General features: G+C 46.9%; 2 protein-coding genes and 1 long non-coding RNA gene across 3 annotated transcripts in view; all 3 read left to right on the top strand.

Moving 5' to 3' along the window:
* Window positions 1–6,761: 6,761 nt before the first annotated feature.
* Window positions 6,762–57,134, top strand: LOC140723092 (NACHT, LRR and PYD domains-containing protein 3-like). Its single transcript, XM_073037716.1, has 9 exons — window positions 6,762–6,930; window positions 12,422–12,515; window positions 15,210–15,641; window positions 16,214–16,380; window positions 24,940–25,111; window positions 25,219–25,284; window positions 31,349–33,086; window positions 56,718–56,804; window positions 56,960–57,134. The coding sequence occupies exons 2-9, from the start codon at window positions 12,506–12,508 to the stop codon at window positions 57,132–57,134; spliced, it is 2,847 nt and encodes a 948-aa protein (XP_072893817.1). The 5' UTR covers window positions 6,762–6,930; window positions 12,422–12,505.
* Window positions 57,135–57,295: 161 nt separating this feature from the next.
* LOC140723089 (uncharacterized) lies at window positions 57,296–58,679 on the top strand. The gene is made up of 3 exons (XR_012097802.1): window positions 57,296–57,456; window positions 57,612–57,779; window positions 57,944–58,679. It is a non-coding gene; the product is annotated as an uncharacterized lncRNA (long non-coding RNA).
* A 6,392-nt stretch (window positions 58,680–65,071) lies between these two features.
* LOC140723084 (NACHT, LRR and PYD domains-containing protein 3-like) overlaps window positions 65,072–72,089 on the top strand; it is a 767,011-nt gene continuing 759,993 nt past the window's right edge. The window contains exons 1-2 of the mRNA XM_073037702.1: window positions 65,072–65,353; window positions 66,124–66,326. The gene's annotated coding sequence lies outside the window, so the exon portion shown is untranslated. The remainder of the gene's footprint in view (window positions 65,354–66,123; window positions 66,327–72,089) is intronic.

Genomic DNA, 72,089 nt, shown 5'->3' on the forward strand with positions numbered 1-72,089 from the left:
CTTGAGGGTTTGCACATAGTCCAGTCCCTTATTCCACAAAGGTGTCTCCCAAGACAATGGCCATGTCCGTGGCTTTTGTCTGGCTGAGAGGCCAGCACACATTCCAAACGTAAGGCTGCTCTCTCTCTCTCTCTTGCGATTCTCACAAAGGAGGGGGCTGGGGTCATAACATTCGAAATGATCACGCTGACATCCTGTAGCAGCAAAGATTTTGATTCCTTTCAAGGCCACTGCAGACAGTAAACAGCGGGTGTGGGCCGGTGGTGGAAAAAAGGTCGTGTGACCGGTTACAGAAAGAGGCAGGCGGGATTGCGGAGCGAAAACCATGATTTTATTGCACGGGGTAGAAGGCTGGATGGGATGAGTGGCCGATTTCTGCCTGGTATATTTACAGTAAATGTCTGACTCCAGAGTTATTGTAAAACAATTTAAAAAAATACGGACTATCTCTCATGCAAATTACCTGTCTCTGAACCAAAAACAAACATTGCAGTAATTAAATCAACCAGAGTGCTAACAGAGCTTATAAGCAACAATGGACCCAGCACCGATCCCCGAGGAACCCCACTAGTCACTGGTCTCCGGTCAGAGGACCAAAACATTTTCTACCGCTTAATGGCTTCTCCCAGGAAGCCGATGCCGAAGCTATGTTACCAACGCTTCCTTAACGTTAAGCCACTGAACCTTCTTGACTAACCTCCGATGTGGGAATCTGCCGAATGCCCTGGTATTTTTTTCTAAATTATACTAATTATTTTTCATTCGGTGACAGGAAGTGTCACGTTGTTCCAGTCTGATAATTTATGAACAACATTTTTGATTATTCGCTCACAGTTGCACCCAGACCCCATTCTCTGGCTTACAGTGTGTTTGCAGAATTCACGTTTATATACCCTACTACTGCAGCCCTTTCGCCACGAGAATTTTGATATAAAGGTAGAAATGATGCAAAGTGGGTGTGATTGTAAATCAATGTTAGCAGGGAAATGAGTGAACACCAGAGAGTCTGCAAGAGATGGTTGAGATTTGGAACAGTTCTCTAACCAGGTGTTACAATTTTAAAGCTAGCGCGCGAAAAGCTGTTCAGGCAACATGAGTTCCCTTTTATCAGAACTTGCCGTTTCCGACAAATATTCGTTGTTCTGTCTTTGAGAGTGTGTTTATTCTGGGTGTTTCAGAGCTGATCTCCTGGAAGTCCTGTAGAAGCAAAGACTTTGTTTCTGTTCAAGGCCTCGATACACAGCAAACAGTGGGGGGGGGGGGGGGGGTGACCAGTTACAGAAAGCAGCAGGGGGCATTGCGGAACGAAAGCCATGAGTTCACTGCTTCGGGCAGAAGGCTCAGTGGGCTAGTGGCCAATTTACTCCTGCTATGTTTACAAGAAATGTTCTGACTACAGACTGATTGTAAACCAATTTAATGAGGTCGACCAAGCCTCAATAGTTTTCTTTACTATTCAAAAAGGGGAAAATAACTGTTTCGAGGATGATTTTACTGGCGTGGATGTTATGTAGCCTCTTCCCTGATGGACTGATGTGAGTGGGACAAACAGTCCCTGACTAGGGTGTGTGGGACCTTTAATGATATTATGGTACTTTTCCACCATCTTTCTGTGAATATGTGCTTGATGGCAGGTCGGACTTGCTCGGGAGTCTGGATTTGCAATCGTGTGAGCAGAGTGGACAGCAATGGTCTCAGCACAAGGCTGAGGGTCACAGAGGTTGACGACGATGGGAAGACAGAACCAGCTGTGCACCCTGACTGTCTGTCGTCTGTTGGTTAGAAAGTCCACCACCCAGTTGCACAGTGGTGTCTTTGGACGGAGGCATGGGAATTTGTTCACCAAGGTTTGTGGGACAACAGCGTTGAATGCCGAAATGAAATCCAGAAACAACATTTTGACCTAATTGTCTTTTTTTAGGCATGTCAGGCCAAGGAGAATGAGAGATGCAATGCCAACTGCCACTTAGCGATTCAGTCGGTAAGCATACTGGTGAGTGACCAGTGAACAAGGATTGGAATTTTTGATATGTGCCACTATCAGCCATTCAAAGCACTTAATGCTGATTGCCGACAACTCCACTGGGCAGTAGGACACTTTGTTCTGAATATGTAGGGTTCCTTGGTACAGGGATAATGGTGGTTGATTTAAAGCACGTGAGAACAGCAGCCTGGATGAGTGAAGTGTTGATGATAGCTGTGAAGACATCAATGTGCATCTGTACACTCTTTCTGTGAGCTCAGCCTGGATGCTTTCTGGCCAGAGTCCTCATTAACTTTGCTGTTACCGACATTGGATGCTCAGCTATGAGGGTAGTGGCTTTCCTGGCTGGCTTGTGTTTGGAATGCCAGGGAGGGGGGCATCATTGGTACAGTCAAGCCTTACGTAGTCTATAAACCCTTGATGCCCAGCCACATACACCAGTGTTCGTTTCCCAGGGTTAGTGAGTCCGAACCGAAGGGCACAGATACAATAGAGCAGAGAGATCGAATAGACCTGTGAGTTAATCTCAATTGTTACGAAGGATGAACAACTCTGATGGGCAGAAGGGTGCAGAGTGGCCCCTGCCCCCCCCCCCCTTTTTGGAGAATCGCAAATTACTACTATTTCGATGCTGCTACCAAGGAAGTAAGAGAGACAAAAGGAAATCTGCCAGGGCAGTTGTTATTGATAACAGCTCATGAAAGAGAATGAGAGAGAGAGAGAGAGACAGCTAAGAGGTACACAAGGTGGAACGTCTCCTACTGACAAAAGCCATTGATTTACTGCTATTGTCTTTTGGAGAAGGATTGTTTACTTGGTACTGTTCTATTCATTGAAATTCCTCAGGGAACAGCCAGAGTGGGCTGGTTTGATGGGTTACATCATTCAAACCTGATTGACACCTGAGACCCCGTGAGTGGGGATAAAAGTGAGGTCTGGGGTAACATCCCTCAGACGCACCAGGAGAAACGTTAGTGAGCATCAGAAACCCACGAGACAGGGTGGGACATGGAGACCAAACGAAGGGTCGGTAAATTTTAACTCAGTGTTTTATAGCGAGGCCGGTGGGGGCTTGCGTGTGTGTCCACCCTTGCCTGGGTGACGAGTCCACCACGGAAGAACGGTCTAGCTAAAGGACGGAGGGGTCACATTTGAATGGCCACAACAATGACACAACGACGGATCGAAATCATAAAGGAAGGTTGGCAATGACCATAGCTGTTACTGTTTGAGCGCTCTCTTTCTCTCGTCTCTCTCTCTCTCTCTCTCCAACAAGTGCAACACATCGACCGACAACTACCGCAGCCTGCATGAACAGAACTGAACTTTATATTTCCATCTGACAATTCATTATCCCCTAGACAACGATAGAGCTTGTTTTAGTATTGATTACTATTATATCCACACTTTTAGGTTTAGTATTGCTAACATATATTATCTGTATATTTGCATTGATATTGTTTTGTATATTTTTACTATTAAACACTGTTGAAAATAGTACCACCAGACACCAACGGACACTTCTATCTTTGCTGGTAAGACACCCAGTTACGGGGTTCATAACAAAATACACAGAGGCAGTGAGTACCTGGAGTGAGCTGTTCAGTGTTTGCATCATTGGTTATCTACCGCGGGTTCAGTATCCTCACCATGTTTGGAAATTCACACTCACCATCGCCTGTCTGTGAGCAGCTGTTTATTAAAAAAAAACACTGGATGCTGGAGACCTGAAATCAAATCAAAAAAATGTTCAAAGCCATTTTGATACAGGGTGTTGGACCTGAAAAATCATCTTTCCACAGATGATCTTTATCTGTTGAATGTTCATTTCGTTTTTAGCTTTTTAGTACATTGCTTTGGAAGGGGTTAAGTCTCTTGGGAAGCGCAGTTGAGTGGAACTGGGAAATTTGGTTGAAAACTATCAGGTTGAATCTGTGTTGATGCCACCCAATGTGGAAAATGGGAAAGATGTGCTAAACTCTCGGTGTGGGCTGTGACCCAGTGAGGTTGGGTCCCGGGATAGATGCCACTAATTTTTTAACCAGATAAAATTAATTCGGGGATCAAGTTTCCCGGGTTTATGAAATGATCTGCTAGTATTTCTGTTCTGTGCTCAGATATTTGATTCTATAGTTCCTTTGGAAGAAAAGCAGGGAATTGAATTTCCATTCTGTCCCTCACAGGGTGAGCCTGTGATTAAACATGTTGTTTTGTGATTGCACCAGTAGAAAGAGACCGGGGTTTCAGAATTCAATTCACATTTGGAAATTCCCCCTCACTCTCACCTGTCTATCTGCCAGCGGGAGTCAAAGTGAAACTCAAGATGCTGGAGATAGAACAGAACATGGAACAGTACATCACAGGAACCGGTCCTTCGGCCACAATGGTGTGCTAAACCAGCTAAAAAAGATATCAAGTCCCCCCCCAAAAAAACTAATCCGTTCGACTTACACAATATCCATATCCTCTCGATCTTCCTCACACCCATGTGCCTATCTAAACGTGTCTTCAAAGACTCCGATGTATTGTCTTCCACCACCATAACAGCAGCTCATTCCAGGCATTCACCATTCCCTCCCTGAGTAAAACAACTTACCCTCACATTTCCTTTGCATCTACTCCCTCACACCTTCAATGCATGTCCTCTGGTATTGGACATGTCTAACCAGCGAAGAGATACTCCCTGTCTACTCTATCAATGTCTTTCATAATCTTATAAAACTCTAACAGATTTCTCCTCAGTCTCCACCGCTCCAAGAAGAACAACCCAAGATTTCCAGTAAAAATTGGGTAATATTTGAATCCATTCTGATGAAAGGTTAGGAAACCGAATTGTTAACTTGGTCCTCTCCCCACGGCAGTTCCTTACTTGCTGAGCATTTCTAGTGATTCCAATTTCTCTTTATTACATTCACTCTGGAACATATTAAATTTTCTGCGAATGGAGCAGTGCAGCTACACTTGTTTTGTGATTGTAGATAGATAGATAGATAGATAGATAGATAGATAGATAGATACTTTATTCATCCCCATGGGGAAATTCAACATTTTTTTCCAATGTCCCATACACTTGTTGTAGCAAAAACTCATTACATACAATACTTAACTCAGTAATAATATGATATGCATCTAAATCACTAACTCAAAAAGTTTTAATAATAGCTTTAAAAAAAAAGTTCTTAAGTCCTGGCAGTTGAATTGTAAAGCCTAATGGCATTGGGGAGTATTGACCTCTTCATCCTGTCTGAGGAGCATTGCATCGACAGTAACCTGTCGCTGAAACTGCTTCTCTGTCTCTGGATGGTGCTATGTAGAGGATGTTCAGGGTTTTCCATAATTGACCGTAGCCTACTCAGCGCCCTTCGCTCAGCTACCGATGTTAAACTCTCCAGTACTTTGCCCACGACAGAGCCCGCCTTCCTTACCAGCTTATTAAGACGTGAGGCGTCCTTCTTCTTAATGCTTCCTCCCCAACACGCCACCACAAAGAAGAGGGCGCTCTCAACAACTGACCTATAGAACATCTTCAGCATCTCACTGCAGACATTGAATGACGCCAACTTTCTAAGGAAGTACAGTCGACTCTGTGCCTTCCTGCACAAGGCATCTGTGTTGGCAGTCCAGTCTAGCTTCTCGTCTAACTGTACTCCCAGATACTTGTAGGTCTTAACCTGCTCCACACATTCTCCATTAATGATCACTGGCTCCATATGAGGCCTAGATCTCCTAAAGTCCACCACCATCTCCTTGGTCTTGGTGACATTGAGACGCAGGTAGTTTGAGTTGCACCATATCACAAAGTCCTGTATCAGTTTCCTATACTCCTCCTGTCCATTCCTGACACACCCCACTAAACAAACAGTAAAGAAATCAGAGCTTTTCCCTGTAAATTATCCTGGTACCAGTTGTCTCTCCTTTTAATCTTGGACATGTGTTCAGTACAATTGTTGATAACAAGGTTCACAAAATAAGTCGGGGAATGATGAGTATGCATGTGGAGCATGTGATAGCCCTCAGCCTGAGTTCGGTAGAGTTCAAAGGGATGGTGGTTGTGGGGGGGGGGGTGTGGGTGGGAGTGATTATTTACACCAACTAAATAACAACAAGCCTGGATACAGTGGGAATGCAGAGGGTGTCTTGATTAGACGGAGTGTCTGGGATCTGAGAGTGCAGCCTCAGAATAAAGAAGCTTCACTTTAAAACTGAGACGAGAGAAATTACTTTAGCCAAATGTTGGTTGATCTGTGGAATTTGATGCCACAGTGGATGATAGAGGCTATTGTTGGGTATATTCATGTTGTGGATTGTGAGGTTGAGTGTTATAGCAGGGAAGCAAGAATACGGTGTTGGAAATAAAATCCTCCACAATTGATTACGGAGCAGACTAGAATGACTGAATCACCTAATTCTACTCCTATGTATTATGACTTGTATCTTATACCATGACTGAGCTCCGGTATGTGTATCCCATCGCAAACAAGAGAGAATCTTCAGATGCTGCGAAGCAACACATACAAAATGCTAGAGGAATTCAACAGGCCAGGCAGCATCTATGGAAGAGAGTCAAGTCGACGTACAGATGCTGCCTGTTCTGCTGAGTTCCTCCAGCATTTTGTGTGTGTTCCTTTGTATCCCATGTCAGGTTTTGTAATGTGTGAGGGATAGTTCCAGATTTCTTCACTCGGATCATTATTTATGCATTCCAGATTTAAATTTCAGTTTAGTGCTTAGTTCTCCTTTGTGTTGTTAACGTGCTTCATCATCTCTCTGGTTAAAGATAGACCTACAGTGAGAGATTTACTGGAAGAAAAGCCCACAAATGGAAGCAAACCGTGACTGAGGACAAGGGAACAGCAACAAGTGAACCAGCCCGAGGACTGAGAGCATCAACTGGAGAGAACCATTCTGACTCAGAGTTTCCATTGATTCAGTCAGGAGAAAGTTTGGTGAGTCTCATTTCCTCTAACACTGGTCCTTCGGACATTACATATCTGTAACAAGGAAGGTAAGAAATAGCTGGAGCGGGACTGAATAAATGTAGAAGTGCCAGTTACGTCAGTTGCAATCACTCCAGATTTGATAATTGCTGTCAGCATCCCAGCTCTGTGAAGCCACGCACATTCCCTCACATAACTTGCTCATTTCAAACTCTTATCGCTTCTGCTGTTTCATTGCTTGGCTGTGTTAGGTTGTGATCATCTCAAAATGCAGTGAGAATTTTCTCCAGTACATTATCCTGGTACCAATTGTCCTGTTTTTCCCCCCGGAAATGCATTCAGTACAGCTGTTGATAACAAGGTTCAGAGAATAGTCCGAGGAATGATAAGCATTATGCATGTGGAGCATTTGATGGCCCTGGGCCTGTGTTCAGTGGAGTTCAAATGGTTGGCGGGTTAGGACAGGGGTGATTATTTACACCGACTGAATGACAGGAAGTCTGGTTGCAGTGGAAATGGAGAGGGTGTCTTGATTAGACGGAGAGTCTGGGATCTGAGAGTGCAGCCTCAGAATAAAGAAGTTTCACTTTAAAACTGAGATGAGAGCAATTACTTTAGCCAAATGTTGGTTGATCTGTGGAATTTGATGCCACAGAGGGTGGTGGAGGCTGTCGTTGGGTACATTCATGTTCTGGATTGCTAAATAGGTTGAGTGATGTAGCAGGGAAGCAAGAATACGGTGTTGGAAAAAAAATCCTCCATGATTGATTTTGGAGCAGACTAGAATGGCCGAATCACCTACCGTAGATTCCGGATTTTAAGCCGCTACTTTTTTCCCACATTTTGAACAGCTTTGAACTCTGCGGCCTTTAATACAGAGCGGCTAATACATGGTTTTTTTTCATGCCCCCAAAAACATTTTGCCTCGTAACAGTAGACCAATAAAATTGATGAGTAGTTCACAGAGGTCCAATGAAATTGTACGATAAATCAGGCGCACTTTCACAATTAAATTATTGTAAATCAGTCATTTGTACTCACCCTCATCAACATGGAAAACACTTGAAGAAAAGCATTGTGCTGCCTTTATGGCAGTTATTTAGTTTATAATATTTTCGCTTAGTAATTCATTTTCTAGTTAAAGTTAGAAGAGTTTTAACTATATTTGTTTTCTGTACTACATCGCGGGATGCTATGACGTCACACCCGGTTTCGCAGCGTCTTGTGGGAAAACGCCGGTTTGCGATAAACGGGACGGCGGGGGGGAGCGGCGGAGCGAAAACGCTGCTTTTAAGTTAAAGGCGATCAATAACTTTTCCTGGTAGGCTACAGTATATATATTTTTTACCAGTCGTTAGGAGATATTGGAATGTTGTTCAGTAAAGAAGTATACGCAACGTATATTTAAAAGTAGCCGCGTTACAGGCACGGTTCGAAAAAAAGCATTTGCAATATGTATTTGTTTTTGTTACCATATGGATTTAATTAAAAGTTAAAAAATCCTCACATGTAATATCTTTCTGTTTAAATATCTCATATTACAACGTGGGACACCTGCGGCCGAAAATCCGGTGCGGCCTGTACAAGTAAAAAATTGATTTTATTTCTAAAATTAGAGCCAGCGGCTTTTAATCAGGTGCGCTCTGTAGTCCGGAATCTACGGTAATTCTACTCCAATGCATTATGATTTGTATCTTATACCATGACTGAGTGATGACTTCTTTGTGTCCCATCACAAACAAGAGAAAGTCTTCAGATGCTGCCAAGCAACACATACAAAATGCTGGAGGAATTCAGCAGGCCAGGCAGCATCTATGGAAGAGAGTAGAGTCGACATACAGATGCTGCCTGGCCTGATGAGTTCCTCCAGCAATTTTGTGTGTGTTTCTTTGTATCCCGTGTCAGGCTTTGGAAAGTGTGAGGGGCAGTTACAGATTTCTTCACTCGCATCATTATATATGAGTTCAAGTTCCAATAAGTTTAATTCTTTGTTCTGCTTTGTATGAGTAACATGCTTCATTATCTCTCTGGTTAAAGGAAGACCTGACCTGTGAGATTTATTGGAAGGAAAGCCCACGACAGGAAGAAAATCACAACTGAAAACGAGTGAACAGCAACAATGAACCAGCCCGAAGACGGAGAGCAGCAAATCGAGATAACCCATCTGACTTGGCATCTCCATTGATTCAGTCAGGAGAAAGTTTGATGAGTCTTATTTACCCAAACACTGGTCCTTTAGACATTACATTTCTGTATCAAGGAAGGTAGGAAATAGCTGGACTGGGACTGAATAAGCCTCGGAATACCAGTATGCATCTGTCAGACCCATTTGCACTCACTGCAGATTTGCTAATTACTCTGGGAAGCCACGCACATTCCCTCATATTGTTTACTCATTTCAAACTCTTATCAGTTCTGCTGTTTCCTTGCTTGGCTGTGTTACATCACAATAATTTCAAAATGCATTGAGAATTTCCTCCCTTTATAAGAGGCCGCAGTTTTTTCCTGCTCTAGTGATTGCAGAAATGTGGAATTACCGTGAACTACAGCAACATGTCATTGACTCCTCTGTCTATTGCAAGCTGCAACGATATACTTGCCCTCGAGTATGTTGTCACACAAGCCTCCGCAAACCCTCTTGAAGCCAAATGTCCCAGCACCACATTTCAGTCTTAACTAGCAAATGCCAACCAATAATTTACATTTGTATACCCTGTCGCCATCAAGTACTTTTCTACTAATAAATTGTCAGAACCTACGAATCTGTGATTAAGCATATTTAGGATTTATAACGAAGTTATGTTCCCATCTGGCCCTGTACCAAAGGCATGGGTTATATCTGTACTTGAGATGTCCCTGCAGCCAGGACTTCTGGAGCTGCCGGGGTTAGTTTAAACTCAGTCGTTGCGGGATAGGAACCAGAGTGTTTGGTCAGATGATAGAAGAGTTGATATAAAGGTAGATGCGAAGTTCACAGAGACTGTGGAAGGATCGGTTGTGGACAGGGCATCATGTAGTTAGTCAGAAATGTCTTTAATTCAATACAATATGTATTAAGAATACGAGTAACTTAGAACATGGATGGTACATGTTATCACCATTACACAGACCAGACTGTTACAAGGGCAGGATTAGTGTTTGATGCTCCAAGTTTTAGTTGTTTCATAATACATATGGGGGGGGGGTGAAAGGCGGAGAATTGTCTTTACTAATTAGGAATCATATGATAGTTACATAAACAGAGGACATCAATGTGGGTGGAAATCAGCAAAGGGAAGGGGGCTATCATTCTGGAAGTATTCTATAGGCCTCCCCCAAAGCCACTAGGATAATGAGAGCAGATAACTTGGCAGTTTTGGGAAAGGTGCAAAAACATCAAGGTTATTATCATTATTAATCTCAACTTTCCTGATGTTGATCCCACCTCCTTGTTCCAAAATGTGTCAATGGGGCAGAATGCATTGTGCTTCCAGGAAGGATTCTTGACGTAGTATGTGGATGGGCTAACTGGAGGATTTGCCATACTGTATCTAGTTTGAGGCAGTTGATGCCAGTCAGGTGACAGATGTCACGATGGGTGACCTTTTTGAGATAGAGACCACAACACCCCAACTTTTATCAATGTCATGGACAAGGATAGTAGCAGACGATACGTGGCAGTATTTAATCAGTGGATGGATAGTTACAATGGTATTCGAGGCATCTTGGGGGTGTAAATTGGGAAAACATTCTCAAAGGGAAATGCAAGATGGAACTGTGAAGTTTGTTTCAGGAACACTTGAATGCGGTTCGGGGTAGATTTGTTCCACACACAGTGAAAGAATGTTTATATAAACGAACCGTGGTTCACAAGGGATGAAAACATTTAAGCAAGAGGGAAAAGGAAGCATTATTTAGGTACAGTAAGCAACATTCAAGCGAGGCTCTAGAGAATTATTTGGTATCCTGGAAGGAACTTAAGAAGTGACATAGAAGTCAAAGGGAACTTGAGAAGTTCTTGGGAAGTAGGATAAAGGAAAGCCCAAGGCGTTCTACATGTGGGTGAAGAAGTGGAGGAGGAATAACTTTAGGGTAGGATACTCAGGAGCAAAGATGGAAACATGCTTGGACGATGCAGTGATAGGTGAGGTGCTTAATGAATGCTTTGATTCAGAGTTACCAATGAGATGGACAGTGATTGTGATGATAGCATAATATTGCCATTCTGCTAAGAAAGTGATGTTGTTCAATCTACCAATAAACACCATGTTACTACAGAAAGTGAGGGGTGATTACGGGGCATTGACAATGAACATTGCATCCTCTCTGGCCACAGGGATAGTAACACATGATTGGAGGCTGTCAAATGTTGTTATGTAATTCAATAAACCCAATGGGTTTAAATCCTGGGGTTGATAGACCAGTGAGTGTTACATCGGGGGTGGGCAAACCCTTGGAGCAGATACTTAAGGATAGGAAATTTGAGCATCTGGAGAAGCATAATATTACTACGGGTTGCCATTTTGGCTTTTTGATGGTGAGTGGAGAAAATGGAAGGGCAGGTGCGGGAGATAATTTTCCACAGTATGGACCAGTCACACACAGAATATCTACTAACATTTGTATCAACAGAGACTGATCAGGAATCACTACGGCATGGTGCATGGAAAGTTGTGTTCAACAATACTTTTTAAGGTTTTTCAAGATGATTATCAATGAGGGTGGGGGAGTGGATGTTGTACATTGAACTCCAGTAAAGCCTTTGGCAAGGTGCCTCATGACAGCTTGGTCTGGAAGATAAGGTCCTATGCGGTACAGAGAGAGAAAGTTAGATGGATTCAAAAATTTCCTTAAAGGTAGCAAGCAAAGAGTGATGGTTGAAGGTTTCTCCTGAGAGCGAAGGCGGGTAACTAGTGGTGTACCGCAAAACTACAAGTAACATTTGATATTTGTTAGTTGATAGCAATGAAGTGAATGCAGGTGCACAAGGCTTGACTGGTTAGTTCGTGGGTGACGCAAAATTAGTAGATGTTACTCACGGTGAAGATTATCGTAGCTTATAGCGGATCTAAATGGGCAGAGGAGTGGTAAATAGATTGCAAAACCAACACGAGCAGCAACGGTTTCATGCAAAGTTTGGTGATGATGTGGAGGGGAGCAGCCAGAGGAAGTGGGTGAGGCAGGCACGATTGTATAATTCCAGAAGCAGTTGGGATGTGAATATGGAATAAAGAGGCCAGGAGGGAAATGGGTCCAACACAGGAAATTAGCACCATCTAAGTGTACACTGTGGTCGGCATTGTCTCGATGGGCTGAAGGGTCTGTATCTGCGCTCTTTTGCTCTGTGACTATCAGTAGGATGCGCCAGGTATCACCAGACCGACATACAGACATGGTGTGGGAGTTGATGTTTGTTCCCTAAGCACACTGCTGCTCTGATACAGAGGCTGACAGTACTGTCACATTTGCAAAGTAATCCTATTCTCTCTGACACACTATCTGCTTGTTTTGTGTAATTCAGAGCATCACCAGCAGGTGGGGCTGTCCTGCATCGCGACCAAAGTGTAAACAAGACGACAATCAACAATCGTTAGTCAGAATCAGAATGGACACAGGTATGATCACTGGGATCTTTATAATTAAACTTAAGCCCTGTTGATTAAGAAACTTACACAGGCGCTAACAGGGCAGAGAAAAGTTTCATCAAGTAGTGTCATTGATCCCACTGGTAAAGCGGCTTTGTGTAGTCGGTCAATCCAACAGTTCCAGCTCAGGGACCTGACACCGGTAATGGTCGAATGACTCCGCTCACCAGGCAAAGCTTCACCTGAGTGAAAGGAGCAGAAGACCCTGAATCAGCAGGTTGAGAGTGAAACACAAACAGGAATGTGACAGCGGTGTTGTTTGTTATGTAAAAGTCCAGGTTCAGGGTTTGTTGCACATCAGGGCCGGTTTAGAGGTGAAAGACATCTCCAACTTCCATTTATAAAATTCAGACGCAGGTGATTGGAGCATTTCCGGGATTTCAGGAATTGTGTGATAATACAACATTTCACGTTTTGGCAGGGCAGCTATCAACTCCCCCCTTGCTGCGCAGAGTAGATGAGGGGAATTTTCCGAACTCTGTTTTCTGTAGCCGAGCCGAGAACATTGTCAGCCTTGGAAATGGCTGAAGATCAGGAGACACTTCATTTTAGATGAACTTGTGGTCTGCTTCGGTGCATCACTATCTGGTATGGAGGGGCTACTGCACAGGACCGAAAGAAGCTGCAGAATGTTGTAAATCTAGTCAGGTCCATCTTGGGTACTCGCCTACAAATTTCCCAAGACATCTTTAGGAAACGGGGTCTCAGAGAGGCAGCGTCCATTATTAAGGACGTCCAGCACCCAGGGCATGCCCTTTTCTGACTGTTATCATCAGAAAGCAGGTACAAAAGCCTGAAGGTACACAACTCAGCGATTCAGGAGCAGCTCCTTCCCCTCTGCCATCCAATTCCTAAATGGACATCCAATCTTTGGACACTACCTTACTTTATTTTTAATATACATTCTTTATGATTTTGCATGTTTTTTTAAAATCTATTCAATATACGTAATTAGTTTACTTATTTGTTTATTATATTTTATTTTATCCATTATTATTTGTTACCTGCTAGATTATGTGTTGCATTGAACTGCTGCTAAGTTAACAAATTTCACGTCACATGCCGGTGATAATAAACCTGTTTCTGTTTTTCATCCACCAATCCATGTCCGGTCTGTGGCCAAAAGGTGAACGTGATTTCTCAATATTTCCCTCTTGAGATGACCTGCTACCTGAATTTAAATTCCCAGTATCTCTGATGGGAGACCCGGTATAACGAGTGACCAACTGTCTCTGTCTCCTGTAGGCACTGTGATTGTGCTCAACCCTGTGATTCCAGGTGGAATGAAAGAGAGATTACAGCCTGGAAACGGGTCCTTCGGCCCAACTAATTCATGCTGTTCTAATTGTCTCTGAGCTTGCCCGATTTCCCAGCAGCTTTTCCCAAATTTCCCTTGCAAACTTCTTCTATTCTTTTTCCTGCCCACATCTTCTCAACTTTGTAATTTTATTTGTGTTACAGCCTCCTCTGGTTGCACGTAATTTATACCCATCACCTGCTCCGTGGAAAAAAAATGCTTCTTCAGTCCCTTTTGTACGAATGAACGCATGAAAGAATGAATGAAATTGTATTTCGGTCAGTACAAACATAACAGAAAACAGCATTTTCAACGATGATTTGATAAGACAAAATTAAATAATAATAAAAAAACAAGAACATGTAGATATTCTTTAAAACTGACCAAAAGGGCATCAGCTGAAGCTACAGCTTATTATGCTTTCCCCTCTTACTTATACAGAAAACATATTTGGTGTCAATCATCACATCAAAAATGTCATAATCATTTAACAGAAATCCAATTCCGAGTATCATTTATTTACATCACTGCCATTCATTTTAAATCATGCATTTTTATATTTGTTCATTAAATGTGTAAGGTTACCATTCAAGCTCCCATGATCCAGGGCAAACAGTCCCAGCCAAGCCATTTAACACAAAAACCAAACAGCCCCATCCAGTAACGTACTTGTCAATCTCCCCGACACTTTTTCCGTCTGAATCACATCCATCCTATAGATTAGCGACTGCAAAAGCGAGACTTTAAGTTTAGCTGCTAGAAATGCACGCAAGACTCTCCCTTTGCCAATGACTTGTACAGTTGTTACCTGACAATCATCATCCAAGAGATGGGATGGGACCCTGGGACCAGGCATCATGGGCTTCAAGGTTATGGTCAGTCTGTAACCCAGGGGACTGGACATTGTTCGTATCAAGGCAATGGACAGTCTGTGACCCAGGGGACAAGACAGTGTGTGACAAAGCAAACAAAGAACGTGTGATCTAGAGGATCGGACCATCAGTAATCCGGTGGCTTGTCTGTGAGTGACACAGGTGACTGGACAGTTTGTGATCCAGGGAGATTTATGTCTGTGGGAGATAACCCCATTGATAATTCCCGCTCTCACCTGATGCCGTTCCATTAATAACTGCTGGTTATCAGTGTGTTCAACTAATGCATAGTCGGTTATCAGTATTACTGTTTCTATCCAGTTCTTTTCTGAGAGTGGCTTATTGGGATGATCTCCTAGCAGGAAGTGTGGTTCACATTCAGCAGCACAGTTCCACTCCAAATCTGGTCAGCCGGAGTCTCAGCTCCATTGCAGACACCCATTGTGAATCTTTGTTCGAGTATAAATCACTCTAAACCTGCATCATTTACTTCAGGTGGGAAATTAAATCGGGCATGGAAAGTACTCAAGCAGTTTTTACCAGGCAAATCACTAAGGGAAGATGATCGGGACACGGGGAGCAAGGTGCCAAAGCAGGGTCAGATTGAGAGCAATGTCCCAATGGAATGTGGTCCGGCCGCAGCGGAAGTGAAGCAAATTCAGCCCAGAGGCAGTGACGTCAGAGACACTGAGCAGGACCCTGGAACCAGCAGAAGTGAGGCGACTGCTTGTCAGCCCAGAGACAGTGACGTCAGAGACACTGAGCAGGACCCTGGAACCAGCACAAGTGAGGCGACTGCCTGTCAGCCCAGAGACAGTGGCATCAGAAACACTGAGCAGGACCCTGGAACCAGCACAAGTGAGGCGGCTGCCTGTCAGCCTGGAAGCTCATTGAACATGGAATTATCAACACTCCCACAAGGAGCAGGTGAGTGAAATGTGAGGGTGATGTGTTCACAGAATGAGGTAGGAAGGCGGGTAAATGTGTTTCTTTGTTGGATGGTTGGTCAGAGAGGGGAACTGTGTGGGTGTGGTACATGTGGTGTAGTGGGCACCCGTTACCCCACTACAGGAAATGTATTCCCTGCTCTGATGATTTCCAGGATGTGTATCGGAGGAAATGCAGCTATCCAGATAAGAGAGTATTTCCAGGATATGAGTTATGGGAAATGTATTCGCCAGGATGGAGAGAGTATCTCTGGGAAGTGACTATCATTGACAGTCCCAACATTTATTGCTCATCTTAAACTGAAATTGGTGAGTGGATGGGACGGTGGGAGAGATAGGTTTCTAGTGAATGTGGTCCTTCTGGTAACGTAATGCCCAGCGCATTGATGGGTCTGTTTTAAGGCCAATGTTGATTAGGGCAAAATATGTGTTTCCAGCTGAAAGCAGGTGAACACTGAGGTTCAAGACATGACTGGTTTGTTGAGTTGGGTGAGAGCGGTGGAGACAAGCGATATTTGAGTCTGTGACTACATTCTCTTTTTATATTCGCAGAGCCAGAGTTTACAATCTCTGACCTCCTGGCAGAGGGGGAGGAGTATCAACTGTACCAACTGACAAAGTTCTACAGGGACAGACTCAAACAAGCGATTGAAGAAAAGGTTGAAAGACTCGGTTGGATGTTGACAAAGGAGGGTCATTTCAGTAGAGAAGAAAATGAGGTGAGTGTCATAAGGGGGGCGTTGAGACGGGACACAAATGTTGACACTGAAGTACTAGGAACAGGGTGGGACAAAGCAAAGGGACTGGACATGGCGTTCGTGGAGCTCGTGGGGTTGCTGGCCATCGTGGAGATCTTGGAGTTCGTGGAGATCAGGAGGCTTGGGGTTCTTGGAGGCTAGGGTAGAAGGAGGTTATAGTCCTGGGTTCTTGGGAATCTTGGAGACTTGGGTTCCTGATGTCCATGGAGACTTGGAGACCTTGGGTACTTGGGTTCCTGGAGTTCATGGAGACAGACAGACAGCCATACTTTATTGATCCCGATGGAAATTGTGGTCCTGGAGGACTTAGAGTGCTTGGAGGCTTGGGTAGCTCCAGGCTAGAGCCTTGGGTTCTCTGGAGACTTGGTGTGCTTGGAGGCTTCCGTACTTGGGCTCCTGGAGTTCTTGTAGACTTGGGTTTCCTGGAGGACAGAGTGCTTGGCGGCTTGGGTTGCTCAACGCTAGAGTCCTGGGCTCTTGGAGCTAGCCTCCTGGGTGGGCCGCGGGACTCCTGGGTAAGACGCGGGACACAACCCGACGGAGGCAAGGGACAGGAAGGGACAGAACCGGCTGAGTCTTGGGTTCTCTGGAGACTTGGATTGCTTGGAGGCTTGGGTAGCTCGAGGCTTGAGTCTTGGGTTGCTCAAGGCCAGAGTCTTGGGTTCTTGGAGGTAAACTCCTGGGCGGGTCACGGGACTCCTGAGCAGGACACGGAACACAACCCGACGGAGACAAGGAACAGGAAGGTACAGAACGGGCCAGAGTCTTGGCTTCTTGGAGCTAACCTCCTGGGCGGGCCACGGGACTCCTGAGCAGGACACGGGACACAACCCGACGGAGACAAGGAACATGAAGGTACAGAACGGGCCAGAGACTTGGGTTCTTGGAGCTAGCCTCCTGGGCGGGCCACGGGACTCCTGAGCAGGACACGAGACACAACCGACGGAGACAAGGAACAGGAAGGCACAGAACCAACCGCAGGGCAACGGCAAATGGCCTGACCTACCCGACGGATGCAAGGGAAAGGAAGGAAGCTTGGTCTGAGGTGGTTTCAAGACTCGAGGTGGCAGGTAAACTCAGCGGGCTACAGGACAGTCAAATCCATAACTCACTGAAAGAACACGCCTTCCACCAGTGGGTTACACCAAGCAGAGACTGACAGGACAACCCCCCAACTACCCTCAATCCCAGAGCCACTTTTATTCCCAGCCAACAAGATGAGCATCAGGTGCAAATGCTTGAGTCCAATCCGAAACAAGGGACAGTCAGAGGACCCGGAGTCCGGAGTCCGTGGACCGGAATGTGGATTTAGGACCGGACCATCACAGTGTGTGTATCTAGTGTATTGTCACTGAACTGGTGCTATGAGAGGGAATAGTGATCAATATTAATCCTGGCACCTTCTAGGAGTTCGACATGGCAATGGAGACTTTGATCTCTGACTTGACTCCAGCAGATCTGGTTTCAGCTGTTAAGGTGGGGAGCACTGGGAACTGCAGGTTCAGCTTCACCTTTTCCTCTCACACCTGCTGTATTTAGCAATGTGATATAAGAGCAGTGACTGCATATCTGGACTGTTGTACAGGCATTCAGTCCAAAACTAATTTTTTCATCTTATCAGGGCCGTCGGTCAATTCCTCTCAGGTCGTTAATTCAGGATGAATATTAAACTGTGAGATTGTAAATTGGGCCATCTGGGTGCACTGCTGTACTTGAGGGAGGGAAACCTGCTAACCACAGCTGGTCTGATCTCCACCTGAGCTCCTAAACAATAAGTGGCTGACTTGTCATAGTCATAGCAAAGTACAGCACAGAAACAGGCCTTTTGGTCCATCTATTCCATGCTGGGCTACTGAAACTGCCTATTCCCATTGACCTGCACTGGGCCATGGCGCTCTATACACTTATCATTCATGTATCTATCCAGACTTCTCTTAACCGCTTGTACTGCTTGTGCTGCTAGCTCGTTCTACACTCTCACCATCCTCTGAGTGAAGGTGTTTCGGTAGGGAACGAAATAGGTCAAGTGATGGAGGTATGTGTTGGGGAGCACTTCGGGCTCAGTGATCAAAATGCCATTAGCTTCAATATAATTTGGAGAAGGATAGGACTGGACCCAGGGTAGAGATTTTTGATTGGAGAAAGGCTAATTTGAGGAGATGCAAAAGGATTTAGAAGGAGTGGATTTGGGACAATTTGTTTCATGGGAAGGATATCATAGATAAATGGAAGTCATTTAAAGGTAAAATTCTGAGGGTACAGAATGTTTATGTTCCTGTTCGGTTGCAAGGAAAGGTTAAAACTTTGAGAGAGCCATGGTTTCTAAGGGATATTGGAAACTTGGTTAGAAAAAAGAGAGATATCTACAATAAATATAGGCAGCATGGAGTAAATGAGGTGCTCGAGGAATATAAAGAATGTAAGAAGAATCTTAAGAAAGAAATTAGATAAGCTAAAAGAAGATACAAGGTTGATTTGGCAAGTAAGGTGAACATAAATCCGAAGGGTTTCTACAGTTATATTAATAGCAAAAGGATAGTGAGGGATAAAATTGGTCCCTTAGAGAATCAGAGTGGACAGCTATGTGTGAAGCCGGAAGAGTTGGGGGAGATTTTGAACAACTTCTTTTCTTCGGTATTCACTAAGGAGAAGGATATTGAATTATGTAAGTAAGGGAATCAAGCAGGGAAGTTATGGAAACTATGACGATTAAAAAGGAAGAAGTACTGGATCTTTTAAGGAATATAAAAGTGGATAAATCTCCGGATCCAGACAGGATATTCCCTAGGACCTTGAGGGATGTTAGTGTAAAAATAGCAGGGGCTATGACAGAAATATTTCAAATGTCATTAGAAACGGGGATGGTGCTGGAGGATTGGCGTATTGCTCATGTGGTTCCATTATTTAAAAAGGGTTTTAAGAATAAACCTAGAAATTATCGGCCTGTTAGTTTGACGTCAATGGTGGGTAAATTAATGGAAAGTATTCTTAGAGATGGTATATATAATTACCTGGATAGACAGAGTCTGATTAGGAACAGTCAGCATGGATTTGTGCATGGAAAATCATGCTTGACAAATCTTATTGCATTTCTTGAAGAGGTTATGAGTAAAGTTGATAAGGGTAAAGCAGTGGATGTTGTCTATATGGACCTCAGTATGGCCTTTGACAAGGTTCCGCATGGAAGGTTAGTTAAGAAGGTTCAAGCGTTAGGTATTAATATTGAAGTAGTAAAATGGATTCAACAGTGGCTGGATGGGAGATGCCAGAGAGTAGTGGTGGATAACTGAACAGAAAGTATGCTGCAGATGCTGTGGTCAAATCAACACATATCAACAGTTTCGGTCCGGAACGTTGACTGTTCATTGCCTGACCTGCTGAGTTCATCCAGCTTGTTTGTATGTGGTGGATAACTGTTTGTCAGGTTGGAGGCCAGTGACTAGTGGTGTGCCTCAGGGGTCTTTACGGGGTTCAGTGTTGTTTGTCATATACATTAATGATCTGGATGATGGGTTGGTAAGTTGGATAAATAGGTATGCAAATGATACTAAGGTAGGTGGCGTTGTGGATAATGAAGTAGGTTTTCAAAGCTTGCAGAGAGATTTAGGCCAGTTAGAACAGTGGGCTGAATGATGGCAGATGGAGTTTAATGCTGATGTGTGAGGTGCTACATTTTGGTAGGAATAATCCAAATAGGACATACATGGTAAATGGTAGGGCATTGAAGAATGCAGTATAAGGGAGTGATCTAGGAATAGTGGTGCATATTTCCCTGAAGGTGGGATCTCATATGGATAGGGTGGTAAAGAAAGCTTTTGGTATGCTGGCCTTTATATATCAGAGCACTGAGTATAGGTGTTGGGATGTAATGTTAAAATTATACAAGGCATTGGTAAGGCCAAATTTGGAGTATTGTGTACAGTTCTGGTCACCAAATTATAGGAAAGATGTCAACAAAATAGAGAGAGTACCAAGAAGATTTACTAGAATGTTACCTGGGTTTCAGCACCTAAGTTACAGGGAAAGGTTGAACAAGTTAAGTCTTTATTCCTTGGAGCGTAGAAGGTTGAGGGGGGACTTGATAGAGGTATTTAAAATTATGAGGGAGATAGATAGAGTTGACGTGGATAGGCTTTTTTCATTGAGAGTAGGGGAGATTCAAACAATAGGACATGAGTTGAGAGTTAGGAGGCAACAGTTTAAGGGTAACACAAGGGGGAATTTCTTTATTCAGAGAGTGGTAGCTGTGTGGAACGAGCTTCCAGTAGAAGTGGTAGAGTCAGGTTCGGTATTGTCATTTAAAGTAAAATTGGATCAGTATATGGACAGGAAAGGAATGGAGGGTTACGGACTGAGTGCGGGCCAGTGGGACTAGGTAAGAGTAAGCGTTCGGCACGGACTAGAAGGGCCGAAATGGCCTGTTTCCGTGCTGTAGTTGTTATAATGTTATATGGTTATATGGACATATCAGAATGGGAATGGGACATGAAATTGAAATGTGTGGCCACTGACAGGGTGTAGGTTTTTGCAAGGGGGGGCGGGAAAGTAACTTCCGCCACCACCAACGGGTCCAACGTATAATTCTCCGTAACCTCTGCCACCTCCAATGGGATCCCACTACCAAGCACATCCTTCCTTCCCACCCCCTTCTGCTTTTCACAGAGATCACTCCCTACGCGACTCCCTTGTCCACTTGTTCCCCCCCCCCCATCCTTTCCCACCGATCTCCCTCCTGGCACTTATCCTTGTAAGCGGAACAAGTGCTACACCTGCCCTTACACTTCCTCCCTCACCACCATTCAGGGCCCCAGACAGTCCTTCCAGATGAGGCGACACTTCACCTGTGAGTCAGCTGGTGTGGTAAACTGCGTCCGGTGCTCCCAGTGTGGCCTTTTATCTATTGGTGAGACCCGACGCAGACAGGGAGACCATTTCGCTGAACACCTATGCTCTGTCCGCCAGAGAAAGCAGGATCTCCCAGTGGCCACACATTTCAATTCCACGTCCCATTAACATTCTGATATGTCTATCCATGTCCTCTTCCATTGTCAAAATGAAGCCACACTCAGGTTGGAGGAACAACACCTTATATATCGGCTGTGGAGCCTCCAAACGGATGGCATAAACATTGACTTCTCTAACTTCCGTTAATGCCCCTCCTGCCCTTTTTACCCCATCTCTGATATATTTATTTTTCTCCCCCTTCTTTTTTTTTATCTCTTTCTGCCCATCACTCTGCCTGTTCTCCATCTTGATCTGGTGCTCCCCTCCCCTTTCTTTCTCCCTAGACCTCCCGTCCCATGATCCTTTCCCTTCTCCAGCTCTGTATCCCTTTTGCCTATCACCTTTCTGGCTCTCAGCTTCACCCCACCCCCTCCGGTCTTTTCCTATCATTTCACATTTTCACTCCCCCTCCTACTTTCAAATCTCTTACTATTTTTCCTTTCAGTTAGTTCGGACAAAGGGTCTCAGCCCAAAACGTCAACAGCGCTTCTCCTTATAGATGCTGCCTGGCCTGCTGCGTTCCACCAGCATTTTTTGTGTGTATTGTTACGTATCCCGTAACTGGATCACTTACCAGCAAAGATAGAGAGGTCCGCTGAAGTCTGATGGTACCATTTTCAAACGTTTTTATTTATAAAGGGTTAGAAACGTAAGGTTAATACAAACATTCAGATAGCATACGTCATCAATACTCAATCTAAAGCGCAGGGGTAGTACTACTCAATAAGAAATAAGCTCTATCGTTGTCTAGGGGTTAAACGATTGTCCGATCGAAATATAAAAGTCACGCCAGTTCATGGAGGCTTTTTGCCGCTTGAGGGACCGCTGGGTGTTCACGGGTTGGAGAGAGAAAATAAACTTGCCAGCCTTCTGGACTCAAAGCGTGAGATCGAGAACGGGAGTTCCTCGTTGTCAGTCCGAAATCCTTTTCGGGGTTATTAGCCACTCGATTCCCTAGCTAGGGAACCCAAATCACACGTGGCTTCCGAGCAGCTTCCCGTTATTACGAGAGGAATGAGCAATGGTCTCCGTCTGGTGCGTCGCTGGAGTACCGCCTCCAGCCGTCTCCTTTTTATCATGACTGGCAGATTTGTAAATGTCAATCAAGGTAGGGTGATACCATCCCCACACCACATGGCCCGAGGGTGTCCATGTCCCTGATAGCTGGCACGTACTATAGAGTTGCAATTCACACAGGTGCCTCTAAGAACAATGGTCAACTCCGTTGCATTGTCTCTCATTTCCTGGGTCCAAGACCCGAATTAATAGCGATCTTGCGATTCTCTTGAAGGAGGGGGCTGGTCCCGCACCCTTCGGTTACTGTCGATGCAATGCTCCTCAGACAGGATGAAGAGGTCAATACTCAACAATGCCATTAGGCTTTACAATTCAACTGCCAGGACTTAAGAACTTTTTTAAAGCTATTATTAATGCTTTTTGAGTTAGTGATTTAGATGCATATCATATTATTACTGAGTTAAGTATTGTATGTAATGAGTTTTTGCTACAACAAGTGTATGGGACATTGGGAAAAATGTTGAATTTCCCCATGGGGATGAATAAAGTATCTATCTGTCTATCTATCTATCTATCTATCTATCTAACAGTATCTAACTTTGCTGCCACTTTGAATGAATTATGGACCTGTATTCCAAGTTCACTTTGTTCTACCACAATCCTCAGTGCCCTACCGGTCACTGTCTAAGATTGACCCTGCTTCGTCCTTCCAAAGTGCAACACGTCACACTTGTCTGCATTAAATTGCATCGGTCATGTTTCAGCCCATTTCTCAGCTGGTTTAGACACCACTGCAAGCTTTGGTAGCCTTCCTCTCTCTCCACTACACGTCCCCACTCTTGGAGTCATCTACAAATTTGCTGATTCAATTGACCACATTTTCATCCAGGTCGTTGATATAGATGACAAACAACAATGGACCCAGCACCGATCCCTGTGGCACAGCATGAGTTACAAACTCCCAGTCAGAGATTCAACAGTATATAACCTCTCTGTCTTCTTTGAAAAATCCAATGTCAAATCCAATTTACCACTTTAACTTGCATGCTGAGCAACTGAACTTTCTTGCCCACCCTCCTGTGCTTTACCTAGTCAAATGCCGTGCATTCCTTCGACAACAGCCATTTCCTTCGATTCATCAACTTTCCCGTAACTCCCTGGAAAAACTTTAAAATTGGTTAGACATGAACTACCACTTGATGTCTTATGACCCCAAAAATCAATGGGTTGTCCGAAAAGAGCATATATATCAGTCAAACCTTTTGGTGAGCTATTTTACATTAGTAGCTAACCTACTTCATATTTCGTATTTTCTCTACTTACGACTTTTTAGTTGCTTTCGGCTGTTTAGTAAAAGCTTTCCTCTATATATTTTTCTATATTCTGTGTCCTCTCCTTTGCTTTTGTGCTGGCTTTGACTTCCTCGTCAGCCACGGTTGATCATCCTCCCTCTGGTATAATTTTTCATCTTTGGGATTATCTACCTCTATCTGCGCCTTCCGAATCGCTCCCAGAATCCTCATCTATTCCTGCTTTGCTGTTGCCTCTGCTAGTGTCCTCTTCAAATTTATTTTCCCAGCTCCTTTCTCGTGTAATTCCTTTATTCCACTGTAATACGGATACATCTAACTTAAACCTTCTCCCTCTCAAACTGCAGTGTGGGTTCTGCTATTTTATGATCATTGCCTCTTACGGGTTTATTTAGCTGAAGCTCCCCAATCAAATCTGGTGCAATGCACAACATCGAATCCAGATCCGCCTTTCCTAGAGTGGGTTCAACCATAGACTTTTCTCAAAAGCCATCTCATAGGCATTCTATAAATTCCCTCACTTGGGATTCAGCACTGACCTGATTTTCCAAAGCTACCTGTGTATTGAAATTCCCCATGATTATTTTAACACTGAGCTCTTTACATGCCTCTTCTCTCTCCCACTGGAATTTGCAGCCCACGCCCTGGTTACTGTTCCATCAGGGTCATTTTTCCTAAGCAGTTTCTTAACATCTACATCGTCCATTCCGCTACCACCTCTTTATAAGAACATTTATCTTTCTATGAGAACGGAGTCAACCCAACCCTTTCACCTACCCGCCTATCCTTTCGATTAACTATTTATCCTTGGATGTAAGCACCCAAATATAATCATCTTTCGACGATGATTCAGTGATGCCTGCCATCCATTTTTGCTGTCTCGCTCTCCCCTCTGTTCTGTTCTTGTTGTCACATCTTTTTGATGTAATGTTGCACATTGATGGACAAGTAAGTTAATCATGTTGAATATACTCTAGGGTATCTGTAAATCCTTATTCTTACACACTATTGATTTAGAATTTCCTTCAGTTACTGTTTCTCTGTTAATGACTGAATGCAGGGAGGATGAGGCAGCAGCCCAGTGACTGCATCTGTTCTGAAGTTACCGGGGCCATGAACAGATACTTTCCTGTACATTCTCCATGTCTGTCTGTCTGCTCCACAATAAATTCATTGTTTCCTTTTATAGAAAGTCACTGAACTGACAGAGAAGGGAAACCGGACAGAAAGTTCCAGACTCTTCCTCAGTTTGGTGATGGGCAAAGGCTCCCGGGCCCGGAGGGCGATGTGGGAATCCTTTGTGATGTGGAGGACTGAGTTACCAAAATTGGACAGAATACTGAGGGAAATACAGGATCTAGGTATGTTAAAACCACGCACTGAACACAAAGGAATATTGAAATAAACGTTTTAGTTACATTGATTATTTTAGCTCTGTTTCCATGGATTTTGTTTTATATTTAAACAGGTCCTGATCCACAGGAATACATGAACATCAGCCAAGGGTTATCTGAGTTACCCACTCAATTGATAGGTGAGTGATGAAATGTACAGTTCAAATCACATCTCAAATGTTAATCTCTGACTTGGCAAAACCTCAGAATCAAAATTCGCCATTAATCATTCGCCGATCTCTGGATTCAGGTTACAATTCAGAGAATCTCTCCTTGCAGCCTGAATATTCGACATTGTATTTTTGTCTTAATCCAGCTGTTGGTACTGCTGAAGTCTTCACTCCAGGTTCTCACACTCTGGGAATTCCCACATACCCCAGACAGGCTCCTGATACACTGTATGACCCAGTCCAGGTGACTTTTCTATCTTCAGACCTTTCATATTCCAAGCCCCTTTTCCTTTGTAATAGCACTACACACACTTCTGTTTGCTGATATTCTTTACCTTTTGTAATTCCGCTAGTGACTTCCACAGAGTTTGTCTGGCATTTCCTTTTCGCCCGTTACTGCAACTACAACATCATTTTCCAGTGGTCATCTGGGAAAGAAAAAAAAATACTTTAGATACTTTGAAATCCTTTCTTATATTATTGACCATATCCTTGCACTTCCTGCACATTCATGTATATCTAGCAGCATCTATAACATATCTGCCACTGACATGACCCAGACAGTAACTTCCATGCATCCACAACTCTGTGAAAAAACTTACCACAATTGCTGTAAATTTACACCATCTCACCTTAACCAAATGCCCTCTGGTATTAGACACCAGTCTTATGTAAAACAAATAACAATAGACAATAGGTGCAGAAGTAGACCATTCGGCCCTTCGAGTCTGCACCGCCATTCTGAGATCATGGCTGATCATCTACTATCAATGCCCGGTTCCTGCCTTGTCCCCATGTCCCTTGATTCCCGTATCCATAAGATACCTATCTAGCTCCTTCCTGAAAGCATCCAGAGAATTGGCCTCCACTACCTTCCAAGGCAGTGCATTCCAGACTCCCACAACTCTCTGGGGGAAGAAGTTTTTCCTTAACTCTGTCCTAAATGACCTACCCCGTATTCTCAATCCATGCCCTCTGGTACTGGACTCTCCCAGCATCTGGAACATATTTCCTGCCTCTATCTTGTCCAATCCCTTAATAATCTTATATGATGCAATCAGATCCCTTCTCAATCCACTTAATTCCAGCGTGTACAAGCCCAGTCTCTCTGACCTCTCTGCGTAAGACAGTCCGGACATCCCAGGAATTAACCTCGTGAATCTACGCTGCACTTCCTCTATAGCCAGGATGTCCTTCCTTAACCTTGGAGAGCAAAACTGTACACAATACTCCAGGTGTGGTCTCACCAGGGCCCTGTACAAATGCAAAAGGATTTCCTTGCCCTTGTACTCAATTCCCTTTGTAATAAAGGCTAACATTCCATTAGCTTTCTTCACTGCCTGCTGCACTTGCTCATTCACCTTCAGTGACTGATGAACAAGTGCTCCTAGATCTCTTGGTATTTCTCCCTTACCCAACTCTACACCGTTCAGATTATAATCTGCCTTCCTGTTCTTAGTCCCAAAGTGGATAACCTCACACTTATTCAAATTAAACGCCATCTGCCAAGTATCTGCCCACTCACCCAGCCTATCCAAGTCACCCTGAATTCTCCTAACATCCTCATCACATGTCACACTGCCACCCAGCTTAGTATCATCAGCAAACTTGCTGATGTTATTCTCAATGCCTTCATCTAAATCGTTGATGTAAATCGTAAACAGCTGTGATCCCAATACCGAGCCCTGTGGTACCCCACAAGTCACCACCTGCCAAACAAACAAACTGCAAGCTGTCGATCCAAACTCTTATCTATCAAACTTGTACACCTCAGTCAGATCTCTATTCTAACTGCAGATTAAACAAACCAAGTTTATCAAACACCTCCTTGTAGTACATGTCACCGAATCCAGGCAACACCCTGATGAACCTATTTTGCACCCTCTCCAATCCTTCCAAAAGCTGCAAATCAGAAGTGAATACAATACTCCAGATGCACCCTAAAACCATATGATCCAGGAGTAAAATTAAGCCAATCGGCTCAGTGAATTTGCTCCGCAAATCCTCACAACCCCATTATTCTGCCTTCTCCCAGTAAAAGCTGATGCATTGCCAAATCAAGAAACTATCGACCGGCATTTTAAATATACCCAATGACTTGTCGTCTTCAGCTCTCTAAGACAATAATTTCACGGATTCACCACCCACCAGTGAAAGAAATTTCTCCCAGTGTGGGTCACCTCCAGCCAGGACAATTCACACAGTACTCAAGCATGTTAATTTTCTGTATAAGGATTCCATGTGGGACCTTGTCAAACACCCGACTAATATCCAAGTAAAAGATCTCCATGTGTAACTTCATCCATCACTTTTGTCACCTCCTGGAAGAACTCCATCAAGTTGGCAAGATGCTAACCCCGCCCAAAGCCTTGCTGCTGAACCCCAAACCACCTCAAACAGGCTCTCTTTCATATTCGCAAGGGACAGAAGATATAAAAGGCTGAAGGTATGTACCACCAACCTCAAGGACAGCTTTAATTCTGCATTTATAAGACTACTGAATGATTAACTTCTATGTTATTATTGGCTCTCAATAATAAGAAGACAATTTTATATATAAAATGTAACATCGTGCAGCTCGTAACTAATAACCACTCACTTAGATAACCACAATATACTTACAGAAGAACAGAAAGAATACACTCAGTGTATGAACAGATTTAAGGAGCAACTGATAATAGATTATGTATCTATTGAGCACTGGGGAGTGTAGAAATCTCTCAGTGTTATATTGACTATCAAAACCGATTTGATTCTGTCTCTCACATGGTTAAGAGGTTTCAATATTATATAAGATGCATCCAATACTTGTGAAATTTCTACAACATCTAATGAAGTACAATAAATGCCCTATTAACAAGAACAACGGAACAACCACTGTTACCACAATAAATGGAGACATTTTCCAGAGTGACACACTAAGCCCACTATGGTTTTGTCTGGCGTTAAACCCACTCTTGAATTTCCTGAAACAGACAAAAATCAGGTATCAAATCTGAAAAAAAAACAAACGAATTATTCCTTGACACAACTATGCAGGGATAATTGGAAATTATTTGCTCTTACATCAGTGGAGCTAAAACAGTTAATTCAAATAATGGAACTAATGTCCAAAGAAAGCATATACAGTATAGCTATGCATGTCTGTGTGATTCCGTAAATAAGTGTGCAGAAATATAAATATAAAAGAGATTAGTGAGTCACTATCGATGGGTTGTTTGTCCATTCAGAAACTAGATGGCAGAGGAGAAGTTTCTGAACTGTTGAATGTGTGCTTTACTCCGATCCTGTACAGTAGTCCCCATGAACCAGACGGTGATGCAGCCAGTTACAATACTCTCCAAGTTACACCTGTAGAAATATTTGAGTGATGTTGGAAACCCATGATGAAATATAGCCACTGTTGTAGTTTCTTTGTGGCTGCATCCATATATTGGGTCCAGGTCAGATACTCAGAGATATTGACAGCCAAGAATTTGAAATTGCCCACACTCTCCTCTTCAGATACCTCTGTGAGGATTGGTGTGTTGTGTTCCCTCATCTTACCCTTTCTGAAATTCACAATTAGCTCTAACGATATATTTTTATAAACGCAAGCAGGATTCCGCACTCCATCCAAGCATATGCAATTCTGATAAGGGGTACACATCACTGAACGCAAATGAAAGCATAACCCATAAAAATGAAGAAACGATCATAATAGAAGAACGTTAACCTTGGAAGAGTGGAAGAGCCTGACTCCCCACGGGAGACATCCCCACGATCTGAGCGATGTCGACAAGGAAGCGTTGAGTGCCTGGCTCAGAGTTGGAGACCTCTTCCCAGAAACAGAAGGGAGTATACAGGACCAGGTGGTTAACACATCTAGTTATCAATAATAAGGAATAAAGGCCAACAGGTTCAAGGTGATAAATGCTGAAAATTACAAGAGAAGCCAGAAACTATTGAACACATTACAGGATCCTGCAGTAGTTTTACTCAATCTGAGCACTGCACTATCAAGTGGTAGACAACTTTCACCAACATCTTGCTTAAACTACAACTGACAAAAAACACCATCCCTCACTATAAATACAAGTCTACTCCACATTTAGAGTTAGAGTCCGACAAATCCACCGTAACCGATCCATTATTACAGATAGGAAAATTCATAATAACTGTCCGGCTATAATTGTACCGGACAGACTAGCAAAAACAACTTTTTAAATAGATATTGCCATTCCAAACACACATAAATTACAGATATCAATTAATAAAAAACTTTAGAAATATGCTGAATTAAAAGAGGAAATTGAAAGATTGTGGAACATGAACACGATACACATTGTCCCGATAATAATATCAACAACTGGTATCATCCAAAAAGCATTACACTATAGTAATAAAGAATTAGCTCCACACAGCAATGTTCATGTAAATCTTCCGAAAGCCACAATAGTATACACCACGAGAGTAATCTGAAATTACCTATCAATTTAAAATGAGTGTGCTTTGATTTGCCCGTACCTCAGGATTTGCCAGTTTAAGTTAGAAAAAAATAAAAAAAATAAGTTTATTTATAAAGCACTTTTCATCGGGACGATGTCGTTCAAACTGCATTACAATGGGATAAAGTTCAAACTAGAAAATAAAAGACAAAATAATTTCAATTACAAGCAAGGTTCAAATTCTTAAAAAAAAAGTTTTACGCTGGTGCTTAAAAGTGACTAACGGAGTCTACAACTCTTACGTAGTACTTGCGGAAGTCTTTGTCTCCCTAGTTGTATATATTTGCCTCAGAATTTTGTGCAGTACTGCACCATTTTTTTAAGTGTTGAATTCTACAGTTTAGGAGAATAGATCAAAAACTTAAAAAAAATCTGACCTGTCAATGATCCTTTGGCTTTGTACCTTATAGTCTGCCTGCACTGTATTTTCTCAGCAACTGAAACACTGTTTCCCTGCACTATTCTGTTCCGTTTTTCCTTGTAGGACCTCATTGCACCAATGTGATGTAATGACCTATTTGGATCGCGAGCATAAGAGTTTTCATTATACCTTGGTACATGTGACTATAATAACCCAAATTGCCAAGTTATTGTTGTCAATATCACAGAGCTGCTTGGTTGCTTAAGATTGTTATACCCAGGGGTGGTAGTGGGGAAACACTCCCACGACCTATTAAATGCTCCCAGTGGCGTGCGACTCAAACAGCCTCTGACAATCAGGTCAAGCTCCTGGCCTTCACGTGTGACTTTGCTACTAAGCTTGGCAGAGGCATTTTTTCTGATAGGAGAAAGGGCAAATGCGGGTTACTGCCACCTGACAACCAGTCGCTTCGGGCAATTGGGGCTCGTCATTCGTGACTGGCAGCTCATCCAGAAGAAGGAAAACAGTGATCTCACGCTGTTACTTTGGGAGTAAACCCAATGGGAAAAGTATAACCATATAACAATTACAGCACGGAAACAGGCCATCTCGGCCCTTCTAGTCCGTGCCGAACGCTTACTCTCACCTAGTCCCACTGACCTGCACTCAGCCCATAAGCCTCCATTCCTCTCCTGTCCATATACCTATCCAATTTTGCTTTAAATGAGTATACCGAACCTGCCTCTACCACTTCTACTGCAGCTGGAGCCCCTAAGGCAGTCTTAGGTAGCATTCAACGCAGTCTGGCAACTCCTGTGACACTTCTGGTGCCAAGCTGTATCGGTCTCTGCAGTTCCTTTGTGTTCATCATCTGCTAATGATGGAAACAATGCTTCAAATATACTCAAATGTTGTCCTAACGGAAGTGCAGTCAGGATTGCAATTGTATATCGGGAAAATTCTCTTCAAAATTAATTAATAACAGGATATGAGTATTGGACATTTTCTGGGACATCGCTGTCAATTCTGGTGTCTGTGAACACAATTTTACTTTCTGTCTTAGTATCCATGGAAACATTGAATTAATTCATGTAATCTCAAACACTGAATGTTGAAATGCAATTATAAAGTTCTTTGTCAGTTGAGCAATTTAACTTGGTGACCATGTTCTCTGTTCCCATGGAAGATTTTCAACAGAAACACAAGGAGACTCTGCGGGCACAAACTGAAACACTGAGAGTGAACACGATCCTGATGAGGGAGAAGGAGAAGGTTTTCCAGCTGGTTGATCGATACGCTGAGCTCACGGTCATTTCTACTGTTCGAGATCGGAGACTGGTGGAACATGAGCTGCTGGCAAGAGGCAGAGACCACGAGGAGTGGAGACAGGAACATCTCCGCCGAGAGCTCGAAAAAATCCAGACTGAGCAGTTGTTCCAGAGCTGCTTTTCCCAGAGTAAATCCAAATCTGGGAATTCAGCAGCAGTGGCCGGGGTCCCGGGGATCGGGAAAACAACAATGGTACAGAAGATTGTTTATGACTGGGCCACGGGGAAAATATACCAACAGTTCCAGTTTGTCTTCAGCTTCAAATTCCGGGATTTAAACTCCATTAACTGCAGAATAAACCTGAAAGAACTGATTCTGCATCAATATCCTTACTTTGGGAATATCCTGAGAGAGGTCTGGAAGAACCCAGAAGGATTGCTGTTTATATTCGATGGTTTGGATGAATTCAAACACAAAATCGATTTTGCTGGCAGTCGGAGAGACACAGAACCCAGGCACCAGTGCCCAGATCCCGAGTGGTGGTGTGAAGTGTCAGACATTGTGTACAGTTTAATCCAGGGCAAGCTGCTCCCAGGGTGTTCAGTGCTGGTAACCACCCGCCCCACTGCGTTACATTTATTGGAAAAGGCAGAAATCAGTGTCTGGGTGGAAATCCTGGGATTTGTTGGTGAGGAACGGAAGGAATATTTCATCAGACATTTTGAAGATCAGAAGGTGGCGGAAGCTGTTTTCAATTATGTGAAGGAGAACGAAATCCTATACACCATGAGCTACAACCCCTCCTACTGCTGGATCCTCGCTCTGTCACTGGGCCCCTTCTTCACACAAAGAGTCAGGGACCCACAGCGAGTTCCCAAGACCATCACTCAACTGTACTCCTACTATATTTACAACATCCTAAAAAACCACGGCCGTGAGATTGAGAGCCCCCGTGATGTGTTACTCAGGGTTGGTCAGATGGCCTTCAGAGGAGTGTTTGATAAGAAGATTGTGTTTACAGATGGAGATTTGATCAACTACAATCTGCAGCCTTCCCAGTTCCTGTCCGGGTTCCTGATGGAGCTTTTGGAGAGAGAAGATTCTGCCTGGAGTGTGGTGTACACATTCCCACACCTCACCATCCAAGAGTTTGTAGCTGCAGTCGCAAAATTCCTGAATCCACATCCCGGGGATATCATGAAATTCCTCACTGAAGCCCACAACACGACCGATGGGCGATTTGAGGTATTTCTCCGTTTTGTTGCTGGTCTCTCCTCCCCAATGACAACTCGGGGCCTGGAGGAGTTTCTGGGTCCATTTCCTCATGAAACAACCTGCCGGGTGATTGACTGGGTGAAGGAGGAGGTTAAACACCAGATTGGAAACACAAGGAGTGAAGCTGGTAAAAGAAGCCTCCTGAACACATTGCACTACCTGTTTGAGTCTCAGAATCGTGGACTGGCTCAGGCCGCACTGGGATCTGTGGAAATATTTTCATTCAGTGGAATGACAATGACTCCGATTGACTGCGCGGTCCTGTCTCATGTCATCGGACTCTGTGATACAATAAAACACCTCAACCTGGGGAAATGCCACATTCAGTGTGAAGGAATCCAGCGGCTGGGACCCAGGCTGCACAAGTGCCAGAAGTTGGGGTAACTTGATTTCTCTCTCACTCTGAACTGTGAAACTGTTCCATTGTGTTGTTTCATTGTAAAAGAATTCTGATAAATTTGTAGTGAATCTGATTGTGAAGAATTGTGACAAATGCCCACAGGGTCAGTCAGTAATTCCCCAAGGATGGGAGGGTTCTGTGGTTCCTTGTGAATGGATGTTGGAGACTTCATCAGATCAGTGAACAATGGCCATTGGTTTAATGGTAGTAAATTACAGGAATGACCGTGTTTCTCGCTGCCTGTGACACGTCCATTGACAATGTTCCTTCTCACTGTTACTGACACCCAGACCGACACTGACTGTAGCAGGTGGGTCAGAGCTTTACATCCCCTTCTCGGTGAGGGACAAGAGATCGTCAGCAGACTGTCCCAGTGAGAAGGAAAGAAATACCATTGTGAGATTGTCCTCCCACTGCCCTTCCCCGTGTGTGACTTTGCTCACTTCCAGATACGCAGAGAGCGAGCGCACATCTCCTCTGGGCCTCTGTTCAGACCCAACACACACGTACAAAAAATTTCTGCATCCTCTCATCTTGTAGGATTATCGTTTACCCTTGGAATCCTCCTGTGGGACCTCTCATACCAATCCCCCTCCCATTCTTTGGAATCTCGCCCCATCCCCATTCCTCCTGTGGGCTCTGTATTACTCTTTCCTCATCCTCCTGTGGGATGTCTTTTCCACACCCCCCCCACCCTTCCTGTGAGATCTCTCCTCCCCATCCCCATCCTCCTGTGGGCTCTTTACTACTCTTTCCTCATCCTCCTGTTAAATGTCTTTTCCACACAACCCACTTCCTGTGAGATCGCTCTTCCACAACCCCCTTCCTCCTGTGAGATTTCTCTTCCCAATTCCTCATCCTCCCGTGGGAACTCTCTTCCACATCCCCCTTCTTCCTGTGGGATCTCCCATCCCCATCCCCTTCTTCCTGTGGGATTCCTTCCTCCTGTGGGTTCTCTCTTCCCCATCCCCCTTCCTCCTTTTGGTTCTCTCTTGTCCATCCCCATCCCCCTTCCTCCTGTGGGTTCTCTCTTGCCCATCCCCATCCCCCTTTCGCCTGTGGGAACTCTCCTCCGCATAGAATCATAAAATCATAGAACACTACAGCACAGAAAACAAGCCATTCGGTCCTTCTAGTCTGTACCAAAACCTTATTCCGCTAGTCCATTGACCTGCACCCAGTCCATAACCCTCAAGTCCTCTCCCATCCATGTATCTATCCAATTTATTCTTAAAGCTTAAGAGTGAGTCCACATTTTCTACATCAGATGGCAGCTCGTTCCACACTCTCACCATCTCTCAGTGAAGAATTTCCCCCTAAACCTTTCCCCTTTCACCCTGAAGCCATCCTCCAGTAATTTATCTCTCCTAATCTATGTGGAAAGAGCCTATTCGCATTTACCCTGTCTATACCCCTCAGAGTTTTGTAAACCTCTTTGAAATCTTCCCCCATTCTTCTGCGCTCCAAGGAATAAAGTCCTAACCTGTTCAATCTTTCCCTGTAACTCAACTCCTGAAGACCCGGCAACATCCTAGTAAATCTTCTCTGCACTTTTTCAACCTTACTGATATCCTTCCTATAGTTCAGTGACCAGAACTGCACACAATACTCCATATTTGGCTTCACCAATGTCTTATACAACCTCACCATAATATTCCAACTCCTAAACTCAACTTTGATTTATGAATGCCAGGATGCCAAAAGCCTTCTTCACAACCCTGTCTACCTGTGACGCCACTTTCAGGGACTTATGTATCTGAACCCCCAGATCCCTTTGTTCCTCCACACTCTTCAGCGCCCTACCATTTATCGTGTCTGTCGTACCTTGATTTGTCCTTCCAAAATGGAACACCTCACACTTGTCTGCATTAAATTCCATCTGCCATTTTCTGGCCCATTTTTCCAGTTGGTCTAGATCCCTCTGCAAGCTTTGAAAGCCTTCCTCGCTGTCCACAACGCCTCCAATCTTAGTGTCATCAGCAAACCTGCTGATCCAATTTATCACATTATCATCTAGATCATTGATATAGACAACAAACAACAATGGTCCCAGAACAGATCCCTGAGACACACCACTAGTCACAGGCCTCCAGTCTGAGAAGCAATCATCCACTACCAATCTCTGTCTTCTCCCACACAGCCAATTTCAAATCCAGTTTACAACCTCTGCATGGATACCTAGTGTCTGTACCTTTAGAACTAACCTCTTATGTGGGACCTTGTCAAAGGCCTTACAAAAGTCCATGTAGACAACATCCACAGCCTTTCCTTCATATGCATTCTTGGTAACCTCCTCGAGAAACACTACAGGATTCATTAAACATGATCTACCACATACAAAGCCATGTTGACTATCTTTAATCAGCCCTTGGTTGTCCAAATTCTTGTATATCCGATCTCTCAGAACACCTTCCAATAATCTACCTACTACTGCTGTCAGGCTCACTGGCCTGTAATTATCTGGTGTACTTTTGGAGCCTTTTTCAAACAACGGAACAACATGAACTACCCTCCAATCCTCCGGCACCGCACCCGTGGCTGAGGACATTTTAAATATTTCTGCCAGGGCCCCTGCAATTTCTACACTAGTCTCTATCAAGGTCCGAGAAAATATCATGTTAGGCCCGGAGATTTATCTACCTTTATTCACTGTAAGGCAGCAAGCAGCTCCTCCTCTTTAATCTCTATATGTTCCATGACACTACTGTTTGTTTGCCTTAATTCCATATCCGCTATGCCAGTTTCCTGAGTAAACACTGACGCAAAAAAACTATTTAAGATCTCCCCCATCTCATGAGGCTCCACACATAGACAACCACTCTGATCTTCTAGGGGACCAATTTTGTCCTTTACTATCCTTTTACTCTTAATATACTTGTAGAAACCCTTCGAGTTTACCTTCACATTATCTGCCAAAGCAACCTCATGTCTTCTTTTTGCCTTCCTGATTTCTTCTTTAGTATTCCCTTACATTTTCTATACTCTTCAAGTACCTCATTTATTCCTTGTTGCCTATACCTGCTAAACACCTACTTAACCAGATCGCCATTATCCCTTGAAAACCAAGGTTTCCTATGCCTGTTAACTTTGCCTTTAATCCTGGCAGGAACATGCAAACTCCGCACCCTCAAAATTTCACCCTTGAAGGCGTTCCACTTACTGAACACATCCTTGCCAGAAAACAGCTTATCCCAATCCACTCTTCCCAGATCCTCTCTCGTTTCCACAAAATTGGCCCTTCTCCAATTCAGAACCTTAACTGGTGGACCAGTCCTATCCTTATCCATAATTATCTTGAAACTAATGACATTATGGTCACTGAACCCAAAATGTTTGCTTACACATACTTCTGTCACCTGACCTGTCTGGTTCCCTAACAGGAGATCAGGTACTGCACCCTCTCTCGTTGGTACCTCAATATATTGATTTAGAAAACTTTCCTGAACACATTTGACAAACTCCACGCCATCTAACCCTTTCACAGAGTGGGAGACCCAGTGAATATGTGGAAAGTTAAAATCCCCTACGATTACAACTTTCTGTTTCTTACATTGGTCTGCTATCTCTCTACAGATTTGCTCCTCCAATTCTCTCTGCCTATTGGGCGGTCTATAATACAACCCTATTCGTGTGGTCACACCTTTCCCGTTCCTCAGCTCCACCCATATGGCCTCTATAGACGAACCCTCCGGGCTGTCCTGTCTACGCACAGCTGTGATATTCTCCGTGACTGGTAATGCCACTACTCCCCCTTTCATCCCTCCCCCCTATCACGTCTGAAACAATGGAAACCCGGAACATGAAGTTGCCAGTCCTACCCCTCTTGCAACCAAGTCTTACTAATAGCAATAATGTCGATATCATCGTGCCAATCCATGCCCTAAACTCATCTGTCTTACCTACAATTCTCCTCATATGGAAATAGATGCACCTGAGAACATTTCTATCACGTACAAACCTTTGATATCTGTCTATACAAGCAGTCCTCACATGACCCGTATCCTCCTCCACATCACTATCAGCTCTAACACACTGCACCCTCCGCTTACAATCTGGTTTAAAACCCCCTGAGCAGAACTTGCTAACCTACCGGCAAGGATGTTAGTCCCCTCCAGTTCAGGTGCAAACTGTCCAATTCGAACTGGTCCCACCTCCCCTGGAAGAAATTCCAATTGTCCAGAAACATGAACCCCTCCCTCATGCTCCATCCCCTCAGCCACGTATTTAGCTGCATTATCTTCCTATTTCTAGCCTTACTAGCACATGGCACGAGTAGCAATCCACCTGTGGGATCTTACTTCCCCATTTACCTACCTCCTGTAGCATCTCTCTTCCCCATTACCCATCCTCTTGTGGGAACTTTCTTCCCCAAACCCCATCCTCCCAAGGGATCTCTCTTCCCAATCCCTTACATCGGGTGGGATCACTCTTCCCCATCCCACTTCCTCCCGTGGCATCTATTTTCCCCATCCCTCTTCCTCCTGTGGGATCTCCCCTACTCATCCTCCAACCTCCTGTATGTTCTCGCTTCCCCACCCACTTCCTCCTGTCTCGTCTCTCTTCCCCATGCACCATCATCCAATGGGATCTCTATTCCCCATTCCCCTTCCTTCTGTGGGATATCTATTCCCCATTCACTTTCCTCATCTGGGATCTCTTTTCCCCATCCTCCTGTGTGTCCTCTGTTCCCATACCTCACTCTTCTTGTGGGATCCCCCTGCTACATCCCCCGTCCTGCTTTTGGTTTGCTCGTCCATCCGACTTCCGCATGTGGTCTCTCTCTTCACCATCCCCCTTCCTGCATTTGGGCCTCTGTTCCCATTCCGCTCTTCCTGTGGCATCTGTCTTTCTCATATCCCTTCCTCCTGTGGGATCTCTCTCCTCCATCCCCGTACTCCAGTGGGAACTCTCTTCCCCGTCCCCCTACCTCCGGTGGGATATCTCATCCCCATCCACATTCCTCTTTGGGATCATTCGTCCATCAGAAATCCTCCTGTGGGCTCTCCCTTCCACATCCCACTTCCTCCTGTGGGTTTTTTCCTACTCATCCCACATCCTCCTGTCTGATCTCTCTTCACCATGCTTGATCCTCCTGTGGGTTTCCCTTTCCCATCCACTTTCCTCTTGTGGGATCTCTCTTTCCCATCCCCTTTCCTCCTGAGGTATCTCTCCTACTCATCCGCCATCCTGCTGTATGATTTCTCTTCCCTGTCCCTCCTCTTCCTGTGGGATCTCTCTTCCAAATGCCCTTCCTCACGTGGGATTTATCTTCCCCAACCCCTTTCATCCTGTGAGATCTCTGTTACCCATCCCACATCCTCCAGTGGGATCTCTCTTCCCCATCTCCCTTCCTCCGGTGGTATCTCTCTTCCCCATCCCCCTTCGTCCTCTGGGATCTCTCTTCCCCATCCCCCTTCCTCCTGTGGGATCTCTCTTCCCCATCCCCCTTCCTCCTGTTGGATCTCTCTTCCCCATCTCCCTTCCTCCCATTGGATCTCTCTTCCACATCCCCCTCCCTCCAGTGGGATATCTCTTCTCCATCTACCTTCCTCCTTTTGGATCTCTCGTCCATCCAAAATCCGCCTGTGGGCTCTCCCTTTCACATCCCCCTTCGTCCTGTCTGATCTCTCTTCAGAATTCTCAATCCTCCTTTGGGATGTCCCATCCCCATCCCCCTTCCTGCTGTGGGCTCTCTCCTCCCCATCAAAATCCTGCTGTTGGATCCTTCTTCCACATCCCCCTTGCTCCTGTGGGATCTCTCCTCTCCATCCCCATTCCTCCTGTAAGAACTCTCTTCTCCGTCGCTCCTCATATTATCGGTTCTCCCTTCCCCATGCTCCTTCCACCTGTGGGATTTATCTTTCCCACCTCCTTTCTTCCTGTGGGATCTCTCTTCCCCATTCTGTCCTGCTGTTGGATCTCCATTCCGCTTCCCCCTTCTTCCTGTGGGATCTCTTTTTCCCAAACCCCTTCCTCTCTTGGGATTTCCCTTCCCCACCCGCCTTCCTCCTTTGGGATCACTCGTCTATCTAACTTCCTCCTATGGGATCTCTCCACCCCATCCCCTTCCTCATCTGGAATCTCTCTTCCCCATCAGCCTACCTCCTTTGGGATCACTCATCCATCCGACTTCCTCCTGTGGGATCTCTCTTCCCCATCACCCTCCCTCCATTGGGATATCTTTTCTCCATCCACCTTCCTCCTTTTGAATCACTCGTCCATCCGAAATCCTCCTGTGGGCTCTCCCTTCCACATCCCCCTTCATCCTGTCTGATCTCTCTTCAGCATTCTCAATCCTCCTTTGGGATGTCCCATCCCCATCCCCCTTCCTGCTGTGGGTTCTCGCCTCCCCATCAAAATCTTGCTGTTGGATCCTTCTTCCTCATCCCCCTTCCTCCTGTGGGATCTCTCTTCCTCATCCCTCTTCCTCCTGTGGGATCTCACTTCCCCAACCTCCTTCCTCCTGTAGGATCCCTCTTCCCTATCCCCCTTCCTCCTGTGGGGTCTCTCTTCCCCAACCACCTTCCTCCTGTGGGATCTCTCCTCTCCATCCGCATTCCTCTTGTATGAACTCTCTTCTCCGTCCCTCCTCTTCTTGTCGGTTCTCCCATTCCCATGATCCTTCCACCTGTGGGATCTCTCTTTCCCAAACCCCTTCCTCCCTTGGGCTTTCTCTTCCCCACTCGCCTTCCTCCTTTGGGATCACTCATCTATCTAACTTCCTCCTGTTGGATCTTTCTTCCCCATCCCCTTCCTCCTCTGGAATCTCTCTTCCCCATCACCCTTCCTCCTGTGGTATCTCTCTTGCCCATCAGCCTTCCTCCTTTGTTATCTCTCATCCAGCCAACTTCCTCCAATGGGAACTCTCTTACCCATTCCCCTTCCTCCTCTGGAATCTCTCTTCCCCATCCCCCTTCCTCCCATGGGATTTCTCTTCCCCATCCCCCTTCCTCCTGTGGGATCTCTCTTCCCCATCCCCCTTCCTCCTATGGGATCTCTCTTCCCCATCAGCCTTCCTCCTTTGGGATCACTCATACATCCGACTTCCTCCTGTGGGATCTCTCTCCTCCATCCCCGTACTCCAGTGGGAACTCTCTTCCCCATCCCCCTACCTCCGGTGGGATATCTCCCCATCCACATTCCTCTTTGGGATCACTCGTCCATCCGAAATCCTACTGTGGGCTCTCCCTTCCACATCCCGCTTCCTCCTGTGGGTTTTTTCCGACTCATCCCACATCCTCCTGTCTGATCTCTCTTCACCTTTCTTGATCCTCCTGTGGGTTTCCCTTTCCCATCCACTTTCCTCTTGTGGGATCTCTCTTTCCCATCCCCTTTCCTCCTGAGGTATCTCTCCTACTCATCCCCCATCCTGCTGTATGATCTCTCTTCCCTGTCCCTCCTCTTCCTGCGGGATCTCTCTTCCAAATGCCCTTCCTCCCGTGGGATTTATTGTCCCCGACCCCTTTCATCCTGTGAGATGTCTGTTACCCATCCCACATCCTCCAGTGGGATCTCTTTTCCCCATTCCCCTTCCTCCTGTGCGGTCTCTGTTCCCATCCCCCCACTTCCTGTGGGATTCTTTTCCCCATCCCCCATTCTCCTGTGCGTATCTGTTTGAATCCCCCACCCTTTTTGTAGGAGCTCCCATCCAAATCCCCCTTCCTGCTTCTGGATCACTCGTCCATCCGACCTCCTCCTGTGGGATCTCTCTTCCCCTTCCCCCTTCCTCCTGTGGTATCTCTCTTCCCCATACCCCTTCCTCCTGTTAGATTTCTCTTCCCCATCCCCCTTCCTCTGGTGGTACCTCTCTTCCTCATCTCCCTTCCTCTGGTGGTATCTCTCTTCCCCATCCCCCTTCATCCTCTGGTATCTCTCTTCCCCATCCCCCTTCCTCCTGTGGGATCTCTCTTCCCCATCCCCTTCCTCCTGTTGGATCTCTCTTGCCCATCTCCCTTCCTCCCGTTGGATCTCTCTTCCACATCCCCCTCCCTCCAGTGGGATATCTCTTCTCCATCCAACTTCCTCCTTTTGGATCTCTCGTCCATCCGAAATCCTCCTGTGGGCTCTCCCTTCCACATCCCCCCTCGTCCATTTGATCTCTCTTCAGAATTCTCAATCCTCCTTTGGGATGTCCCATCCCAATCCCCCTTCCTGCTGTGGGCTCTCTCCTCCCCTTCAAAATCCTGTGGTTGGATCCTTCTTCCTCTTCCCCCTGCCTCCTGTGGGATCTCTCTTCCCCATCCCACTTCCTCCTGTGGGATCTCTCTTCCCCATCCCACTTCCTCCTTTGGAATCTCTCTTCTCCATCACCCTTCCTCCCGTGGGATCTCTCTTCCCCATCCCCCTCCCTCCATTGGGATATCTCTTCTCCATCCACCTTCCTTCTTTTGGATCACTCGTCCATCCGAAGTCCTCCTGTGGGCTCTCCATCCCCATTCCTCTTGTATGAACTCTCTTCTCCGTCCCTCCTCTTCTTGTCGGTTCTCCCATTCCCATGCTCGTTCCACCTGTGGGAATAATCTTTCCCACCCCCTTTCTTCCTGTGGGATCTCTCTTTCCCAAACCCCTTGGGATTTCTCTTCCCCACTCGCCTTCCTCCTTTGGGATCACTCATCTATCTAACTTCCTCCTGTGGGATCTTTCTTCCCCATCCCCTTCCTCCTCTGGATCTCTCTTACCCATTCCCCTTCCTCCTCTGGAATCTCTCTTCCCCATCCCCCTTCCTCCCGTGGGATCTCTCTTCCCCATCCCCTTTCCTCCTATGGGATCTCTCTTCCCCATCAGCCTTCCTCCTTTGGGATCACTCATACATCCGACTTCCTCCTGTGGGATCTCTCTCCTCCATCCCCGTACTCCAGTGGGAACTCTCTTCCCCGTCCCCCTACCTCCGGTGGGATATCTCATCCCCATCCACATTCCTCTTTGGGATCACTCGTCCATCAGAAATCCTCCTGTGGGCTCTCCCTTCCACATCCCACTTCCTACTGTGGGTTTTTTCCTACACATCCCACATCCTCCTGTCTGATCTCTCTTCACCATGCTTGATCCTCCTGTGGGTTTCCCTTTCCCATCCACTTTCCTCTTGTGGGATCTCTCTTTCCCATCCCCTTTCCTCCTGAGGTATCTCTCCTACTCATCCGCCATCCTGCTGTATGATTTCTCTTCCCTGTCCCTCCTCTTCCTGTGGGATCTCTCTTCCAAATGCCCTTCCTCACGTGGGATTTATCTTCCCCAACCCCTTTCATCCTGTGAGATCTCTGTTACCCATCCCACATCCTCCAGTGGGATCTCTCTTCCCCATCTCCCTTCCTCTGGTGGTATCTCTCTTCCCCATCCCCCTTCGTCCTCTGGGATCTCTCTTCCCCATCCCCCTTCCTCCCGTGGGATCTCTCTTACCTACTCACCTTCCTCCTTTGGGATCACTTATCTATCTAACTTCCTCCTGTGGGATCTTTCTTCCCCATCCCCTTCCTCCTTTGGTATCTCTCTTCCCCATCAGCCTTCCTCCTTTGGTATCTCTCGTCCAGCCAACTTCCTCCAATGGGATCTCTCTTCACCATCCCCCTTCCTCCTCTAGAATCTCTCTTCCCCATCCCCCTTCCTCCTCTGGAATCTCTCTTCCCCATCCGTCTGACACGGTGGTCAGCAGCACAGGAGCACCGCAGGGAACCGTACTCTCTCCGGTCCTGTTCACCCTGTACACATCAGACTTCCAATATAACTCGGAGTCCTGCCATGTGCAGAAGTTCGCTGATGACACGGCCATAGTGGGGTGTGTAAGGAATGGACAGGAGGAGGAGTATAGGAAACTGATACAGGACTTTGTGATATGGTGCAACTCAAACTACCTGCGTCTCAATATCACCAAGACCAAGGAGATGGTGGTGGACTTTAGGAGATCTAGGCCTCATATGGAACCAGTGATCATTAATGGAGAATGTGTGGAGCAGGTTAAGACCTACAAGAATCTGGGAGTACAGTTAGACGAGAAACTAGACTGGACTGCCAACACAGATGCCTTGTGCAGGAAGGCACAGAGTCGACTGTACTTCCTTAGAAGGTTGGCGTCATTCAATGTCTGCAGTGAGATGCTGAAGATGTTCTATAGGTCAGTTGTGGAGAGCGCCCTCTTCTTTGTGGTGGCGTGTTGGGGAGGAAGCATTAAGAAGAGGGACGCCTCACGTCTTAATAAGCTGGTAAGGAAGGCGGGCTCTGTCGTGGGCATAGTACTGGAGAGTTTAACATCGGTGGCTGAGCGAAGGGCGCTGAGTAGGCTACGGTCAATTATGGAAAACCCTGAACATCCTCTACATAGCACCATCCAGAGACAGAGAAGCAGTTTCAGCGACAGGTTACTATCGATGCAATGCTCCTCAGACAGGATGAAGAGGTCAATACTCCCCAATGCCATTAGGCTTTACAGTTCAACTGCCAGGACTTAAGAACTTTTTTAAGCTATTATTAATGCTTTTTGAGTTAGTGATTTAGATGCATATCATATTCTTACTGAGTTAAGTAATGTATGTAATTAGTTTTTGCTACAACAAGTGTATGGGACATTGGAAAAAAAGGTTGAATTTCCCCATGGGGATGAATAAAGTATCTATCTATCTATCTATCTATCTATCTATCTATCTATCTATCTATCTATCTATCTATCTATCTATCCCTTCCTCCCGTGGTATCTCTCTTCCCCATCCCCCTTCCTCCTGTGGGATCTCTCATCCCCATCCCCCTTCCTCCTATGGGATCTCTCTTCCCCATCAGCCTTCCTCCTTTGGGATCACTCATACATCCGACTTCCTCCTGTGGGATCTCTCTTCACCATCCCCCTTCCTGCATTTGGGCCTCAGTTCCCATTCCCCTCTTCCTGTGGCATCTGTTTTTCTCATCTCCCTTCCTCCTGTGGTATCTCTCTTCCCCATACCCCTTCCTCCTGTTGGATTTCTCTTCCCCATCCCCCTTCCTCTGGTGGTATCTCTCTTCCCCATCCCCCTTCCTCCTGTGGGATCTCTCTTCCCCATCTCCCTTCCTCCAGTGGTATCTCTCTTCCCCATCCGCCTTCATCCTCTGGGATCTCTCTTCCCCATCCCCCTTCGTCCTCTGGGATCTCTCTTCCCCATCCCCCTTCGTCCTCTGGGATCTCTCTTCCCCATCCCCCTTCCTCCTGTGGGATCTCTCTTCCCCATCCCACTTCCTCCCGTTGGATCTCTCTTCCCCATCCCCCTCCCTCCAGTGGGATATCTCTTCTCCATCCACCTTCCTCCTTTTGGATCTCTCGTCCATCCGAAATCCTCCTGTGGGCTCTCCCTTCCACATCCCCCTTCGTCCTGTCTGATCTCTCTTCAGAATTCTCAATCCTCCTTTGGGATGTCCCATCCCAATCCCCCTTCCTGCTGTGGGCTCTCTCCTCCCCTTCAAAATCCTGCTGTTGGATCCTTCTTCCTCTTCCCCCTGCCTCCTGTGGGATCTCTCTTCCCCATCCCACTTCCTCCTGTGGGATCTCTCTTCCACATCCCCCTTCCTCCTGTGGGATCTCTCCTCTCCATCCCCATTCCTCCTCTAAGAACTCTCTTCTCCGTCACTCCTTTTATTATCGGTTCTCCCTTCTCCATCCACCTTCCTCCTTTTGGATCTCTCGTCCATCCGAAATCCTCCTGTGGGCTCTCCCTTCCACATCCCCTCTCGTCATTTGATCTCTCTTCAGAATTCTCAATCCTCCTTTGGGATGTCCCATCCCAATCCCCCTTCCTGCTGTGGGCTCTCTCCTCCCCATCAAAATCCTGCTGTTGGATCCTTCTTCCTCTTCCCCCTGCCTGCTGTGGGATCTCTCTTCCCCATCCCACTTCCTCCTTTGGAATCTCTCTTCTCCATCACCCTTCCTCCCGTGGTATCTCTCTTCCCCATCCCCCTCCCTCCATTGGGATATCTCTTCTCCATCCACCTTCCTTCTTTTGGATCACTCGTCCATCCGAAGTCCTCCTGTGGGCTCTCCCTTCCACATACCACTTCCTACTGTGGGTTTTTTCCTACACATCCCACATCCTCCTGTCTGATCTCTCTTCACCATGCTTGATCCTCCTGTGGGTTTCCCTTTCCCATCCACTTTCCTCTTGTGGGATCTCTCTTTCCCATCCCCTTTCCTCCTGAGGTATCTCTCCTACTCATCCGCCATCCTGCTGTATGATTTCTCTTCCCTGTCCCTCCTCTTCCTGTGGGATCTCTCTTCCAAATGCCCTTCCTCACGTGGGATTTATCTTCCCCAACCCCTTTCATCCTGTGAGATCTCTGTTACCCATCCCACATCCTCCAGTGGGATCTCTCTTCCCCATCTCCCTTCCTCCCGTGGTATCTCTCTTCCCCATCCCCCTCCCTCCATTGGGATATCTCTTCTCCATCCACCTTCCTTCTTTTGGATCACTCGTCCATCAGAAATCCTCCTGTGGGCTCTCCCTTCCACATCCCACTTCCTACTGTGGGTTTTTTCCTACACATCCCACATCCTCCTGTCTGATCTCTCTTCACCATGCTTGATCCTCCTGTGGGTTTCCCTTTCCCATCCACTTTCCTCTTGTGGGATCTCTCTTTCCCATCCCCTTTCCTCCTGAGGTATCTCTCCTACTCATCCGCCATCCTGCTGTATGATTTCTCTTCCCTGTCCCTCCTCTTCCTGTGGGATCTCTCTTCCAAATGCCCTTCCTCACGTGGGATTTATCTTCCCCAACCCCTTTCATCCTGTGAGATCTCTGTTACCCATCCCACATCCTCCAGTGGGATCTCTCTTCCCCATCTCCCTTCCTCTGGTGGTATCTCTCTTCCCCATCCCCCTTCGTCCTCTGGGATCTCTCTTCCCCATCCCCCTTCCTCCCGTGGGATCTCTCTTACCTACTCACCTTCCTCCTTTGGGATCACTTATCTATCTAACTTCCTCCTGTGGGATCTTTCTTCCCCATCCCCTTCCTCCTTTGGTATCTCTCTTCCCCATCAGCCTTCCTCCTTTGGTATCTCTCGTCCAGCCAACTTCCTCCAATGGGATCTCTCTTCACCATCCCCCTTCCTCCTCTAGAATCTCTCTTCCCCATCCCCCTTCCTCCTCTGGAATCTCTCTTCCCCATCCGTCTGACACGGTGGTCAGCAGCACAGGAGCACCGCAGGGAACCGTACTCTCTCCGGTCCTGTTCACCCTGTACACATCAGACTTCCAATATAACTCGGAGTCCTGCCATGTGCAGAAGTTCGCTGATGACACGGCCATAGTGGGGTGTGTAAGGAATGGACAGGAGGAGGAGTATAGGAAACTGATACAGGACTTTGTGATATGGTGCAACTCAAACTACCTGCGTCTCAATATCACCAAGACCAAGGAGATGGTGGTGGACTTTAGGAGATCTAGGCCTCATATGGAACCAGTGATCATTAATGGAGAATGTGTGGAGCAGGTTAAGACCTACAAGAATCTGGGAGTACAGTTAGACGAGAAACTAGACTGGACTGCCAACACAGATGCCTTGTGCAGGAAGGCACAGAGTCGACTGTACTTCCTTAGAAGGTTGGCGTCATTCAATGTCTGCAGTGAGATGCTGAAGATGTTCTATAGGTCAGTTGTGGAGAGCGCCCTCTTCTTTGTGGTGGCGTGTTGGGGAGGAAGCATTAAGAAGAGGGACGCCTCACGTCTTAATAAGCTGGTAAGGAAGGCGGGCTCTGTCGTGGGCATAGTACTGGAGAGTTTAACATCGGTGGCTGAGCGAAGGGCGCTGAGTAGGCTACGGTCAATTATGGAAAACCCTGAACATCCTCTACATAGCACCATCCAGAGACAGAGAAGCAGTTTCAGCGACAGGTTACTATCGATGCAATGCTCCTCAGACAGGATGAAGAGGTCAATACTCCCCAATGCCATTAGGCTTTACAGTTCAACTGCCAGGACTTAAGAACTTTTTTAAGCTATTATTAATGCTTTTTGAGTTAGTGATTTAGATGCATATCATATTCTTACTGAGTTAAGTAATGTATGTAATTAGTTTTTGCTACAACAAGTGTATGGGACATTGGAAAAAAAGGTTGAATTTCCCCATGGGGATGAATAAAGTATCTATCTATCTATCTATCTATCTATCTATCTATCTATCTATCTATCTATCTATCCCTTCCTCCCGTGGTATCTCTCTTCCCCATCCCCCTTCCTCCTGTGGGATCTCTCATCCCCATCCCCCTTCCTCCTATGGGATCTCTCTTCCCCATCAGCCTTCCTCCTTTGGGATCACTCATACATCCGACTTCCTCCTGTGGGATCTCTCTTCACCATCCCCCTTCCTGCATTTGGGCCTCAGTTCCCATTCCCCTCTTCCTGTGGCATCTGTTTTTCTCATCTCCCTTCCTCCTGTGGTATCTCTCTTCCCCATACCCCTTCCTCCTGTTGGATTTCTCTTCCCCATCCCCCTTCCTCTGGTGGTATCTCTCTTCCCCATCCCCCTTCCTCCTGTGGGATCTCTCTTCCCCATCTCCCTTCCTCCAGTGGTATCTCTCTTCCCCATCCGCCTTCATCCTCTGGGATCTCTCTTCCCCATCCCCCTTCGTCCTCTGGGATCTCTCTTCCCCATCCCCCTTCGTCCTCTGGGATCTCTCTTCCCCATCCCCCTTCCTCCTGTGGGATCTCTCTTCCCCATCCCACTTCCTCCCGTTGGATCTCTCTTCCCCATCCCCCTCCCTCCAGTGGGATATCTCTTCTCCATCCACCTTCCTCCTTTTGGATCTCTCGTCCATCCGAAATCCTCCTGTGGGCTCTCCCTTCCACATCCCCCTTCGTCCTGTCTGATCTCTCTTCAGAATTCTCAATCCTCCTTTGGGATGTCCCATCCCAATCCCCCTTCCTGCTGTGGGCTCTCTCCTCCCCTTCAAAATCCTGCTGTTGGATCCTTCTTCCTCTTCCCCCTGCCTCCTGTGGGATCTCTCTTCCCCATCCCACTTCCTCCTGTGGGATCTCTCTTCCACATCCCCCTTCCTCCTGTGGGATCTCTCCTCTCCATCCCCATTCCTCCTCTAAGAACTCTCTTCTCCGTCACTCCTTTTATTATCGGTTCTCCCTTCTCCATCCACCTTCCTCCTTTTGGATCTCTCGTCCATCCGAAATCCTCCTGTGGGCTCTCCCTTCCACATCCCCTCTCGTCATTTGATCTCTCTTCAGAATTCTCAATCCTCCTTTGGGATGTCCCATCCCAATCCCCCTTCCTGCTGTGGGCTCTCTCCTCCCCATCAAAATCCTGCTGTTGGATCCTTCTTCCTCTTCCCCCTGCCTGCTGTGGGATCTCTCTTCCCCATCCCACTTCCTCCTTTGGAATCTCTCTTCTCCATCACCCTTCCTCCCGTGGTATCTCTCTTCCCCATCCCCCTCCCTCCATTGGGATATCTCTTCTCCATCCACCTTCCTTCTTTTGGATCACTCGTCCATCCGAAGTCCTCCTGTGGGCTCTCCCTTCCACATACCACTTCGTCCTGTCTGATCTCTCTTCAGCATTCTCAATCCTCCTTTGGGATGTCCCATCCCCATCCCCCTTCCTGCTGTGGGCTCTCTCCTCCCCTTCAAAATCTTGCTGTTGGATCCTTCTTCCTCATCCCCCTTCCTCCTGTGGGATCTCTCTTCCTCATCCCTCTTCCTCCAGTAGGATCTCTCTTCCCTATCCCACTTCCTCCGGTGGGGTCTCTCTTCCACAACCACCTTCCTCCTGTGGGATCTCTCCTCTCCATCCCCATTCCTCTTGTATGAACTCTCTTCTCCGTCCCTCCTCTTCTTGTCGGTTCTCCCATTCCCATGCTCGTTCCACCTGTGGGATTTATCTTTCCCACCCCCTTTCTTCCTGTGGGATCTCTCTTTCCCAAACCCCTTGGGATTTCTCTTCCCCACTCGCCTTCCTCCTTTGAGATCACTCATCTATCTAACTTCCTCCTGTGGGATCTTTCTTCCCCATCCCCTTCCTCCTCTGGATCTCTCTTACCCATTCCCCTTCCTCCTCTGGAATCTCTCTTCCCCATCCCCCTTCCTCCCGTGGGATCTCTCTTCCCCATCCCCTTTCCTCCTATGGGATCTCTCTTCCCCATCAGCCTTCCTCCTTTGGGATCACTCATACATCCGACTTCCTCCTGTGGGATCTCTCTCCTCCATCCCCGTACTCCAGTGGGAACTCTCTTCCCCGTCCCCCTACCTCCGGTGGGATATCTCATCCCCATCCACATTCCTCTTTGGGATCACTCGTCCATCAGAAATCCTCCTGTGGGCTCTCCCTTCCACATCCCACTTCCTACTGTGGGTTTTTTCCTACACATCCCACATCCTCCTGTCTGATCTCTCTTCACCATGCTTGATCCTCCTGTGGGTTTCCCTTTCCCATCCACTTTCCTCTTGTGGGATCTCTCTTTCCCATCCCCTTTCCTCCTGAGGTATCTCTCCTACTCATCCGCCATCCTGCTGTATGATTTCTCTTCCCTGTCCCTCCTCTTCCTGTGGGATCTCTCTTCCAAATGCCCTTCCTCACGTGGGATTTATCTTCCCCAACCCCTTTCATCCTGTGAGATCTCTGTTACCCATCCCACATCCTCCAGTGGGATCTCTCTTCCCCATCTCCCTTCCTCTGGTGGTATCTCTCTTCCCCATCCCCCTTCGTCCTCTGGGATCTCTCTTCCCCATCCCCCTTCCTCCCGTGGGATCTCTCTTACCTACTCACCTTCCTCCTTTGGGATCACTTATCTATCTAACTTCCTCCTGTGGGATCTTTCTTCCCCATCCCCTTCCTCCTTTGGTATCTCTCTTCCCCATCAGCCTTCCTCCTTTGGTATCTCTCGTCCAGCCAACTTCCTCCAATGGGATCTCTCTTCACCATCCCCCTTCCTCCTCTAGAATCTCTCTTCCCCATCCCCCTTCCTCCTCTGGAATCTCTCTTCCCCATCCGTCTGACACGGTGGTCAGCAGCACAGGAGCACCGCAGGGAACCGTACTCTCTCCGGTCCTGTTCACCCTGTACACATCAGACTTCCAATATAACTCGGAGTCCTGCCATGTGCAGAAGTTCGCTGATGACACGGCCATAGTGGGGTGTGTAAGGAATGGACAGGAGGAGGAGTATAGGAAACTGATACAGGACTTTGTGATATGGTGCAACTCAAACTACCTGCGTCTCAATATCACCAAGACCAAGGAGATGGTGGTGGACTTTAGGAGATCTAGGCCTCATATGGAACCAGTGATCATTAATGGAGAATGTGTGGAGCAGGTTAAGACCTACAAGAATCTGGGAGTACAGTTAGACGAGAAACTAGACTGGACTGCCAACACAGATGCCTTGTGCAGGAAGGCACAGAGTCGACTGTACTTCCTTAGAAGGTTGGCGTCATTCAATGTCTGCAGTGAGATGCTGAAGATGTTCTATAGGTCAGTTGTGGAGAGCGCCCTCTTCTTTGTGGTGGCGTGTTGGGGAGGAAGCATTAAGAAGAGGGACGCCTCACGTCTTAATAAGCTGGTAAGGAAGGCGGGCTCTGTCGTGGGCATAGTACTGGAGAGTTTAACATCGGTGGCTGAGCGAAGGGCGCTGAGTAGGCTACGGTCAATTATGGAAAACCCTGAACATCCTCTACATAGCACCATCCAGAGACAGAGAAGCAGTTTCAGCGACAGGTTACTATCGATGCAATGCTCCTCAGACAGGATGAAGAGGTCAATACTCCCCAATGCCATTAGGCTTTACAGTTCAACTGCCAGGACTTAAGAACTTTTTTAAGCTATTATTAATGCTTTTTGAGTTAGTGATTTAGATGCATATCATATTCTTACTGAGTTAAGTAATGTATGTAATTAGTTTTTGCTACAACAAGTGTATGGGACATTGGAAAAAAAGGTTGAATTTCCCCATGGGGATGAATAAAGTATCTATCTATCTATCTATCTATCTATCTATCTATCTATCTATCTATCTATCTATCTATCTATCTATCTATCTATCTATCTATCTATCCCTTCCTCCCGTGGTATCTCTCTTCCCCATCCCCCTTCCTCCTGTGGGATCTCTCATCCCCATCCCCCTTCCTCCTATGGGATCTCTCTTCCCCATCAGCCTTCCTCCTTTGGGATCACTCATACATCCGACTTCCTCCTGTGGGATCTCTCTTCACCATCCCCCTTCCTGCATTTGGGCCTCAGTTCCCATTCCCCTCTTCCTGTGGCATCTGTTTTTCTCATCTCCCTTCCTCCTGTGGTATCTCTCTTCCCCATACCCCTTTCTCCTGTTGGATTTCTCTTCCCCATCCCCCTTCCTCCGGTGGTATCTCTCTTCCCCATCCGCCTTCCTCCTGTGGGATCTCTCTACCCCATCTCCCTTCCTCCAGTGGTATCTCTCTTCCCCATCCGCCTTCATCCTCTGGGATCTCTCTTCCCCATCCCCCTTCGTCCTCTGGGATCTCTCTTCCCCATCCCCCTTCGTCCTCTGGGATCTCTCTTCCCCATCCCCCTTCCTCCTGTGGGATCTCTCTTCCCCATCCCACTTCCTCCCGTTGGATCTCTCTTCCCCATCCCCCTCCCTCCAGTGGGATATCTCTTCTCCATCCACCTTCCTCCTTTTGGATCTCTCGTCCATCCGAAATCCTCCTGTGGGCTCTCCCTTCCACATCCCCCTTCGTCCTGTCTGATCTCTCTTCAGCGTTCTCAATCCTCCTTTGGGATGTCCCATCCCCATCCCCCTTCCTGCTGTGGGCTCTCTCCTCCCCATCAAAATCCTGCTGTTGGATCCTTCTTCCTCATCCCCCTTCCTCCTGTGGGATCTCTCTTCATCATCCCCCTTCCTCCTGTAAGAACTCTCTTCTCCATCGCTCCTTTTATTATCGGTTCTCCCTTCCCCATGCTCCTTCCACCTGTGGGATTTATCTTTCCCACCCCCTTTCCTCCTGTGGGATCTCTCTTCCCCATTCTGTCCTGCTGTTGGATCTCCATTCCCCTTCCCCCTTCTTCCTGTGGGATTTCTCTTTCACATACCCCTTCCTCCCTTGGGATTTCTCTTCCCCACCCGCCTTCCTCCTTTGGGATCACTCGTCTATCTAACTTCCTCCTATGGGATCTCTCCACCCCATTCCCCTTCCTCCTCTGGAATCTCTCTTCCCCATCACCCTTCCTCCCGTGGGATCTCTCTTCCCCATCAGCCTTCCTCCTTTGGGATCACTCATCCATCCGACTTCCTCCTGTGGGATCTGTCTCCCCCATCCCTCTTCCTCCTGTGGGTCCTCTGTTCCCATGCCCCTTCTTCCTGTGGGATCTTTCTTTCCCATCTCCGTTCCTCCTGAGGTATTTCTGCTACTCATCCCCCATCCTCCTGTATGAGCTCTCTTCCCCATCCCTCCTCTTCCTATCGGATCTCTCTTCCCCATGCTCCTTTCTCTTGTGCGAACTATCTTCCCCACCCCCTTTCTTCCTGGTGGATTTCCCTTCCCTATACCCCTTCCTCCTGTGGTATCTTTCTTCCCCATCCCCCTTCCTCCTCTGGGATCTCTCTTCCCCATCCCCCTTCCTCCTCTGGGATCTCTCTTCCCCATCCTCCTTCCTCCTGTGGTATCTCTCTTCCCCATCCCCCTTTCTCCTGTGGGATCTCTCTCCCCCATCCCCCTTCCTCTTGTGGGATCTCTCTTCCCCACCCCCTCCCTCCAGTGGGATATCTCTTCTCCATCCACCTTCCTCCTTTTGGATCGCCCGTCCATCCGAAATCCTCCTGTGGGCTCTTAATTCCACATCCCCATTCATCCTGTCTGAACACTTTTCTCCATTCTCAATCCTCCTGTGGGATGTCCCATCCCCATCCCCCTTCTTGCTGTGGGCTCTCTCCTCCCCATCAAAATCCTGCTGTTGGATCCCTCTTCCTCCTGTGGGATCTCTCTTCCTCATCCCCCTTCCTCCTGTGGGATCTCTCTTCCTCATCCCCCTTCCTCCTGTGGGATCTCTCCTCTCCATCCCTATTCCTCCTGTAAGAACTCTCTTCTCCGTCGCTCCTCTTATTATTGGTTCTCCCTTCCCCATGCTCCTTCCACCCGTGGGATCTCTCTTCCCCATTCCGTCCTGCTGTTGGATCTCCATTCCTCATCCCCCTTCCTCCTGTGGGATCGCTCTTCCTCATCCCTCTTCCTCCTGTGGGATCTCACTTCCCCAGCCCCCTTCCTCCTGTAGGATCCCTCTTCCCTATCCCCCTTCCTCCTGTGGGATCTCTCTTCCCCAACCACCTTCCTCCTGTGAGATCTCTCCTCTCAATCCCCATTCCTCTTGTATGAACTCTCTTCTCCATCCCTCCTCTTCTTGTCGGTTCTCCCATCCCCATGCTCCTTCCACCTGTGGGATTTATCTTTCCCTCCCCCTTTCTTCCTGTGGGATCCCTCTTTCCCAAACCCCTTCCTCCCTTGGGATTTCTCTTCCCCACTCGCCTTCCTCCTTTGGGATCACTCATCTATCTAACTTCCTCCTGTGGGATCTTTCTTCCCCATCCCCTTCCTCCTCTGGATCTCTCTTACCCATTCCCCTTCCTCTGGAATCTCTCTTCCCCATCCCCCTTCCTCCCATGGGATCTCTCTTCCCCATCCGCCTTCATCCTCTGGGATCTCTCTTCCCCATTCCCCTTCCTCCTGTGGGATCTCTCTTCCCCATCCCACTTCCTCCCGTTGGATCTCTCTTCCCCATCCCCCTCCCTCCAGTGGGATATCTCTTCTCCATCCACCTTCCTCCTTTTGGATCTCTCGTCCATCCGAAATCCTCCTGTGGGCTCTCCCTTCCACATCCCCCTTCGTCCTGTCTGATCTCTCTTCAGCGTTCTCAATCCTCCTTTGGGATGTCCCATCCCCATCCCCCTTCCTGCTGTGGGCTCTCTCCTCCCCATCAAAATCCTGCTGTTGGATCCTTCTTCCTCATCCCCCTTCCTCCTGTGGGATCTCTCTTCATCATCCCCCTTCCTCCTGTAAGAACTCTCTTCTCCGTCGCTCCTTTTATTATCGGTTCTCCCTTCCCCATGCTCCTTCCACCTGTGGGATTTATCTTTCCCACCCCCTTTCCTCCTGTGGGATCTCTCTTCCCCATTCTGTCCTGCTGTTGGATCTCCATTCCCCTTCCCCCTTCTTCCTGTGGGATTTCTCTTTCACATACCCCTTCCTCCCTTGGGATTTCTCTTCCCCACCCGCCTTCCGCCTTTGGGATCACTCGTCTATCTAACTTCCTCCTATGGGATCTCTCCACCCCATTCCCCTTCCTCCTCTGGAATCTCTCTTCCCCATCACCCTTCCTCCCGTGGGATCTCTCTTCCCCATCAGCCTTCCTCCTTTGGGATCACTCATCCATCCGACTTCCTCCTGTGGGATCTGTCTCCCCCATCCCTCTTCCTCCTGTGGGTCCTCTGTTCCCATGCCCCTTCTTCCTGTGGGATCTCTCTTTCCCATCTCCGTTCCTCCTGAGGTATTTCTGCTACTCATCCCCCATCCTCCTGTATAAGCTCTCTTCCCCGTCCCTCCTCTTCCTATCGGATCTCTCTTCCCCATGCTCCTTTCTCTTTTGCGATCTATCTTCCCCACCCCCTTTCTTCCTGGTGGATTTCCCTTCCCTATACCCCTTCCTCCTGTGGTATCTTTCTTCCCCATCCCCCTTCCTCCTCTGGGATCTCTCTTCCCCATCCCCCTTCCTCCTCTGGGATCTCTCTTCCCCATCCCCCTTTCTCCTGTGGGATCTCTCTCCCCCATCCCCCTTCCTCTTGTGGGATCTCTCTTCCCCACCCCCTCCCTCCAGTGGGATATCTCTTCTCCATCCACCTTCCTCCTTTTGGATCGCCCGTCCATCCGAAATCCTCCTGTGGGCTCTTAATTCCACATCCCCATTCATCCTGTCTGAACTCTTTTCTCCATTCTCAATCCTATTGTGGGATGTCCCATCCCCATCCCCCTTCCTGCTGTGGGCTCTCTCCTCCCCATCAAAATCCTGCTGTTGGATCCCTCTTCCTCCTGTGGGATCTCTCTTTCCCATCTCCATTCCTCCTGAGGTATTTCTGCTACTCATCCCCCATCCTCCTGTATGAGCTCTCTTCCCTGTCCCTCCTCTTCCCCATGATCCTTCCTCCTGTGGGATTTATCTTCCCCACCTCCTTTCCTCCTGGTGTATTTCCCTTCCCTATACCCCATCCTCCTGTGGTATCTTTCTTCCCCATCGCCCTTCCTCATGTGGGATCCCTCTTTCCAATCCCCTTCCTTCTGTAGGATCTCTCTTCCCTATCTCCGTTCCTCCTGTGGGATCTCTTCCCCATCCCCCTTTCCTCCTGTGGGATCTCTTCCCCATCCCCCTTTCCTCCTGTGGGATCTCTTCCCCATTCCCCTTTCCTCCTGTGGGATCTCTCTTCCCTATCCCCTTTCCTCCTGTGGTATTTCTCTTCCCTATACCGTTTCCTCCTGTTGTATCTCTCTTCCCCCATCCCCCTTCCTCCTCTGGGATCTCTCTTCCCTACCACCGTTCCTCCTGTGGGATCTCTTCCCCATCCCCCTTCCTCCTGTGGGATCTCTCTCCCCCATCCCCCTTCCTCCTGTGGGATCTCCCTTCCCCATCCAACTTCCTCCTGTGAGTTCTCTCTTCCCCATCCCCCTTCCTCCTGTGGGATCTCTCTCCCCAATCCCCCTTCCTCCTGTGGGATCTCTCTTCCCCATCCAACTTCCTCCTGTGAGTTCTCTCTTCCCCATCCCCCTTCCTCCTGTGGGATCTCTCTCCCCAATCCCCCTTCCTCCTGTGGGATCTCTCTCCAACATCCCCCTTCCTCCTGTTGGATCTCTCTCCAACATCCCCCTTCCTCCAGTGGGATCTCTCTTCCCTATCCCCGTTCCTCCTGTTGGATCTCCTACCCATCCCCCTTCCTCCTGTGGGATCTCTCTCCCCCATCCCCCTTCCTCCTGTGGGATCTCTCTCCCCCATCCCCCTTCCTCCTGTGGGATCTCTCTTCCCCATCTAACTTCCTCCTGTGGGTTCTCTCTTCCCCATCCCCCTTCCTCATGTGGAATCTCTCTTCACCATCCCCCTTCCTCCTGTGGGATCTCTCTCCCCCACCCCCCTTCCTCTTGTGGGATCTCTCTTCCCCATCCCCCTTCCTCCTGTGGGATCTCTTCCCTATCCAACTTCCTCCTGTGGGATCTCTCTTCCCCTTCCCCCTTCCTCATGTGCGATCTCTCTTCCCCATCCGCTTCCTTCTGTGTCTTTCCATCCTTTACCTAGGTGATGTCTCTTCCTCCATCTCCCATCGACATTTCCCGATTCTCAAATCTTCCTCACTGTTTGACTTTCTCCCCTTCACCCCTGCCCTTTCCGACTGTCTCACATCAGGAACACTTTTACAACCATCAGGGAATGAGAGAGAATATGTGGAGTTTACAGGGTCATAGCGACAGACTAAATTACCAACATTTGGTGAATACACTGGAGATGGTCAGTGAGGGACATTGACAGTGATGGGAACTCCGATCAATGATTTACTGAAGGGTTTAATGTTTCCTGAAATATCCGAGTGAGAGATATTCCCTCAGACCCACGGTTTGAATCAGTTTGTTCATCAATCTCTCTGTTTGTGTTTAGACTGAGTGGTAATAAACTGGGGGATTCAGGAGTGAAACTGGTGTCTGCGGCTCTGAGGAATCCGGAGTGTAAAATACAGAAACTGTGGTAAGTACCAGACTGTGGGAGATTGTGTTTACAGTCACTGGGTGTCTGACACTGAATATTAATGTGATCAGTAATTGTGTTACTGATAAACACTGGGGATTTGTACCGTCTCCTGTCTCTCTGTGTCCTTCACCCTCACTCTCTCTCATCTCCAGGCTGAGGGATGTCGGTCTCACAGATTCTGGTGCCAAGGATCTCGTCTCCGCTCTCAGTACAAACCCATCACTGACGGGGCTGGACCTGAGTAATAATAAACTGGGAGATTCAGGAGTGAAACTGGTGTTTGCGGCTCTGAGGAACCCGGAGTGTAAAATACAGAAACTGCGGTAAGTACCAGACTGTGGGAGATTGTGTTTACAGTCACTGGGTGTCTGACACTGAACATTAATGTGATCAGTAATTGTGTTACTGATAAACACTGGGGATTTGTACCGTCTCCTGTCTCTCTGTGTCCTTCACCCTCACTCTCTCTCATCTCCAGGCTGAGGGATGTCGGTCTCACAGATTCTGGTGCCAAGGATCTCGTCTCCGCTCTCAGTACAAACCCATCACTGACGGGGCTGGACCTGAGTAATAATAAACTGGGAGATTCAGGAGTGAAACTGGTGTTTGCGGCTCTGAGGAACCCGGAGTGTAAAATACAGAAACTGCGGTAAGTACCAGACTGTGGGAGATTGTGTTTACAGTCACTGGGTGTCTGACACTGAACATTAATGTGATCAGTAATTGTGTTACTGATAATCACTGGGGATTTGTACCGTCTCCTGTCTCTCTGTGTCCTTCACCCTCACTCTTTCTCATCTCCAGGCTGTGGGATGTTGGTCTCACAGATTGTGGTGCCGAGGATCTCCACTCCGCTCTCAATACAAACCCATCACTGACGGATCTGAACCTGGAATCAAACTCGCTCACAGACCGATCCATTCCCGCTCTCTGGCGCCTCATACTGACCTTCCCGAGTCTGGAGTTGATCGGGTGAGTGATTGTGTTAATGTTCAATGTGATAAAATATCAGCGGATCCGCGGGTTTTCTGGTGATATTTGTCTGTGAGTGTTGTTGAAACATTAACCCCGGTCCCCTGTTACTGACACTGTTGTGTAATCTGTTTATTTCATCTTTATTCTCCCATCTATTTCAGGCTGGGGTGGAATCGGTTCAGTGAGACCGGAAGGAACGAACTGAGATCTCTGCGGGGAGTCAGACCCGGACTGAGAATGTATCTGTGAACATCTGAATGTGTGTACATCCCCGCCCGCGGGATGGGGACATTTGGCCGATTCCCCGCCCTCCCCTTAAACTCCCGCCCTTACCTTTAATGGCTGCACGCCGGGTGTGGTTCCCAACGGTTTTTAACGGAAGCAGCTCAGGTCTCGCGATGTGTGTCGCTCGGAACGGTACCGCAGTGACGTGTTTCCGCCTGTTGTCCGGCGGGGCAGCTTCCGCCGGATGTGCGTGTTCGAGACTCCCTCACGTGACACCCCGGAGAATTACCCAGACAGGAAGAGCCCGGCGGCCGGGGCTCAGTCTGGGACACCGGTGTCCAGGGGTGGGATTATCCCGGGAGAGAATCCTTTTGCTCCCTTTGCTGAGGACGGTGCATTCGGCCGCCTGGCCGATATAATGATGTTAAATTGACAAATCCCTCGGCAGTGACCCTGGATCTGCAGCGATCCCGGACACGGCCCTGAAGTGTGATTTTATAATCATCGGTTCCCCGATGCAGAGTGACGGTGAGAAACGGGACTGATTATTCAACCGGTCACTCGTTGTCGCCGGTCAGTTAATTGTGTGTGACTGTGAGTGAGTCGGGAGCAGCTTATTTATTCCCGCACGTCAGCAGCTCACACGTTGTTTAATTTATGAAAATTTATTAATTGAAAATTAATTTATTGAAAATCAATAAACCGCTGTAACTTCCTGTCTTGGTGCCGGACTCGAGTTTTATTTGAGGTTTCTGCTGCCCCCCCGCACCCTGTGCACTGCAACAGCGGGTCAGAGCTCCTCACACTGACACAGTAGCGTCTCAGCTCCAGGCTGAGGGAGGTCGGACTGGCTGAGTCTGGGTGCCCAGGATCTCATCTCCACCAAAGCCCCTTCCTGGCTAACTGATCCCCGCAGACAGATAAAATTGACGATAATATCACACGTGAGACCACTGAGGGCCCGAGTACGAGACGGATGGGGGATGGAATACCGACGTTACACACGGAATGAAGTCCCTCCACCGTATGCCATTATACACTCCCAGGTCAGACACAGAGAGAAGCTTCCTCCACACCATCCCATCACACACTCCCGGGGTCAGACACAGAGTGAATCTCCCTCCGCACCGTCCCATCACACACTCCCAGGGTCAGACACAGAGTAAATCTCCCTCCACACCGTCCCATCACACACTCCCGGGGTCAGACACAGAGTGAATCTCCCTCCACACTGTCGGATCCCGTAGTTACAGGGACAGACACAGAGAATTCCTCCACACCATCCCATGATACGCTTCTAGGGTCAGGCATTGAGAATATCTCACTCCGGCCTCTGCCTTGCAAAATTCCTGTGGCAGACACAGAGCGATCCTCCTTCCATAACATCACATCAAACATTCACAGGGCCAGACATTGAGAGAATCTCACTCCGGTCTGACCCATTGCAAAGTTAAGCTCCCTCCACACCGTCACATCACACACTCATTGGGTCAGACCGTCTCATGGAGCTCCCTCCACAGAGTCTCATCAGAGAGTCACAGGGTCAGATATTGAGAGAATCTCGCTCCACACCGCCCTACCTCACAGTCCCCGGATCAGGCACAGGATCAAGCTCATTCCACACTATCCGATTACACACACCCGGGACCAGACACAGAGTGAATCTCCCTCCACACCGTCCCATCACACACTTGCATTGGAACAATCTGCCTTGGCGCTCTCTCTCTCTCTCTCTCTCTCTCTCTCTCTCTCTCTCTCTCTCTCTCTCTCTCTCTCTCTCTCTCTCTCTCTCTCTCTCTCTCTCTCTCTCTCTCTCTCTCTCTCTCTCTCTCTCTCTCTCTCTCTCTCTCTCCTCTCTCTCTCTCTCTCTCTCTCTCTCCTCCCCCTCCCCCTCCCCCTCCCTCCCTCCCTGTCTCGCTCGTTCTCAAAAAAATCAATTATCGGGATATTGTATATAATTTGCATCCACATATCCACCTCTGGGTGAAAAAGTTTTTCCACACCTCTGTTCTAAATGGCCTACCCCTTATTCTTAAACTGTGGCCTCGAGTTCTGGACTCACCCATCAGCGGGAACATGCTTCCTGCCTCCAGTGTGTCCAATCACTTAATAATCTTATATGTTTCAATCAGATCCCCTTTCAACCTTCTAAATTCCAGTGTATACAAGCCTAGTCGCTCCAATCTTTCAACATATGACAGTCCCGCCATTCCGGGAATTAACCTTGTGAACCTATGCTGCACTCCCTCAATAGCAAGAATGTCCTTCCTCAAATTTGGAGACCAAAACTGCACACAATGCTCCAGGTGTGGTCTCACCAGGGCCCTGTACAGCTGCAGAAGGACCTCTTTACTCCTATACTCAATTCCTCTTGTTATAAAAGCCAGCATGCCATTAGCTTTCTTCACTGCCTGTTGTACCTGCATGCTTGCTTTCATTGATTGATGTACAAGAACACCTAGATCTCGTTGTACTTCCCCGTTTCCGAACTTGACTCCATTTACATAGTAATCTGCCTTCCTGTTCTTGCCACTAAAGTGGATAACCTGACATTTATCCACATTAAACTGCATCTGCCATACATTTGCCGACTCACCCAACCTGTCCAAGTCACCCTGCATTCTCATAACATCCTCCTGACATTTCACACTGCCACCCAGCTTTGTGTCATCACCAAATTTGCTAATGTTACTTTTAATCCCTTCATCTAAATCATTAATGTCTATTGTAAACAGCTGCGGTCCCGAGTACGAGACGGATGGGGGATGTAATACCGACATGACACAGGGAGTGAAGCTCCCTCCACAATATGCCATTATACACTCCCAGGGTCAGACACAGAGAGAAGCTTCCTGCACACCGTCCCATCACACACTGCCGGTACGAGACACAGAGTGAATCTTCCTCCATACTGTCACATCACACACACACGGGGTCAGACACAGAGTGAATTTCCCTCCACATGGTCGTGATGAATGGGGCCGTATCCACTATTTATTTTATGTGATACTCCGTTCAATTGCAATAGTGTTTCCATACCAGATTGTGGTGTAGCCAGCCAATTGATCACCACTACACGGTTATAAAAGTTTGTCAGAGTTTTAGATGTCATGCCAATTCTTCTCAAACACCTATGTCCTGGGCCCAGGTCAGATCTTCCAAATAATAGCACCGAGGAAATTAACGTTGCTGACCCTCTCCATCTCTGATCCGCCGAGGAGGACTGGCTCATGGATCTCTGGTGTCTGCCTCTTCAAGTCAATAATGAGCTCCTTGGTCTTGTTGGCGTTGCGTGAGTAGTGATTGCTGTGGCACCACTCAGTCAGACTTTCAAACTCCTTCCCATATGCTGATTTGTTACCACCTCTCATATATAAGCTTAATTAGATAAATATTAATTTTGGGATCAATTAAGAAAACAATATGTCAGGTGACTTCGCGCGCAGTCATTGGATTGGTTTACTTTAAGTCAATTGTCAAAGATTTCCATGGCCCGTCGGCCACTCGGCCTCTCAAATCCGCTACTCCTTACTGTAACCTGATTTATAAACTTTGCTTGTCACATTTGTACTTTCCTTCCGCATCCAGCACGCCCAGCACCATATAGCTGTTCAACTCCACGTTCATCGATCACCTGACCCTTGAATGTGATCGAAAACTTTGCTTCCATTGGTCACTGTCAGAAATTACAAACACCCACAATCACCCAGAATATATATTAATGAAGCCATCTGAAATGAGACAGTTTGAAAACCGATCAGGCACTGGCTGTAATGCTTTTGCTTTGAAATACTTAACCTTCTCTGCAGACACTGTTTTTCATCTTGGCATAATATATGGAAAATTTCAAACGTGTAAACAGGAAACTGTCGGAACACAAATATCATTACCACCGATAGAGTTTTAAAACTGAGTTGATAAGTCGTTGATCACTGAGACAAAACACAGAAATGGGTTGCTTGGAAATAAAGGTACCAAGTAGATATCAGCAGCATAATTATTCTCAGCTCAATTCCCCGGGAATATTCTGACATTGCTGACGTGTTCAAGTGGTGTCTTTCAACTCGCCCCGCTATACGATCCCTCTCGGGGAAATTTCGTAACCATGGTAATATACAAAATCCTGAAAGAATTCAGTCGGTCAGGCTGCATCCATGCATGGAAGCGAACAGTCGATGTTTGAGACCGATAGCTTTTCTGGTGACTGGAGGGAGGAGAACAGATGAATGATTGATTTTTCAGCTGCGGGTTGTTGTTCTGTGAAACACGGAGCTCAGGGGCTGTGTGCAAGCGGCTGCGTGTCCGAGCACATTTCCCAGAACAGGGAGCGGCTTTTCTGCTGAAATCATTTCTTATCTGTTCTTCAAAACACCCACATTCAGATGGTTATTGTAGTTAACCATTTATGCTGAGGGAACGAGCATTTGTACCTTTAAAATACTTTGAAAAAAAAAATACCGTGGGTCTAATTTATATCAAACTCCAATCATCTGCAGCTGCTTTGAAATAGTTTCCGCAGTTCCTTTTCGATAAATCAGACCATTGTATCTGAAAAAATAGATTCCTTAATATTGAACATATACAACATTATCAAGCGCATGGAACTGGCAGGTTTCCCAGTTACAATTGTCATTTACCTATTAAATACTCTTAATGAAAGGGTGAGAGCGCGTGTGAGGGTAAGCGGGAGCTTGAGTGTAAGGGCGAGGCTGAGGTTTATGGTGAGGGAAGGTGAGGGCGAATATGGGGGTGAGGAAAATAAGTGTGAGAGTGACTGTGAGGGAGGGGGTGAGTAATTGTGAGAGCGAGTTTGAGGGTGAGGTTCAGAGCTAGTGTAGAGTGAAGGAGAGGGCCAGGAGGAGTATGAGAAAGGTGAGGGGGAGGATGTGGGAGAGTGCTGGTGAGGACGCGCGTGAGAGGCAACGGTGGGTGAGGGCGAAGGTGAGTGTGTGAGCAGTTGATAGGGTGGTTGTCAGCGAAGGTTTACGGTGAGAGGAAGAGTGAGGGGAAAGAGGGAAGTGAGTGGTTGCCCTAGCAGACAATAAGAAGGAGGATCCCTTGGGGATTCTAGAGATATGATGAGGACAAAATGATTCCAAGGGACAAACTCGGTTTTCCTGAAGATCAGAATAGTATTCTCTGTGGAGGAACTGAACTTTCCTGCCTAACTTGCCATGTCAAATGCCTTGCAATGTCCTTCTGAGCAACATCCACTGCCTGGCCTTCATCAACTTTCCGGACATCCTTTTGCAAAAACCCTATAAGACTGATTGGACATGGCTCACTACTCACTCGGCCATGCTGAGTATCCTTAATCAGTCCACGGCTGTCGAGATACTTACATGGGGATTGATAAGTTCGCGGCGTGAGGTAGTAGGAGTCAATATTGGAAAACATAGTACATTTATTTTTCAACGTAGTCCCCTCCTACATTTACACACTTAGTCCAGTGGTCGTGGAGTATACGGATCCCTTCTTTGTAGTAGTCGGCGTCTTGGACCTCCAGAAGTGGTCCATAGTAGGGCTGATTGATAAGTACGTGATCTAAGGTAAAAGGAGGTGAGTTATACAGCTCTCGTGCAGATCAACTCTTTGAGTGATTATGCAGAGAGTTTGAAGTTAATAAGTCATTTCCTACAAACATCGCTGCCCTATCTCTAAACTCCCCACCCTTTCCCCACACCTTGTTCCCCTACAAAAGATAACGAGTCTTGATGCTGGCCAGTTCGCACCCGCAGGCCTCGTCTCCGTTTCTCCAGCAAGTCCGACCCCATTGCTGCATTTTCTGGCTCATTGACAACATCTTCCCGTACCACAGCCTTAGCTTGAACAGCCCTATAGTCTGAGAGGCGGAAAAACTCGGGACGGGGTTTGGAGACGGGATAATGGTGCCAGCTTCTCCTCACAGCAAACTTCCTCCACGCGCGTTCCACAGTTTGCATAAACCATGGCGTGAGTCGCACACAACCTCGCCATCCCGTCACTCAGAGTCCTCCCTCCCATCCCTTCTATTCTTGATCCATCTGATACTCAGCGGGCGGCCATTTCGTAATGGGAACACTCCCACAACTTCACCACCCCATTCTACGTTCCACCACTACTGAGTGAATCACTGGCCAACTCTTCCAGTCCCGTCACTCCTGATCTCCGCAAATCCCAGTCCCCTCGCTCCGACCTTTTTGCCGTCCATGGAGGCCATTTTGTGCTCGGTACAATTGCCGCCCGACCATCCAACATCGTCGAATACGTAGCATTCTAAAGCTCATTATCCGCTCACTCCCCTCGCCGTTCATTCAATCCTAACCATCCTCAACCATCCCTCCTTACCATCCCCAGCATCCCCTTGCTCTTCTCTCTCCCGGACGTCAATCTAAACTTCTGCCGGGAGATATTTTCCGACACGAAATGTAAAACCATCATCTACTACTGAGTGATGTACAGGCCTGTCCTCAGGGTCTTTGCACCCCTCCGTGTGTCAGTCCCTCCAGGGCGCCCATTTGTAATCTGCCCATCACACCCTCCCTCGGTAAACTTCGAGCCGAGCGGAAAACGCGAGTTTTAACAGGGAGAATTTCCAGGAATGTTTCTGACGGGATGTGGATCAACAGCCGTTTCTTGTGAAATGATGTGAACCGTGGGCCAGAGGTTTCTTGTGGCAACAGCTGCCCGAATGGAAACATAATAATCTCTCAATTTTACCAATATCGAAAACTCTCCCGAATCGCGAAGCTCTCAGAAAATCTATGACTGAGGTCCTTCAGATTTCCTGTGGGAGCAAATTGTCGAACGTGTTTGGTTTGATTTCCGCAGAAAGGCGACTCCCTGTACCGGGACAGATGAGGGGTGTTCGAGCTGAAACTCGTCCTACGCTGGGAAGCCCCGTTCTCACACGGGATGGATCTCAGAACCTTCCAGAAACCCGAGATGGAGCAAATTCTCGGCCTGGGATTTGTTGAATTAAACAAAGAACCTCCGCCCCATTGGTTGTGATAGAAGAGCAAGGACGGAAATTGTGAGATCTACGCGGAAAACCAGACAGAACCGAACTGCTTCCGCGAGGGACGGTTAACGCTGCCTTTGATATTCCTGTCTGAGTTTCCTTCATTTGCCCCAGTCCCCTCTCCTCCCCCTGTCGGACACGTCCCGAACCGCCAAGGGTGTGTGGACCTGAACTGCGTCCACGTACGCATATTCCAGCTCAATCGGACCAGTGTATCTGTAATGCGCAACGGACACTGTATAACCGAATCGCCTCGGGAGTAGCAGCTTAGACTGAAATCTCCGTGCACGGTGAGCACACCGCTCACCCGGGACCGCACTGAACTCCGTCCGGTTTCAACATCACAGTAAGTGTTGTCTCCGATTCTTCAGAACCAGGGAGCGTTCACAGCAGGGTTCGGCTGCTTTCCGACCGGGAGGGAATTCGATGGGATGAAGGAGCTCTGAAATGTTCAAGTTAGCGAATTGATTATTGACCAAAGGGATTGAGAGAAGCGATGTCATTACATTCAATCAAAACATTGTCCAGTTGGTTTGTACTGAGTCAGTACAAAAGAACAGTTCACACCGATCGTGATATCTGAAATGTCCCACGCGGCAAGGTTCCGTCTCCGATCTGTCTGTCTGTCTGCCTGTCTCTCTCTCTCCCGCTCTCTCTCTCTCTCTTTCTCACACACACACACACACACACACACACACACACACACACACACACACACACACACACACACACACACACACACACACACACACACACACACACACACACACACACACACAAACTAACTACTCAAAATAACAGATAATCCGTGAGATTTAACTGTTTGGGTTGTCTCAGTTCAGAATGCTGCAGGTCGGCTTAATTAATTATTTTTAAAAGATATTAAAGCCACAGATGATTATGTGTTGAGATAAATTAGAATACTGGAATCTCACAAAGTCCGACAACAATGGTAACAAGTAGACATTCAGATTACTGACACTGGGGAACTTTCTTTCCTATTTCATCGTGTTTTATTGATATCCCCCTGTAACAGTAAGATTTTAACCATTAAGCCTGCATTGTTGACAGTTGAAGGTAGGAGAGGAATGATGAACCGTTTGGATTTGTTTTCAGCAGAAACGCCGCTCCCTGATCCGAGGAATGTTTGCGTGTCGGAATCCGCCCTGCGGACAGGTAGCCGCTTGACACAGAAAACCGCGCTGTAAGTCTCACAGAACAGCAACACCAGCTCCTCGCCGGATTGTCTGGTATGAAGTTGGAAGAAAACGACTTGAAAATATATCCACACGGAGAGTGAACATTCTTAGTGAATTAAGGTGAGAATAATTCAGCTTCTGAAATGATTTCTGATCTTTATTTCAAATCGATCCATTATCTGTGTATTGGATCAGTGATCAATAACTCATTCGCTGCATTTTAACCCTTTCTGGTGGCGATGTTATTTTTGATCCCGCAGTTCCTCGTCAGTATTATTGCGATTTTCCGCAGCTTATGCCATGATTCAAAACAGATCTGAAACCAAAAGTTACAATTTCAAAGCAATTGTGTGAAAATTCTGTTTAGACAACACGTTTCCCGTTTCCAAAACTTGTCATTTCAGATAAATGCATGTTGTCTTTTTCTTTAAGACTGTGTTTATTGTGGGTGTTTCGAAATGATCTGCTCGACTTCCTGTAGAAGCAAAGATTTTGATTCTGTTCAAAGCCACGGCACACAGCGGGGGTTGGGGGCGGTGGTGGGAAAAGGGGTGAGGTGACCCGTTACAGAAAGAGACAGGCGGCAGGCGGCATTTTACGGGGTAGAAGGGGCAGAAGACTGGATGGACTGAGTGGCCGATTTCTGCGTGCTATATTTACAGTAAAGGTCTGATTCCAGAGTTACTGTAAAACTATTTAAACATTACGGACCATCACACATATGAAGTACCTGTCGCTGAACCAAAACCAAACATTGCATTAATTAAATCATCCAGACCGCTAACAGAGATGATAAACAACAATGGACCCAGCACCGATTCCCGCGGAACCCCACTAGTCTCTGGTCTCTAATCAGCAGGCCAAAACATTTTCTACCACTTACTGTCTTCTTCCAAGAAGCCGATACCGCAGCTATATTACCATCTCTTCTTTAACGTTAAGCCCCTGAACCATCTTGACTAACCTCCGATTTTTGGAATTTGCCGAATGCCCTGGTAAATTGCTCTAAATATTCTAATAATTTTTCAATCGGTAAATTAACCCTTCCCTTTCCCCCCGGAGCAGCACGTGTCACGTTGTTCCAGTCTGATAGTTTACCAAAAACGATTCTGAATATTCACTAAAAGTTGCACTCAGTCCCCACGCTCTGGCTTATAGTCTGTTTGCAGAATTCACGTTTATATACCCTACTACTGCACCCCTTTCGCCACGAGAATTATTATGATCTGACTCTGTTCTCCCCGCCCTTCCCCCATTCAGACAGTTTTCTGAACTTCCCAGTTAATGTCCTCTCCGTGTTTCTCAAAATCAAACCCCCACTTCATTTTGCTCTTTTTAGTGTCAGCTGTATGTTATGCAAAACTTTATCTAAGCTCTTTTGAGCTCTTTTGTGTATCGATGTGGAGGACTCGGTAGATTTTCTGTTACTATTCCGAGAGCATCATATTTGAGTCTGAACTGATAGTGATTACGGGGATACGGCTGGAAGATGCCCGGGTCTGGGTGCTCATTATTACAGATCACACGAATGCTGTGAAGGAACAGCAGCTCAAAAGCAAAGAGGCGACGTCGACGTTAAGTGAGGGTTCTGAGTGTTTTCAATGTTGATGTAAAGGTAGAAATGATGCAAAGTGGGTGCGACTGTACATCAATGTTAGCAGAGAAATCATGCTATGAGAAGAATGAACATCAGAGAGTCTGCAAGAGGTGGGTGAGATTAGGAACAGTTCTCTAACCGGTTGTTCCAACTGCAAAGCAAGCGAAGAGCTGTTCAGACATGAGTTCCCTTTTACCAGAATTTGCCGTTTCAGGTGAATATATGTTGTTCTCCCTTTGAGACTGTGTTTATTCTGGGTGTATCCGAGCTGATCTCCTGAAAGACTCTGATTCTATTCAATGCCTCGATGCATATCAAACATGAGGGTGCCCAGTTACAGAAAGCGGCCGGCGGCATTGCGGACCGAGAGCCATTATTTCACTGCTTGGGGCAGAAGGCTCGGTGGGCTGGTGGCCAACTTTCTCCTGTTATGTTTACAAGGAAAACTCTGACTACAGAGTGATTGGTCCGACCTCAATTTAATGACGGCGGACCAAGGCTCGCGGGTATCAATCTGGTGCCTCAATAGTTTTCTTGACTATTCAGAGGGGGTCATGATTAAATAGCGTTTACAGACGACCAGGTCTGGGTGCTCATGATTACAAATTGCACGATGAAGTGAAAGAACAGAAGCTCAAAGGGCAGGAGGCAGCGCAGATGCTAAGCAAGGAATCCTATCTCTATCCAAGATAGACGGAGCAGTAATGCAGAATGGGTGTGATTTTAAAATCAGACGATCGAAATAATGAACACAAGAGAGTCTGCAGGTTCTGGAAATCCAGAGTAACACATGCTAATTGCTGGAATAATCCAGAAATTCAGATGCCATCTATGGAAATGAATTTCTCGACCTGAAACATGGACTATTTATGCCCCTCCGTAGATGCTGCCCGATCTGCTAATTTGCTCCAGAATTTTGTGGTTGTTATGGGAACAGTGTCAGAGAACCCAAGCTAAGATCTCTCAATTGGACGAACGTAATTTGCATCTGAAGGTGTGCATTTCATATCGACAGACGAGCAATTGCCAAAGCTTTCACAACTTATTGAGTCTGGCACATTGCTTCTTAGTGTGTATGTTACTAACCTACGGGGGAAAAGTTTGCTTGCGTTTGCTTCTCCCTGTGAAATATTGTGAATGTCTCTATGCTGCTGGGTGAGGGATTAGGCTCCTCCGAGTGCGGCTGAGTCAGCGGGCCTCCAGAGATCTGCAGACCCGTCACGGCATGAGCTAGATCTGAGACGACAGTACAATTGTGAAACAGGACTGGCTGGGATGCTGTGCGCACGTTTCGGAGTGTCCTGACATGGGTTCTAATACTAGAGTAATGCGGGGTTAGACACCGTGTTACTTGGAAGGATGGGCACCTGTAGCATGGGTAATGTATGGCTTGGCTCAATGAGCTGTTTCGCCATCTGTAAGGCTATCTGTATCTATCTCTTTCTCAATAACGCCTCATCCCCGCTCCTCCTGTCACATTACAGTTCCCAACCACTGCCCCTGCCATTCTCTATATGCGAGGGAGCAGAATGACTCAATCCGTGCCTGGGTGCAAACCCCCCTGTATGCCAGGCGCATACTCCGTGCACAGGGGTAGGCCACCGAGCTGGGTTTATCTCTCATTCCCATTGACGCCGAGCTTCCTCGGGCATTAGGAAAGGCGGTAGGATCGTCAGCTTAGTTAGATACTTCCAGTCCGTGGACAAAAAAGGAAAGAGGGCATTATCAAGCCCCACAAGTGATATCCGCCGCCAATCCTCTTAGTATGGGGATTGTCGCACTGAGGCACTGGCCAACAGCCGGTGGTCGAGGAATTCCCGGGAGGGAAGGCGTGATATGGGATGTTGTTCGACGAGTTCATCCTTGTTCATGTCGCAGTTACTCTCAGAAGTTGCAGTGCTGGTCCCTTCCTTCTATCACAACATTAGGCTCTCGGTAGTTTATTAACATCTTAAGTTAAATGCAAGTACATTTGAGAAAAAAAGACCACCAAACAACGATTTTTCTTTCACTGCTCTGGGGGGAAGTAATCATGAAAGGTATGAAATGAGGGAATTTCTAGTGTCTGAGTCCATGACCTGATATCCCCGAGGCTGCGGCAGCACCGTCCGCACTACAAGTGTAATCTCAGGTTACTGGGAGCGCGGGATTTAGGAGAACAAATTAGTAGACGTCACAGAATATTGCAAGAAACATAATTTGTTATAGTTTGATTTTAAACTTCCACATATAGTCTGGCTGTCTCATACTGTAAATTGAGTAGAGGTACTGATGTATTTGACAAATGTCTTCAGGAAAGTTTCCTTAATGAGTAAGTTGAAGACCCAAAGATAGAGCGTGTGATACTTACTGTCCTAGTAGGGAATGAGACAGGACACACGTAACAGAAGTCTGTGTGTGGAGACTATTTGCGTCTGGTGATCGCAATGTCATCAGATTCAAAGGAAGTGTGGACAAAGCTAGCTCTACTCCGTGGGTTGACATTCTCAACTGGAGAAATGTCAATTTTGATGATATCAGAAAGGATCTGACTTGTGTGGATAGGGACAGGTTATATATTTTGACAAATGCGTACTTGTACGTGGAGACATTGAAATATAAAATTTATAGATTTCAAGGCATTTATATGCCTATCGGAATAAAGGGTAAATAGACCTATTTTTGAGAACCTTGGTTTTCAGGAGATATTGAGGCCCTGGTAAAGGAAAAAAAATATGGAGTGCATAACAGGTGTACGCAGGGCGGAATTATATGAGGTACTTATAGCGTCGCTGAAATGCAAGTTAACACTGGAGAAAGAAACCAGGAAGACAATAGGATTGCAGTGGACAAAACTGATTGTCTGGATGGTAATGAAGGTGTGGAGGATAGAGGAATTTTTAATTGGAATTTTCCACTCGGGAAAAGGACACAGAATTTGTAGAAGTGAGGACATGAATGGTATACAGGTTATAGATAGGTAAGTGTTTGGCATATTGGGCAGATTAGAGTGTATAAATCCCCAGCGACTGACAAGTTGATCCCTCAGAACCCGTTGGAGATGAGTGTGGAAATCAGCAAATTTGCGGATGACACCGAGGTTCGGGGTGTATTTGACAGCGAGGGAGACTATTGGAGCATGCGGCGGGATCTGCACCAGGTGTAAAAGTGGCTGATAATGGCAGATGGAATTTAATGCAGGCTTGTGAGCTGTTGCACTTCTGTAGGATCCATCCGCATGGGTCTTACACAGTGAAGAGTACGGCACTGAGGAGCGCGGTCGAGCAAAGGCGTCCGGGAATACAGGTCCACAATTCATTGAAAGTTGCGGCATATCTAGATAAGGTGTAAAGAAATCTTTGGCGCATTGGCCTTCATAAATTAAAATATTCAGTACAGGAGACTGCATGATATAAGATGGTTATGAGGCCTAATTTGGAGTATTGTGACCAGTTTAAGTCACCAACACACAAGAAAGATGTAAATGAGGTTGACAGAGTACAACGAAAATTTACAAGGATGTTGCTGCGATTGGAGGACCTGAGTTATAAGGGAAGATTGAATATGTTACGACTTTGTTCCTTGGAACGCAGAAGATTTGGGCGAAATTTGATGGAGATCTACAAAATAATGAGGGATATAGATAGGGTAGATGGGGTAGAGGGATGAGGATAGTGAGGGTTAGGTCAGGAATAGAAGGGAGTAAGGCTCCCATTTTTAATCAACACACAACTCCCCTCTCCCCCCGTGCTCATTTCAATCAGTGTGTCATTCCTTCCCAATCGGCCATTTTAAACTATGTGACAATTTTCAGTGAGAGCGTCACTCCCACCTCAGTAAAACTTCTGGCCATTTGGAATAAATGACTTTTAAGAGAAACAAATTCATCAGTATTTCCGGCGGGGTGTGGATCAACATCCACTGCTTGTGAAATGAAACCCGCTGTTAACCGTGGGCGAGGGGTATTCTTGTGACAATAGCTGTCAGGACAGAAATACAATAATCTTTACCAGTTTTTTCCCATTTGGTGAAAATATATACGTGAACGTGTTTGGCTTAATTTCAGAAGAAATGCGGCTCCCTCTACTTGAACAGGTGAGGGACACTTAAGTTGAAACTGTACCTACGCCGGTCAGTCCAGTTTACACACGGGGCGGAGCTCAGACCCTCCTAGAACCCGGGCTGGATCAAATCCGCATCCTGGGACTCGCTGAGTTAAACAGAGAAACTTCGCCCCACTGGTTGCGATGAAAGAAAAAGGAGAGATCCACACAGAAATCCGGACAGAAAGGTTAACGCAGCCTGTT

This window comes from Hemitrygon akajei, unplaced genomic scaffold (assembly GCF_048418815.1).
Source record: "Hemitrygon akajei unplaced genomic scaffold, sHemAka1.3 Scf000100, whole genome shotgun sequence".
Taxonomy (NCBI): Eukaryota; Metazoa; Chordata; class Chondrichthyes; order Myliobatiformes; family Dasyatidae; genus Hemitrygon; species Hemitrygon akajei.

Bases quoted from the DNA above. Each gene is read 5' to 3' on its own strand.
- LOC140723092 (XM_073037716.1), top strand. The intron at 25,285-31,348 runs GTGAGTGATGAA...TTCCCATGGAAG, and splicing joins GTTACCCACTCAATTGATAG to ATTTTCAACAGAAACACAAG. The intron at 33,087-56,717 runs GTAACTTGATTT...GTTTGTGTTTAG, and splicing joins CACAAGTGCCAGAAGTTGGG to ACTGAGTGGTAATAAACTGG.